Source organism: Pelodiscus sinensis, chromosome 2 (genome assembly GCF_049634645.1).
Source record: "Pelodiscus sinensis isolate JC-2024 chromosome 2, ASM4963464v1, whole genome shotgun sequence".
NCBI classification, from domain to species: Eukaryota; Metazoa; Chordata; order Testudines; family Trionychidae; genus Pelodiscus; species Pelodiscus sinensis.
Genome location: NC_134712.1, coordinates 78,573,464 through 78,645,552, shown reverse-complemented (window position 1 = coordinate 78,645,552; position 72,089 = coordinate 78,573,464). Strand labels below are relative to the sequence as shown.

General features: G+C 43.4%; 1 protein-coding gene across 2 annotated transcripts; it reads left to right on the top strand.

Moving 5' to 3' along the window:
- Nucleotides 1–24,036: 24,036 nt before the first annotated feature.
- GATA6 (GATA binding protein 6) lies at nt 24,037–55,689 on the top strand. 2 transcript variants are annotated; one of them, XM_006139059.4, is made up of 7 exons: nt 24,037–24,250; nt 25,396–26,303; nt 31,876–32,042; nt 35,654–35,779; nt 37,021–37,108; nt 37,197–37,303; nt 54,140–55,689. In XM_006139059.4, the coding sequence occupies exons 2-7, from the start codon at nt 25,415–25,417 to the stop codon at nt 54,305–54,307; spliced, it is 1,545 nt and encodes a 514-aa protein (XP_006139121.1). In that variant the 5' UTR covers nt 24,037–24,250; nt 25,396–25,414; the 3' UTR covers nt 54,308–55,689. The 2 variants fall into 2 exon arrangements, with proteins under 2 accessions (XP_006139121.1, XP_006139122.1); XM_006139060.4 differs by lacking the exon at nt 24,037–24,250 and adding an exon at nt 24,281–25,107.
- The last annotated feature ends 16,400 nt before the right edge of the window (nt 55,690–72,089 follow it).

The window sequence follows — 72,089 nt, the reverse complement described above, 5'->3', positions numbered from 1 at the left end:
CTCCCTGATGGAGGAAAACAGCCAGCAGTGTTCCTGTATGAATAGGGGAGGGGAAACCAGTCTTAAGTGTTACCTGGGGGTGGGATGCTCAGGGCTTGGGCAGTCTTGGAGAGGGGCATGGGCTTCTAGCCAGACCCCTTCACCTGTCTGGTGATTCTGTCTCTTTTGTGTATGGTTTTATGAGAAGCAATCCCATTCCAGGCACATCCCATTTTCTTGGCATAACCAACCCCTTACCTTGCTTAAAAAGAAGCTGTATATGGAATGTAGTAGTTCTAGCTCATACTGTTTAGGAGGAGTTCTTGAACAGAGACAGACAGACAGATGGGCGCACAGACAGACGCAAACAGACAAACTCTCTCAAATATATAGTAGACTACAAGATTTACCTGGCATTGCTCAGGTCCTTACCTCAAATCATTGTTCTTGGGTGGGGCTGAGGATGTGTTTGACAACCCCAACCCTCTCTCAACACAGCCGCGTGCGGACAGGTGAGAACCATTTCTCCATGGCTGCTGCATCTCCCAACCAGAGTGAGGAATGCAGCAAACTGTGCACTATCCCCTCGCTCCCTGATGAAGGGAAACAGCCAGCCATGTTTCCATACAAAAGGGAGGGGGAACTGCAGTTTCCTTTGCCCTCCTTAAAGGGCACCTGGGGGGGTTGAAAGCTTGGGGCTGGGGCAGACCCGGATGGCATTTGCACCCCCCAGCTAGTCCCTTTCATTTGCCTGGTGATTCTGGCTCTTTTCTGTATGGTTTTGTGCATCCCCACACAACCAAACCCTTACCTTGGTTTACGTTATGATAAGAGGAAACTGCATCCTGCTTTGGTGGTCCTTGCTCTCAATCAGGCTGAAAAACTTGCTTACTCATCCACCAACAGACTCTTTCAAATATATAGTAAATAAGTCAAAAGTTCCTGACTCCCAGTCTTGTGCACAGTCTATGATGTCTTGCTGTGTCTTTTTTTTTTAAAGGCACCATATAAGAACAAGTATAATTCACCATGAAGTTTTAGTAGGCATTTAAGTGTCCAGATTAAGAATGTTAAATTGTGGACACAATGGAATTTCCATTGACTACTCAACTAGTTGATGGGCACTTCCGTATTCCTTCTTTGAAATGTACAAGAGCCCCAGCACTATTCCAGATATGGCCTCACCAGTAAAGGAGAATAATCACTTCCCTAAATCTGCTGGCAATTCTCCTTCCAATGCACCTCAATATGCTGTTAGCCTTCTTGACTATAAGGGACACAGTTAACTCATATCCACCTTCTCATCCACTGAAATCCTCAGGTCCCTTTCTGTGGAAGTGCTGCTTAGCTAGTTGGTTCCCAACCTGTAACAATGCTTGGAATTCTTCCGTCCTAATTGCACTTGTCCTTGTTGAACTTCATCAGATTTCTTTTGGCCCAGTCCTCCAATTTGTCTAAGTCACTCGGGACCCTATGCCTAAAGTCCAATGTATCTAGCTCTACCCCTATTTTAGTGTCAACTGTGAACTTGCTGAGGGTGCAATCCATCTCTTCATCCAAGTCATTAATAAAGATGTTGAACAAAACCAGCCCTAGAACCGACCCTTGGGGCACTCGCTTAATACCGACCACCAACCAGAAATTAAGCTGTTGATCGCTACCTGTTGAGCCCGACAATTTATCTAGCTTTCTACCCACTTTACAGTCCATTTAAACAATCCATGCTTCCTTAACTTGCTGGCAAGAATACTGTGGGAGAACATATCAAAAGTTTTGCTAAAATCAAGGTGTATCACATCCACTGCCTTCCTCATGTCCTCAGAGCCAGTTACCTTGTCAGAGAAGGCAATCAGGTTGGTCAGGCATGACTTGCCCTTGGCGAATCCATGTTGACTATTTCTGATCACTTTCCTCTCTTCCAAGTGCTTCAAAATGGATTCCTTGAGGATCCCCTCCATGATTTTTCTGGGGACTGAGGTGAAGCTGACCAGTCTGTACAGGGCTGGACGGAGGCATGGGCAAGCCAGGCAGCTGCCCAGGGCACCAAGACACGGGGGGGGAGGCGCCTGATGGCAGCTGTAAGGGGTGCACGGCGTCCCTTACAGCTGCCATCAGGAGCCGTGCGCCCAGCTCCCACAGCGCCAGCCCCGCGGTGCTGGACAGCAGTGCCCTTGCCCCCATGGCTGTGGGGCCCTGTACAGCCCGGCGTGTGCGCCAGCAATGCTGGCCAGACTGGGCTGGGCAGTGCATGCACCGTGCACCCCAGGAGCGGGCCTCGGGCTGTGCACCAGTGGCTGTGACCGACCTGTGCATGCACCGAGCATCCCAGGGGCGGGCCCCAGGCTTTGCACCAGAGGCCGTGGCCGGCGTGCGCATGCACTGTGTGCCCCTGGGGCGGGCCCACACTCCCTGGGGGGGTGGGCCTGCGCATGTGCCGTGCGCCTGGGGACGGTGCCGCACACTTGGGCCCAGAGCGCCAAAAGGGCTCGGGCCGGCCCTGAGTCTGTATTTTCCCAGATTCTCCTTCTTCCCTTTTTTAAAGATGGACAGTACATTTGCCTTTTTCCAACTGTCCAGAATCTCCCCTGAGGTCCTGGATGATTGGAAAAAGGAGGGGGGAATTGAAACTTAGTCTCTCACACCTCAGGGGAATGCTTTCACCACTGATGTGAAAGTTAGAAGCATGGCAATTTTCAATGGGACACGATCTGAACGCACCTACCAGATACAGCCCCACATGTAAACAGGTGTTCTATTGCCCCAGGACATTAATTGCTCTTGGGATTAGGCAGGAAAGAGGTCACCTAAATGAAGCAGCAGTTTACATACCTGGAGGCAGGAATGTAGGTTCCTTAGGAGAGTTTTAGCCTGACTATTTAGGCACTGAGTGAGTTTAGATGCCTACAGGGTTTGAGAGGAGTTTTGTGAATTACATTGGAGCCTAACAATATGTCTACACTGCACGGCTATTTTGAAATAAGCTATTCCGAAATAGTTATTTTGAAATAGCACGTCTACACTGCAGAGAAGCCTCAAAATTAGTCTGAGGCAGGCTTCCCTAATGTAGACGTGCTATCTTGATTTAGAGCCCCAGAAGACACAGGGGAGAAATAACTTAAATGCCCTAGTGAGGGGCTCTTTCAAAATAGCAGCGATGGGGCATCTATATACACTTTATTTCTAAATAGCTATTTTGGAATAGGCATTATTCCTCATAAGATGAGGTTTACAGATTTCGGAATAAGCTGTCCATTATTTTGAAATTATTTTGAAATAACTGAATGGCTGTAAAGATGCTCCCATTGTTATTTCAAAATAACGCTAGTTAACACGAAATCATGTTGCAGTGTAGATGCACCCTAAGTCTGGCTTTTGAGAGCCTAAGTACCTTTGTAAATCCACCAAGCAAGTAAATTGACCTCTCTCTCTTAATGAACAGCGGCTAAGATATATTGATTCAGTTTCATAGACACTATAACTGTCTCATGAACTCCAGGCAATTGACCTGGTCTGTGTATTGTTTTGGCAGAGTATTGTTTGTATTGAATAATTTGGGCATACATCCAGTTTATATTGCAGTCAATAAGTTATGCTATTTTACAGCTTGATGAACCACAAACGAATAACTGACATCAACAGAAGTAATCAAGCCATTACTGTTTCTAAGTACTGTAGATATTGTGCATTTAGATGGTAAACGTATTTTTAATTATTAACACTTTTCCAGAAACAGATCTTTCATATTTTTACTAAGCTGTAATGATAGTATGACTAATTCGCTCAACTTATAATGTGATCCTGAATCTGATTCTGACACCGAAGTGTTATAAGCAAAGGAGAAGATATCTTATTGCAGCATTTCAATTAATTAGCTCAAATCATGCAGCCAGCAAAACTCCCATTGAAATTTGATACCACGTCATTAGAACTTCATGTGCCACACACTGGAGTATTTTGTTTTTCAAATAGTGCAGAACTTATAAAATAACTTAGTACGTTGTGCAGCAAGTTTTTAGCATTCAGATTTAAAAATACTGTGAATCATAATAAGTTATGTGACTCAATGGGTACACATTGCTGTCCGCAATAATTTCCTTTTTGCAATTAGATAATTCTAGGGTACTCATCTATGAAGACTCCATTATATTTGACCTGTGTTTTAGCTAGTTGAATGAATTAACACTAAAAATTCACTGACAGTGGGTGTAGCATAAATACATTTAATGTTGAAGTAAGCTTTCATAGGACCAAGCCTGCCCACTTAGGTGTTTCATCCCACTGAAATCAAAGGAGTCTATTTGGGTAAGTAAAGTGAACAGGTTTTCTGCATATAGTGCAACTGTCGTCATGCACCTCGACCACTTTACCTGCATGCTGCCCACTGATCCACTTCTATCCTGTCTACCAGTATTCCAAAACTGAGAGCTATAAACATACACTATTTAAAAATAAATCTATCTTCCTGAGAAATGTTTTCTCTTTTCTTGCCCAAATTTCACTCACCTTAAACTACATTGTTCTGAGGTCTGATATTCACTCCTGAACTAGCTAAATATGATATAGCTCTTAACTTTTCAGGGCTATGAACAGGAGCTTTTTACCATTAGCAGAGACAATCCCTAGTTTACATGTAACCCTGCAAAATCTCAGAACTCTGGACTTAATGGCATCATTAAGAAGGGAAAATATATTTTATAAAATATTTAGAGGTTTTTAAAATGACAATTATATTTTTCTCTGCTCTTGAGGTCAACCTTTCTGCATTCATATTCCCATTTAACATGGGATAAAGTAGGGTAGCTGATATTATTTCAAGGTGGTAATACCTGAAAAAAATTATCTGGATAAAATTACTTGAGGAACTGGAGCATAAACTAAGTGATAACCAGTCCCAATTTCTGACTGGAAGGCCAAGAAAAAATCCAGTGTTTGTAGTCTAAATATTTCAAAAGAAGTATAGGGAGAAAATGCAAGGAATTTTATTATTGTTTGTAGACTGAAGGCTTTTGACTGAGGTCCTACGGAAATAATACGATAGTACTTATGGTTGTGCAATCTGCAGAGACTTATGTTCAGACTACCAGACATGCATGAGGGTAGCTACAGAGAATCATTCATTGGAAGTTTTAGGTGAGTGAAATTTGGACCAAAACCAAGGATAGACACCTGGACATAAGGTATTAAGGGAGAGTCTCCATGGAAGCATGCTTTTCACTGATGACATCATCATGTGCTGCCCAGATAAATACAAACTGGAAAGGGCGTTAGAATGCTGGAGGACTGCACTAGAAGAAGACGATTTACGAAACTGTCTATTAACAATGGAATACATATAATGCTTCATAGAGCGGGATAATGAGAAGCCAGTAAAACCAGATGATATAAGCTTGAAGTTTGTGCAACAATTCAGATACCAGCTTTTAGCCAGGATGGGGATGGTAGGAGCTGCATGAAAAGCACTTGGGAATTCTCTGCTATAAGAATATGTCAGGGAAACAAAATAGAAAAGTGAATAAACCCATGGGCTACGTCTAGACTGGCATGATTTTCCGCAAATGCTTTTAACAGAAAAGTTTTTCCGTTAAAAGCATTTGTGGAAAAGAGCATCTAGATTGGCACGGACGCTTTTCCGCAAAAGCACTTTTTGCGGAAAAGCATCCGTGCCAATCTAGACGCAGTTTTGTGCAAGAAAGCCCCAGTCGCCATTTTTGCGATCGGGGCTTTTTTGCGCAAAACAATACCGCGTTGTCTACACTGGCCCTCTTGTGCAAAAGCATTTGCACAAGAGGGCTTTTGCCCGAATGGGAGCAGCATAGCATTTCCGCAAAAAGCACTGATTTCAGACAGTAGGAAGTCAGTGTTCTTGTGCAAATTCAAGTGGCCAGTGTAGCTAGCTGGCAAGTTTTTCCGCAAAAGCAGTCGAGACACAGCCATGATGTACAAGTTAGAATGCTCGCCGTGGAGGAAAAGCGAGCAACTGCCAAAATGAGAATCTCAGGCAGGCTTTGGGTGAGACAAGCTGGCAGGCTGTGCAATAAAATGGCATGAGTCATGATGCAGATCACTTCCTTCATGGAAAAGCTGAGTGAATATTGACTGAGATGGGTCAGTCATGTCAAAGGATGAAATGTAGACTATGATGTGGCCAAAGAATAGATGGAGCAGTCTGAGATGTTGAAGGAGGCTATGAAGAAGGTTGGCTCCAGCTTGGAAGACACACTTTACAAGACAGCTTGGAGATGAAGAACAAAGGCTGCCAACATCAATTGACAAGATAGGGCAAAGAAGAATATAATATTTGATGCTCGAGGTAGGTGTGTGGGGCAGGTAGGATGTGGGACATTACATAAAGGTTTTCTTTACACCTCCTGAGATAATTGGTATCACTTACTGTACCTTTGCCTCTTGTAAAAATACAACCATTGAAAATGTCTGCCAGTAAAACCTTGGTAGCACCTTGCACTATCATGTATATACTCTCTTCAGACACACAGGAGAGAGAGAGAATATATCTGTTTGCTGATTTTGTTCCCTCTTCAGTCTCACCCTTGGTGCGTCATTGTATTTCAGAAAGGAAAATGCCTAGTCAGGGAAATTGGTTGGATTCAGTGTCAAGAAGGTGACGGACTCAGTGTACTGACTGACATAATTACCCTGAGGATGCACCCTGGATATAGCTGCTGAATCATTGCTGGTGCTTCAGATGTTCTTGAGAGCAGCCTCTGATCCAAGCTGAGCTTAACTGAATTTTCCTAATGCAGAGACTTAGGGCATGTCTAAACTACATCCCTTTTGAAAGAGGGATGTAAATTAGATCAAAATTGCAAATGAAGCCGAGATTTGAATTTCCCGTGCTTCATTTGCAGAATGGTGGCCACGCGTTCTTTCAAAAACGGGTATTTTGAAAGTGAAACCGCTGTCTAGGGGTACGTCTAGACTACTGCGTTTTGTCGACGGAAGTTTTGTCGACAGATACTGTCGACAAAACTTCCGTCGACAAAGAGTGTCCAGACACATTGAGTTCTGTCGACAAAGCAAGCTGCTTTGTCGACAGAACTCCGTAGTCTGGATGCAATGTTACAGGCAATAACACCTTCTGTCGACAGAGTTCTGTCGACAGAAGGTGTTATGCCTCGTAAAATGAGGTATACCAGTGTCGACAAAACTGCTGAGTTCTGTCGACGTTATGTCGACAGAACTCAGCGGTAGTGTAGACGCTGGTATAGTTTTGTCGACAAAAGTCCACTTTTGTCGACAAAACTAGGTAGTCTAGACACACCCTAGATCAGGCATGTCCAAAGTCCGGCCCGTGGGCCAGTTGCGGCCCGTGTTCCGCTTTAATACGGCCCGCCAGGTAATTTGGCAATATCTATCTTTTATGGCCCCTAACGAATCCATATGTATTGAGATGAATACATTGTAAAATCTCAGTTAATGTCAGTTGGTCTAAATCAATTATAAATATATTTGGACACAACATGTATACTTGGTGTTATGTTCCTGTTCATATTTTTTTAACTTAAAAGTTGACAGACAACCATTATTACCAATAATATGTTATGTACTTTACAATGTTCCTGACATATATTTCAGCTTCCTGGATTTTTTTTTCATCTGGCCTTCAGAGATGAAAGGCAGAGTGATTTAACACCTGTTTAGATTTGTCATCCATGTGACGAAATGAAAAGTATGCCGTTTGCAATAAACTTTGCATAAAATAGTTAATTTGCATTTAATTTTAATGGTTCAAAGAATGTCAGGCAAAATGGTCGGCCCTCACGCATGTTCACTTCATCAAATCTAGCCCTCTTTGAAAAAAGTTTGGACACCCCTGCCCTAGATGTTGTTCTTTCAAAAAAAAACCCGTTTTTCGAAAGAACTGTAATGCCTGAAAAAATGAAGTTTACCAGTTCTTTCGAAAAAGTTTTTTTCCCCTGAAAGAACCGCATCTAGATGGCGGTTTTACGTTCAAAAAGCCCTTTTTCAAAAGAATGCGTGGCCACCAGTATGCATATGAAGCATGGGAAATTCAAATCCTGGCTTCATTTGCAATTTTGATCTAATTTACATCCATTTTTCGAAAAAGGGATGTAGTCTAGACATAGCTCTAGACTTACAAAGGATGTAGGTGCTGTGACACTGAGCATTGCAACACCTAACTTTTAGATAAACTTAAAAAACAACAAATGGTCTGGTAGCACTTTATAGACTAACAAAACTTGTAGATGGTATCATGAGCTTTCATGGGCACAGCCCCCTTCTCTGAAAAATGGGTTGTGCCCACGAAAGCTCATGATACCATCTACATGTTTTGTTAGTCTATAAAGTGCTACCAGACCATTTGTTGTTTTTTAAGTTTATCCTGTGCAGACTAACTTGGCTATTCCCTGAAGCTTCTTAACTTTTAGAGGCCTGGGAAATCACTGGAGCAATGCTGCAATCCACAAAGCCTGAGTTTGGCACTTAAGTTCCCTACAAGATGAATGGGGAAAGAGAAGTGCCTTAAAATGCAGTCCGTAAAAGTCAGCATGCTAGACAGGGAGTTTCCTAAGCTAGTAAAATGGAAATGATGAGAAGGATGAGTTCTAAGCCCCACCCATCTCTCAGAGATAGGGCTTAGGCATGCTGGGAAGTTCCTATCTCTGGCTATGTTCCAAAAGTGGAAACCCTTCTTCTTCAGTCAGGCAGCTGGAGTCCCTACATTGTTTCCTATGAGAATGAGTAAGGTGCTTGTTTCAATTCCCCACAAAACATCAGAAGGAGTAGAAAGCAGAGCCCACCTTGTAACCTTTACCTAATGGTCAGAATTCTACATGTAGGAGACCCAGGTCTAAATCCCCTCTCTGTCTGATGGGGAGAAAAGATTATGAAGAGGGGGCCTCCCACATTTCTCAGGAGGGAGCTGTGACCACTGAGTTATGAGATGATGTGTAGCTCCCTCAGTCTAGCTTGTTGAAGCTGTTCTGGGATATATAAATAATGAGTCACTAGGACAGGGGGACTGGACTCTGAGGACACACTTCCACAGCAGGGCAAAAGTCAAATTAAGCCATGCAACTTCAGCTATGTCAATTGCGTAGCTGAAGTAGAAAAAGCTTAATTTGGCGTTCGTCACTGTCTACACAGCAGGAAGTCGAAAGAAGAACACTCTTCCTTCGACTTCCCTTACTCCTAATGAAATGAGGGTTACAGGAGTCGGAGCAAGACGTCCTCCAGCTCGACATTATTTCAAAATAAAGACTTTCTGTGTAGACACGCTCTTTGTTCTTTCAGAATAATGTCAGTTATTCCAAAATAGCACTGCTGTGTAGACATGGCCTGAGTCTCCAATGTGGGTGCCCTCATCACCACGGTACAGCCATTCCCTTTTGCTTATACTCCCTATGGTCCAGTGGTTTTTTGAATTCTTATCAAAAGCAGAAAAGCTTCTGCAGTGTGGCTGGAGGAGCCTCACAACAGACTATCCCATAGCTCTATGATTAGAGCATTTTCCTCAGAGGTGTCTGTGTCTCCTGCTGAAATCTATTTCCTCCTCTCTAGCAAAGGGGGGACTCGAACCTGAGTCTCCCATATCTCATCTGAGTGCTCTAATCGCTGGGCTAAAAACAATGACCTGAGTACCACCTGTTCCTCTGCCAGCCAAATTTTGAACAGGACCTAATCTGGAAGTGGCCTCTGAGCACACCTACCAAATCAAGTCCCACTCCCACCTCCTTCATATAATAGGTGTTTACCCAACTGTCCTCCTGCAGTGTGTGGAACTTCCTGGGGCTTATGCAGAAGATGGGTTTCCTGATGTCTAGATTGAGGCAGCAGTGCACACATCCAGAGGCACAAATTTAAGGGAACTTCTACTCTGAAAACTTAGGCTCTGAGGGTATGTCTACATTACCCTCTTAATTCGAACTAGGAGGGTAATGTAGGCATACCGCACTTGCAAATGAAGCCCGGGATTTGAATTTCCCGGGCTTCATTTGCATGAAGCCAGCCGGCGCCATTTTTAAATGCCGGCAGTTCGAACCCCGTGCCGCGCGGCTACACGCAGCATGGAGTAGCTAGTTCGGATTAGGAAGCCTAATCCGAACTAGCTGTACTCCTCGTGGAATTCCACGAGGAGTACAGCTAGTTCGGATTAGGAAGCCTAATCCGAACTAGCTACTCCATGCTGCGTGTAGCCGCGCGGCACGGGGTTCGAACTGCCGGCATTTAAAAATGGCGCCGGCCGGCTTCATGCAAATGAAGCCCGGGAAATTCAAATCCCGGGCTTCATTTGCAAGTGCGGTATGCCTACATTACCCTCCTAGTTCGAATTAGGAGGGTAGTGTAGACATACCCTGAGAAAGTTTAGGTTAGGCAGGAATTTTATAGAACACATTGGAATCGAAAACTTGGACTCGGGCACCTAAACCTCAGACTTAGGAAACTAAATCTGGTATGTAGGAATCTAGGTACCTTTCTGACTCTGGTTCTGAGAGAGAATGACTTTTTCTGTCTACAAATGTCACAACTGCTTCACCATCAAGATTTATCATTCTTATATTTTCCATTATAGTTGGTGGGCCAGATTCTTCTCGTGTATATCAGCAAGGTGTAAGTCAGGACTGATACCACTGAAACCAATGGAGTTACATTAGCACAGATTCATTATTTCCACTCGGGGCTGATCTATATACAGCTTTTTTCTACCAGTCTAACTAAATATATCAATGCAAGAGAAACTGTGTTAAACTAATATGTATGGGGCTACATGAAAGGTTGAACTAAATGTATTTTTAAACTGAGTTTTGTGGAGTTAAATTAATATTTACTGTATTAAATCTGCGAGGAAACAATGTGTACAAAATGTCATCCTTGGATATTCCTGGGCTGTAGAGGCAAGTTTCTGAAATTAGACTATCATATAAGTTTCTTGATCATGACTGCTAGTTACTTGTATTCCCCACATATGCACAATTGGCTGGTTTGTCTGTGTAATTTTTTCTGGAAATAACTGTCCTTGAACACATCTGCTTGAAGTCAAGTTGGCTTACCCTTCTGTTTATTTAAAAACCTAGTGCAGAGAAAAGTGTTGCATAAATCTATTAATACTCATAGTATTGAAAATAATAGGTGCTGAATTTATTTCCATCTCCCTTGCCATTTATAGGTTAGATCCTGGTATTTTAATGTGGACATAATGCCCATTAAGGATAACGGGAGTTTTGCCAGAATAAGTGATTAAAGATAAAAATTCAACATATTCTCATACATCTAAATATAATAATGTCTTCTATATTAGTTTAGTCTATATAATTTTAATTGAAATAATTATTATCCCAGATATTCAACTTCATATGACAACTTTTAACACGGTTAATTGTAACCATCTTTTATCATAAAGCTTTCTGTAGGTTTTTTTCCTTATTATTCAGAATGTTGGTGTTCCTTATTAATAAAAAGGCAATTTATTATTACTAGTGATAGGGTAACATAATAACAACTGCCAAAAGAGAACAATATGAAAGGTGGATATTATTTGTATTATAAACGGCTTGGTTCTTGCAGCCTGATTAAATTAAAAGGATAAAAATTGGTACTGATTGAATGAAATGGAAATTACTATATTCATGTATGAATCTGCCTATAATACATATGTTTGCATGCACACAAATATATGAACTACTTAACTATAATATAAAGTTATGTAAATGAAACCACTAACACTACTAAGAGGAAGTTTACAGTTGCTTTTTAAGAGGTGAGTCAGCTGTGAGATCTTATCTGTGAATAACTGTCTTGATGTGGATGTTAATTGCTTGGATGGAAACTACCTTTTCAGTCTTTCTCAGGGCTTTGAGTTTATCTCTGCTAACTCCTCTTTGCAGAGTCCATGAGGATTCAATCAGAGTTGTTGCTGCTAGGGATACAGGGAGTCTGAGACCCTGTAAATCTATGAGAGCAGAAGCATTTGGGGTCTTGAACTTTATCAGGTTTGAATGTGTGATTGTGAAAGTAAAGAGCAGAAAAACGACAGCACTCAGTAAATCAAACCCAAAGAAAATCAGTTATGTCAAAAGCCTGAGCAAAACAGACTTGGGCAAAAGCACAGTTTGCAAAGCAAAGGAGTGAGACTTATTTTTAATCTCTCTTAGTCTCCTTGTGCCTCCTAGAAAGCAGCCTCTCTTTCCCCTTTTTGTCACTACTCAAATTACTGTATCTTGCTAAATGGCCTGTATTTCTGGAATCAGTAAAAAAAATAGAAGAGTATAGACTTGATTTGCCATCCACTCTATCAGTTGTATGTCAATTCATCATGCCAGCACAATAACTAATTTAACAGAAAAAAACAGCAAGCAAATGGTCTGGTAGCACTTTATAGTCTAACAAAACAGAGCAGTGACACAGGTCCCAAGATTTTAACCACTTCGGTGCCCAGGTAATGAAAATCCATGATGGCAGTTTTCTATGTGCATTTCGTCCTGCTCCCAGACAGTCTTAACCTTTTTCCATTCAAGTACAGTGGCAATATAAGAATTTTATCAAGATAAGATAGAAGGGTCACATTAGAAAATGTAAAATTGATGGGGAATAAACTAAATCATATTAGTTTTTGTACCATCTTTAATAAAAATGTTTCAATTATGTATGCAAGCAAATAAGTAGAACTGATCCAACTATTTCCTATGAATTCATTACTAATTGAGTCTTTGTTTTGGTAGTGAATCATTAGTGAATCAATCATGATTTTCCTCAAATGTATTAATTACTCATAAGTATTGAATAGTCTGGGTGAATTGTTTTCAGTCCATAGTTATTAGAAACCTCCTACTAACTCATGTGGTTTGGTGGCTCACTGAAATCATGCGGTATTGTTTTTGTTCTCTGAATGGATTACAAACATTCTAAAGACAGGGTTCGTGTACAACAAATAACACACTTCTGGTGTTAATTTGGGATTATCTGTTTCAAGATTTGCAAATATTTTGGTGAATACCCAGCAGTTGTACAAATACCTATGAACAACAAATACTTTTGTCCACGTGATTTTATTTTTATTTACTTGTATTGTATAACTACTGACCCACACCCATTGGAATCAAGGCCCTGGTCTAGGTGCTATACAAACACAGAGGAAGCCAGAGTCTGTGTCATAAAGAGCTTGCACTGTCCAAATCACAATGATTTGAACTCCGCACTTTTATTCACAAACATTTCTGTGCCCTTGTATTCGACTGTTTGCTACACATGAGGAAGATTTTGTAAATTTGTTGCTAACAAGTACAAAAAGTTAACTGGACCAGTATTACAGTTTACATTAGTGATAATTGGAATTAAATCTGGACTTCCCTAGGTGGGGCTCAGAACACAGGGTCACAATGGCACATTCAGTATTCCCTGGGCTATTTTCCAGGCCTTTACAGGAACACAGAAGGATTTTATTAATGAGGGCAAAGATTAATTTGTATTGTAGGGAAGGTAAGAGAGAAAAGTTTCGCTACCAATACAAGAAGGATACATCTAAACTGAAGTCAATCAGCTGACATGAGCCACATTTTCTATAGTCTAATGTCTGGTAAGTCAAACCAGCCTATGTATAATGGAAATGTCAGCCTTTGTAGGGATACCATAATTTTTCTCAAGCCATAGTCCTATCATAAAGACTTGATTTAATCTTCTTAATAAATGTTATAGCAGTGATCAAAGCACATACATTGAATACATTATTCAGAGAAATTATAGGCATGTAATTAAAGGTTTGTTGTGAGATATTAATCTGACCAACAGGTTCTCAGCCATGATTGCGTGTCCAAAATATCTGGATTTTTTTATATGTAAGAGATTTAGTTACTCTTTCATGGCAAAGAGAGGTAAGCATTATTTAGAAATCTATAAAATGTATTCTGAACTTTTAAACCTGGAGTCTCTTATATATGATGTGATTGTTTTAATTTTCCATTCCAGACTCAAAATATCTTTCACTTACAGACCTGCTCAAAACTCAGAATTTCCATTGTGTAAAAAATTGTACTATTTTAAAATGTCCTGTCATGCTGAACTAGAACAAGAATGCACAATTTTCCAATTTTCTGTAAAACAAAATTTGCAAAAATCTTTTGTTTCAAAAGTTTGTTTTAATGAAATCTAAACATTTATTTTTTTTTATTTTTACTTTTTAATGTTATAGTATTATATATTTTAAATACAAAATACATTTCTAACTGATAATTTGTTTTGAAATGAAACACTGAAGTATTTTTATTCTCAAAATGTTGAAACAATGTTTCAGCTTCAGAATGCTTCATTTTGGGCTTCTCCTCTTCACCAAATGCATAATGTTGTGGAAATGGGCTATGTCTCTGATAGATCTCTAGATTTTGACAAATTGGCATTTTCCAATGGTGGGGAAAACATTACACTGGAAAATGTTCAACCTGCCATATTAATTTAGTACTTTTCCTGATAAGAGAAATAGAAATAAAAGCTCCTGTAATTATTCTTTAGCAGTTTCTACAAAGAAACGATGTTGTTGTTTTTGTGATGTGTAATAATTACAGAAAGTTGTTTTCACTTGTTTTGAAGCTATTTCTTATTAGAGGTGTTGAGAGAGAGAGAATGATGCCTACATGACCTTTTAGTTTGGATAAAACTATTAGCTTGTCAATAAGTATAATTAAGGTGTGATTGGCATTTACTGTGTTTTGGTATCTACTTCTATTACATGAATAATAATTTGCGGTGTAAAGATCTTATTCTAGAAAATGGCTTCTGAGAGGGGGAAACATATAATCTCACTGTACTGAATGTAACACCTTCCATAAATTGATCATTTGTATGAGGATTGCAGCTGGCTTTAATAGCTTTAGTATTTTGTGTGTCTTGATATTACTATTGGGCTTTAATCCAGTAAAATGACTGAGACTTAATTATTAGTGGAGAATATTTTAATTCATAAACTGAATGGGGAATTAAAAGGAATGAAATCTGTGGGGGATAAATTAGATGATTGGAGAATGTTATCATTTTTTATTCTAATTAAAAACAATAGGACTATGGAACTGTCTAATTGTGAAGTAATTTATTTCATAGAAGACCTTTTTCTCTAATGTGAAGTTTGTTGTAACTAGTTTAGCTGTTTGCGCATAGCATTGCAGTGAACCAGTTTTGAATGTTCATTCTACTTTATTGCTAATGGAGTTTCATTATAGTTAAGGGCACTATGGGTCTGATCCTGCAGCATTGGTGTCAATAGAAGTTTTGCCATTGACTTCTGTGGATGCAGGATTGGGCCCTTTCCGATGGTTCCTCTGTTTTACAAAGAGAAACACACAACAAGACTGTACCAAAGTTAACTACTGGCTAGTATTCAAATGGCCAGGGATCAATGGGAGTTTTGGATGCTCAAGGAAAGATGAAAGAAAGGATTGTCTTGTGAGTTGAGTAATAGCCTTGGTCTGGGGAGGCCAATATTCAATTCCCTGCTCTGTCTGTCACAGACTTCCCATGTAAACTTGGGCAAAGCACTATGAGCATGTCTACACTAGGAAATTATTTTGAAATAACTACATTTGACTTAATAACTCTCAATTTTACAAAATCGAAATAGCATGTCCCCACTACAGGGAAGCCTCAAAATTAGTCCAAGGCAGGCTCCATTAATGTCCCAGGAAAGGCTGGGGAGTAATTAGTTCAAATTATTCTGGGGAGTAGTTATTTCAAAATAGTGGCACTAGAACATCCCCACTTCTGCTATTTCAAAATAACCATTTTCAAATTACCACTATTTCCTGAGGACAGGAACAGATTTCAAAATAAGCAGCCGGTTATTTTGAAATAACAGGCTTGGTAGTGTGGATGCTCCGCTTATAAATTCGACATAAGGGGGCGTTATTTCAAAGTAACAGCCTAGAGCAGACCCAGGCTTAGTCTCTGTGTTTCAGTTTCCCATGTTAAAAATGAGGATACTAGTGAAGTTCTATCTATTAGGGGTATTGTGAGAATAAATACTTTAAAGAATATGAGGTACCCAGACACTAATTAACAAGTTGGCGCCTAGGAGAAAATCAGAATTAGGCTTCAAAGGAGCTAAGCATATTTTTACCCCAACAAGAACCCAGCAACTGCATTTTCCCCTTTTATATATAAAATTAGTGGAGTGGAGCAGAGAGATACCAGTAGAAAGTCCATAAACACAAAGAACAAAATATGAATGAAATGTAAAAAAAACAAAGTTCCCCACACCTGAAATACAAAGAAAATAGTGTGTGTCAGCTATTCACTGACACAAAACCAGAAGTAATAATCATCTACCACAAATTCTTTATAGAGATCACAGGACAATAGACTTTCTCGTTTTAAGGCATATACCTTGCATGCTGATATTAGACTCAGTAAAAAAAAAAAAACCTCACAGTCCCAGGCAGCAGGTAAACTATTTAACTTGTTCATTTGAACAGCAAGAAAAAAAGCAAAAAGGAAATGAGGTTAAATTAAAATAACTGAAGAATGAAAAGTTAATGTCAGGATCTTTTCAAACATGTAGATTTGTGCTGTAATGTTCATTCCATTCTTACCAGTTATAGTGCTCTGCTTCTCAAGAGCAGCTGCTTCTGCTTCTAGTTCCACAGATAACCAAGGGATATATAAAATACAGGACTATGTAGCACTTTAAAGACTAACAAGATGGTTTATTAGATGGTGAGCTTTCGTGGGCCAGACCCACTTCCTCAGATCAAATAGTGGAAGAAAATAGTCATAACCATATATACTAAAGGATACAATTAAAAAAAAAGTGAACAAAAAAAAGGGATATATCACATCATCAGTATTCGTAATTATACAAAGTCGCTGAAGTCACTGCTGACACAACTGTACCATAAGGGAATGGGATGAAAACCAGAAAAGGCAGGAGTGTGAGACGGAGATGTACAGTATTTGTGCAGGTCTCCAAGGGTTGTGTAGCCTTAATCCCCCTGCCCCAAGCACAGGAGATATTTCTCTCGGAGTTAATGTTACAATAAGCCATATCTCTGCAGAATCATAAAGATCAGGAAGGACATTAATCTCCCTCCATTAAAGCCAGTTATTTAACTATATTTATGTCACTGGCAAAATACTAATTAATTCAGAGCTAGTAGGATCAGGCATTAGCATTTTGCATAAGGACCAGCCTTACCTAATTTGCATTTTTAACTGAATGGCCATTGGAAAAAGGCTTTTTCTTTCCCAACAATACAGCAGTGATCAAAAGATTCCCATTTTGTTTTCAGAACACTAAGGGAAGAAAAATTGCTCAGGTTTCAGAATGACTCAAGGATGGAGAAGCCATGGCTGAGCCTGGGCATTGAGGGAGAGGCTTATTGAGTGTTTCTGACTCACTGCAAAGTACAGGACCTTCATATTGAACCTTGCTAATCCCAGCTGGCTTCTGAGGGCTGAAAAACTACTTGTAGGTGTATATCACTCTGCTGAGCAGCAAGGCACCTGTGGCCATGAGGCAGATACTCCCACCAGCGACTTGGGAAGATTTATCTACACTTCCCTGGAAGTTAGAGTTGTATGTTAGGGGTCATCATGGGGAATTTCCTGTACATTGTGGCCCTGATTCAGAAAAATACTTAAAGTACATCTTAATCTTTAAACAGCTGTCTAGGGTTGCTTCAGTGGGTCTGTTCATCTGCACATGCTTCAGTGCTTTGCTGAATCTGGGCCTATACTCATCCCCAAAGTGATGCTCTATATAGGGAGGCTGTTTTTGTTGCTGCATCATGTGTGTGGTATGGGCTTCCCCAGTGGAGAAAAAGTGTGCAAGGGCCATGTGGTTGGAATCATGTGTATTAGGCAGATATTGAGAATTATACCACAAAGAAATTCACCATTTATTTATTTGTTTATTTTAATTTATTTATCTTTTTTTACAAAATTAGCTTGCTGCAATATACGAGAAATTTATGATCACATGGACTGACAACTCTGAGGGAGACACCACGGAAAAAAGATCTGTGAGTGGTCTGTTGTGAGCAGAGGGTGCAGCTAAGAGAAAGCCAGTGAAGAGACCAGACTGGGAGTTTATTGGAAAAGGCTGTGGAAAGTTAGGGTTTCCTAGGCTGGGAGCCCATAGTAGTGGGTGGATATGTTCCTTCTTTCCTGCCACCCCATGAGGAAGTATACAAAAGGAAGAGGAGAAAGATTAGAGCAGAGGGAAGGGCTGAAGACAAGGTATAAAGAGTAGCTCTTAAGAGGAAAGGCTGTATCCAGTGCAAGACTCTGGATGGAAGATTTGGTTTTAGGTTTACATTGGTCTTCGAGCTGAATTGCAGAAGTGGTGGATTTTGGGATTTATCTGGCGTCCTAAGTGACCTTGCAGTGACCAAACAGAAATGGGAGCCAGTGAATAACCGACATTAAGGGGAAGCTTAGGCAAAGGCAGGGTCTCATGTCAGATTTGAGATTTAACCGTTTCAGTTTTATTGAAAACCAATATGATAGCCTCTGGAGTGTGGTCTCAAAGTGCTGAAGGAATGAAAGCTGATGGCAAATTGAACATAAAACCTTTATTTTCATTGACTTTCACGAAGGAAGGACTAGTCCCAGGAGCGGCCTAAGGCAGGCTGCGGCAGCTGGTACCCCAGGCGGAACGCACGATCGGCGCCCCCGCCTGCATGGCCATCAATGCAATGACATCATCCTCAGGCACCCCGGACACCCGTGACGTCATCATCGGGCACCATTGAAGGTGGCACCCTAGGCGATGGCCGTCACGGGCCGCCCCTGACTAGTCCCTTACATTTTCCAAAACGTGAAGAGTTTAGGCTTTTGTTGCGGATTTATCATCCACAAAGACAAAGCTGTAACCAACCTTTCATACAACTGATTTGAAAAAACACCAAGACGGGGTTATAGTTGCTTCCTAGATTGTGTTAAAAAAAATCTGTGTTATAAAACAAAAAAATCCCCCTCCTTTGGAAACGGCCACTCCATTTGACAAGAGATTTTGAAACTGGACAATAGTTAGGTAGCAATGCTAACATAATAATCACTTTTTAAAAGTTGTGCCCAGAATAGAAAAATTAGCACACTGAGAATGCATCTACACAGGAGGGCTTAACTTGAAATAAGCTACACAAATTGAGGTACATCAATTGTGTAGTTTATTTCAAAACAGGAAGCGCTACATAGCACTTATTCTGAAACAGAGCACTTTTCTTCCAATGTCCCTTACTCCTGTACAATCAGGATTACAGGAGTTGAAGAAGTCCTCCAGCTTGACAGTATTTCGACATTATTTCAAAATAACTGCCTGCTGTGTAGATGTGGACTAAGTTATTTCAAAATCATGTTGCTGTGTGTACATACCCTTAGACAAGGTGTTTAAAACTGTGTGTCTGTGCTGCAATCACCAGCCTGACCTTGCATGCCATGGGCTCCATTCAGCATTTTTAACACACTCCTGATTTAGCAAAAGTCCTTGATTTCAATGTGATCTCTGGGTGTGCAAAGGCTGCTGGAAGTGAACTCTCACCATTGTAATAGTTTTGTTAAGTCCCAACTCCTGGAGCCAGCTGATGACATGACAATCTCAACTTCAAAAAAAAAAACAGTTTTGCTTTCCTTGTGTTTTATTTCTCATGGAGAAAAGCTTGAAAAGTGTCCAGCCGGCCCGGGAGAGGTTTGGAAACCAGAGGGCAAAGAAAACAATAACTTATCTGTGTACTATAAAAGGTCGGTGATCTAAAAGGCTCCCCAATTCTCTTCCCAGAGAAACCTCTCCCACCTCCGAAAGAAAAGTAAGAGAGGAGTTTCCACGGAGAGAAAAAAACTCCCTCTCCTAACACAGCCTGTTTCGGTTCTGTAAGCGGGTGCGTTGTTTGCGGAGCCCGGGCTGAAGCGTCTCTGTGGAAATCACCCAAAAGCCCCAGTCGCCGCGACTGTTGGTGGGGGGGGGGCACCCACGCACAACGGGACCCCGCGGAGCAGCTCGCTCCAGATCAGCGCTGGAGCTGGATGGTGTGACCGGAGCCCAAGCGCCCGCAAAGAACCCGGAGCATCAAGAGACCGGAGCCAGCCTGCAGCCAAAACCTCGCTCCGTTCCAAGCTGCTCCGGGAGAGGGGGGGGGGACACGGGACACGACATGGGATGCTCCCTCCCCCTCTGCACCAAATATCCCAAAGCCCTCGCGTCCTGCCGCAGATGCCTCGCCAGCCACCTCTCGCTGCACGGTTTTTTTTTTTTTTGAAAACACATTGAAAAATTACATGGGGGGAGGGAGGGAGGACGCCCACTCCTAGTGCTGGAATCCAGCGGGGTCAGCCCTTGGGCTATAGACTGAGAGACGTTTGTCTTTCTAGCTACTCATCGGGGAAGGCAAAAATCTTAAGAAGGGAAGGCGATCAGGGTCCAATCCTACTTGCCTCTGCCAAGTCCAGCCAAGCAAACCTTGGTTCCTAGCCGCTGATTCGCTCCTCCTGCCTGTCACCGAGTTAAATGTTGCACAGTGTGGAGAAGAACATCGATCGTTAAACGGGAGGATTTGTACTTTCTCTTGTCCTGTCTGTGGCGTGTCTGCTTAGGTTAAATGTTCGAGCTTAGATTAGATTTAGGTTTTCACTTTTACATCTGGACTGGATGGATTTTTAAAGGGAAGGAGGACTGGGGGAGGGAGGGAAGATCTACGCAACAGCCTGAACGTTCACCGTTTCTGTCGCCCTAATCAATCAGTCTGGTGTAATGTCACTGTAGTTTGAGAGGGGAAATACTTCCTATCATTGGCTGGCCTTGATAACGTATTTTAAAGGCGCTTGGATAAGAGACATAGGGGGGAATTGCACAGCACGTAGCCTTTAATAATTCCTCGGTTTATCAATCTGGCCTATATTTACCAGCAAGTTATAAAGCACTTTAAGTTACATAAACACAACGTGGAAAAGAAGACATGTCAGCCTTTGATAGCGACCAAAATGACCTTTACTAAAGCCCGATTTAATTAATGCGCATTCTGACACTCAACAAGGTGGGGAGACGCTGTACTTCGCTGGCCGCAAACGTGGGCTTTGTGTTAATGGTCAGTAGAGTAAATGGGCTATGTCTGCTTATTTAATAAAACATATGGCAATCGCCTGCCTCTGCTTAGCCTGAAAAGTTCAGGCAGAACAATTTTCAGGGAACTGGGGATATTTAATATCAAGGCAAATTTACAAAGGGTTACACATGATCTTCGCTGGACAGAAGATCCGACTTGTATGACACTAAATCCAGTGTTTGTGAGAAACAAGCGGAAAGCTCGCAATACACGCTAACAGCTGGATGTGAAAGGAAGTGAGCTCCTGAACCTGTGCGAAAGAGAGATGCATAACTGAGCGGTAGACAGACATAGCACACGAATTGTTATGGTCTTCAAAGCTGTCTTTTTCGTTCCCTCGCTCTCTGTTTTAAAGGCAATGCCTCTGTCAAACGAGAGGGTTGCACTTGCGTATGATGGTTCACTGCAGAGTGAAGCGAATTATAACAACCCCAGAAAGCCGTCTCGCCTCCTCTCCCTCAATTAACTTTATTGAATGACTGAATGAAAATGGGAGATGGCTGTAGCTCGGCCAAAATAAACCTCCCGATTCCACGGAGAGCGCTACAGGAGGGAAAAGCCAGTCGCCCCCGTTCGTGTTAAGTTAAAGAAATCCACAAGGACTCTTTTCTTCACCCAAGTTTAATCGGCCACAAAGCCTTTCCGGGGGATTTTAATCGGAGTGATCGAAATGAACCGGAACAATGTAATTGCCGATATATCGGAATGGCTACTATATATTTCAGCAACTCTTCCCCCTTCTGCCATCCCAACACGGTTAGCACTGCCCACTTCCCCCCCTTCCCCGTTTCCATCCCAGTTTTTTCTTTCCGTCAGTGGCAAGTAAAACATGCAGGCGAGGACCAGAGTTTAACGCCGCTAGGAACGAATCAAAGCCGATTTCGCGGAGTCAGAAATGGGATCGGGCCGGGAAGGTGGCAATTTAAAACCCAACAATTTAAACCAACGCGTGGTTAGTGGTTTTGGGAACACAACTGAAACGAAAAGGGGGAAATCATTGCCTAGAATACAGTACTGTACACCGGGATTTCTTATCGAAGCCCATTGGAGAAAATAGAATGAAATTTGTAGCCCGGCTATAAAGTACACAGACAGCTAATCAGTGATGAAAAAGTTTTGGAGTCTGGACTGGAGTGTAAAATGCAGGTCACCTTCGAGCCATTAGAGCCAGATCTCTGCTAATGTGTGTCACCTCCTGCCCACGCCTCCCGTTTTTTCTCGGGTCGGAGTAGGAGACACGTAAGTGACTCTTACATGCCCGTTTAGGCATTTCCTTGTCTACCCCTGTGGAAAGGCATCGCAGATGCGCTACGTGAGGCTAGAGAGCAGCACTATTTGGCGAGCACAACATGTATTTAAGCAAGAAACTATTGTAAATTTGGGGAGGAAAAAGTCCCCGACTAATTCGAAATTTCCGCTAAGTGAAACCTCAGTCCCACATGATCTCAACCTGGATGCCACTTTATGTCCCGCCGTTCTACTTTCTGGTTTGCCTGGTCAAGGAACCGCTAGAGAATGTGAACGAAAAATGCTGTTTAAAGGCGATTGCTTCCACCCGCTCTAACCCTAACAACCATCCCGTAACGAAAGGATCGTTGTATGTAGACCATTATACCTACTGATCGTCCGCTTGGGCTCTCTTCCTTTAGCAAATATAAACATTTGTGGGTCACGGAAGTTAAGTAAATTGGGAGCCCTACATTCAAGAGAATGAACCAGTTTCCAGATCTCTGTGCCTAGTGTTACATTGTTTAACTCGCATCACGAAATAAGGGGAAGAGGGATCTAACACTTTGACGGGAGGAGCAGTATTAGCCAGGCAAACGTGAGCTGGATCTCTCGCAATTCAGCTGAGAAATTGGAAGGTTTTCCCCCGAAAAGGGGTTATTTTTCTCCGCAAGAAAGTCTCCTTCCATACCCACTCCCAAAGCACCGCAGTGAAACTCAAAGCCGGCCACGCGCGCTCCCAAGCAAACCTTACAGCCAATACTTTATCCCCAGCCGTGTATAAACTGTTCGCTTCCCACTCACCCTGCCCGGGAAAAAACCCCTACCCAAGATAAACACTCTCTATCAGCAGGTTTTTGAATGGTGTCTGTCGGAACAAATAGTTTCTGATGCTCTAAGCTGGGAGACAGGCTTCATCCAGCCCCCCTCCCCTTCCCCCAGATGACTGCCTGTCTGTACAAACTGATGATGACAGATATCCAGCGGATAACCTCTGGGGAACGAAGTTATTTTAATTTCCAGTCACTTTCCCGCTAAGGACCATATCAGTTTGTACACGGCTGAGATAAGAGAAAGAGTCAGAAGGAAAGGGACGAAAAACGGAGCCCTACCGGCAGGAGTGGACGGAGTGGCTGCTCAGAGCCTGCCTTTGATTTTACCTGAGTCCTACAACGCTTCAAGGAGAGCGCTGAAGTCCCCGGGGAAAAGCCTTTGGGAGGACCTTTTGGGGGCTGTTCACCTGCTTTCTTAATGTGAGCGTGAGGCAAACGGCGCGTGGCTCACACACACAAAAAGCCACACGGCAGGCCCATGACCTAGATGAAGCCTCAGTCTGTAAAAAAGAAACAACTGCAGCGCCCTTCACACTTTAAAGGGGATTCCCTACAATCTGGGGTCCCGCAGGGGGAGGGGGGCTGTGGGAAATGAAAATCACCGATGAAATAGGCTTTTAGTGAAAAAACTCCACCTGCATTGTCTGTTTCTGGCCGGGGAGCAGAGCGCGCTGGCTGCTTAGGTAGAAAACGCCTCGGAGGGAATCTACCTGGGCAAAGGGGTGTGCTGGCAGGGCGTTGTTGCGAGCGTGCCACTTCGGGATTAGTCACTGACCCCCCTGGCTGAGCACTGCCTAGCACTGCTGTCTCGGGAGATCGCTTCCTGACCTCTGTCTCCCCCCGCATGCAGCGCGCAGCCCCTTTCGCCTCGTCTGCCTCTCACGCCAGCGCTGGCAGGAGCGGCGCGTCTGCCCTGGGACTCGCGCAGGGACTGGCACCCCTCCGGAGCGCACTGTTTGTTTAGGGCTCACTGAATCCAATCAGGACGTGCTGGCTGCAGTTTTCCGGCAGGGCTGCGAGAGGCGCCTCCTCTCTCCTTTTTATAACATGAGCCGCTCGCAGGAGCCGCAGGACTCGAGTTTGCCGCTCTCCGCTCACTGGATTACAGCCCGCTGAGCCCCGAGTGAGGAAGCCAATGCCAAGCGATCGCCAGAGGTTTGCTGACTGATTTTGCTCCCTCTCGTACCTCTTGATTTAAGGCACCACCCGGGCTCGCGGAGGGCTCTGGCGGGGCAGGAGGAGTCGCTCTGGACAAACTTCTGCTCCCTTTCCTGGAAGCCTTATCTGTCCGCCCCTTATCTCCCAGTTATCTTGCAAAGAGAGAGACGCATTTTGCGCCTATCTGCAAGGGGGTTTGTGTGCTGGGATTGCTGGTCATTGTGGTTATCTTAAGAGCCCCGAGGAGGTTTGGGACGCTCGGAGAAGGAGACTTGCGCGCCCCACTGTTGTTGCTGGAGCGGCTGACACTTCCCCCTTCTCCAGACTCTTTCGCTTTCTCTCCTTCTACTCCAAGGACTTGGCACCGGGCTGGGGGAGGGGGAGGAAGGGGTGTGGGGGGCTCCCGACCGCAGTGTGATCTCTGCCTGGTCCCCAGAGCTCAGTGGGCGTTCGCTGCCTGTGGATCGGTGCCCTTCCCAAGGTGCGCTCCTGCTGGGCTTGGACTTGCAACTCCAGAGGCCCCGAGTAACCGGCGCGGGCTGGCACCAGCTTCCCGGTGCCCTGCTGAGATCGCCCCTCCTGGGTGGGCTTGGGCTCCCTCCTCCTCTTGGGTGACCTTTTGTCTGAAGCGCAGGGGAAGGCGCAGGGGAAGGCGCGTCTTGATGCCGCGCCGCGTGTGTGTTTCCCCCGGGCTAGAAAGAGCCGTGCCCGGGCCATTGCTAATTGTGTTCCCCGTGGAAGGAATTCCGGTGACTCACGCAGCGGCACAGGAGGAAGGGGCGCGTGGGTAGCCCACAAGAAACGCCTCGCTCCCCCCTGCGGCTCTTCATTTGCCATCTGCGGCCCGAGATAAGGTGGGAAAGTCCAGCCTGGAGCCAGGGTCCCTACGCGCTGCTGGGGGGTGGCCCCCTGCTAGCGCGCCCTGCTCGGAGGCTGCCGGGCGGGGCGGGGGGGGGGGGAGGGTTGCGGGGTGTTAATGACCTTTGCTGTCTGAGCCGCCTCCCGCCGGGAGCCGTCCAGGCGACAGCGCTTAGAGCGGCCCCCAGCCCCCCAGCGGGGCGCAGCCCAGAGGGACGCGCTGGGGCCTGGTTGCTAACTTGCTGTGTTTTGTCTCTTCTCCTTTGTGCCCCCCCCCCCCCCAGAGCATAGCCGGGGACCTGGATGGCCCTGACTGAGGGCGGCTGGTGCGTGGTGAAGCGGTGCGGCGCGGACGCTGGCGACTCCCCCTGCCCCTTCCCCGCCAGGGAGCCGGGCCCCTCTCCTCCTTCGCCGTCGTCCTCCTGCTGCTCCCCGGCCGAGCGCGGCTCCTCCAAGACGCCGCAGCAGGAGCCCGAAGCGACCCGGCCGCCGCCTCCCGCCGAGGGCAGGTCCCTGCTCGGCCCCTACGTGCACTTCGGAGCCCCCCACGCCTCCAGCCTGCCCAGCTGGGAGGACATCCTGCTCTTCGCGGATTTAGACCAGACCAACAAGCTGCTCTGGTCCAGCCGCGGCTCCAAGCTGAGCCCCTACGGCGCCGAGCAGCCCGAGGAGATGTACCAGACCCTGGCCATCTCGGCCAGCCAAGGCCCGCCCGCCCCCTACGATGGCTCCGCCGGCAGCTTCATGCACTCCACGACCAGCTCCCCGGTCTACGTGCCCACCACGCGCGTGGGCTCCATGCTGCCCAGCCTCCCCTACCTCCAAGGCAGCGGGGCCGCCCAGCCCAGCCACCCGGGCAGCAGCCACTCGGGCTGGCCCCAGCCGGCCTCGGAGAGCCCCTCGTACAGCAACGGCAGCGGCTCGCACCCCTCGGGCCGCTTCCCCTACTCCCCCAGCCCGCCCATGGCCAACGGGGCCTCCCGAGAGCCCGGGGGCTACAGCAGCAGCCTCAACGCCAGGGACCAGTACAACCCGCTGGGCCGGCCTCTGAACGGATCTTACCCCGGCCACTACCCCTCCTACGTGGGGCCCCAGCTCGCCCCGGCCTGGCCCACGGGACCCTTTGAGAACTCCATGCTCCACTGTCTGCAGAGCCGGGCCACCCCCATCCCCGTGCGGGCTCCCAGCGCAGGTAAGAGCGCAGCGCCCCGGTGCCAGGCCTCGCCACCGGCTTGGGCTGGCGGAGGGGCAGGCAAAGCTCCCGACAGATACCGCGGGCTGGGAAGACCGGAGGGGGGGGGGGGAGATTTCCCTGCAAGAGGAGGCGGCATTTGTATGTGGGGCCGACCTGTGTTTTTTCTGCTGCAATGCTGGCGCTGTGGTTGTGGAGATGGGTGGACAGGGGAGGAAGTGAGAGGGAAGCAGATGGCAACTTCAGTCTAATTATTAGGCCTTGGTTGTTGTGTTGTCTCCGTTGAGGGGGAGGCTTCGAGCAGGACGGTGGAGTAAATGTTAAGATCCTGGCGTGTGTGTGAGTGAGTGAGTGAGTGAGTGAGAGATACTGACTTGTGTGCAGCCTTTTTTTATTAGCACAAACCTATTCTTTGGCTGAATATGCCTGCAGTTTGGTAAATAGGGATCCTACCAGATCTCTGATCTTCAGGTGTTTCTTAAGTTTCTTTCTCCTGAGTTGTGAGCAGGAACAGGGGTTTTGAAGTACCACTGGAAGTATTGTGAGACCCCCATTCTTTGGGTGATTTTGAATGGCGTGGCTTTGGTGATGTGGTTGGCAGGGGGCCGGTAATGCAAACGCAATAAACAGCACTGCCTTGTTTTCTGTAATTAAAAAAATATGGCCTTCGTGAGAAGAATTTTAATCAATTTTGTAAGCCTGGTCTTTTAAATTTAATTTTATTTTTTAAAGAAAAGAATCGGTTAATGTATGTCACTTCCAAATGTGTGTCTATACCCGTGCTTCCCCCATATTAACATAATTCGATTAAGAGAGAGTGAAAAATGCAGTGTAAATTGCGTCTTCTCTTCGAAACCAACGATTCTGGCAAATTAACCGAGACTTGTTCAATGGATTTTTGTGGTTTCCAAAAGACACACGCAGTGTTCGCAAGTTTTATATTAAAATCAATGGACATTTGTATTAAAAAAACGCTGACACAAGCAGGCCCCGGTAGAGAAATTGACTGATGTCAGCGTCTTTTTAGAGAAAGAAACTTTATGAAATTAACCGTAGGGCTGATTTTTTGGTTAGGGCATTCTCTTCAGACCGAATATAATTTTGCGTTTGCTTTTGCCTATCAAACTAATAATAAATACTTCATGAACGTGGATTCAGTAGGATTTCCCTTGGGTCTATCTCCTGTTCTTTAGATTTTTAAAAAACAGGAGTTCGATTTGAAAATCTTTTGATTGTTCCATAAACAGTCCTTCTCCGGGACTCCGATACAACATATTTAATGTACAAAAGCTTCAGAGGGGTAGCCGAGTTAGTTTGTAACAGGGAAAACTTTAAAAACAACAATAGACTAGTAGCACCTTATGTTTTGTTAAGTCTTTAAGGTGTTACTAGTCTATTGGTTTTTTTATATGTAATGTAGGCATTTGAAGTCCCACTCTCTTGTATACGAACATGAGACAGAGAGTGAAGATGGTTATTTTTTAGAGATCGCAGCGAAAGAGCAAAGCAGAAAACTCTTCTCGCTTGCAACACGGACGCTGAATGGCAAAGCTTTCAAAGTTAAAGACAACCGTCCTGGATCAAATCTGCAAGGAAGGAGCCATTCATTTGCTTAAGAAGAGGGATATGGGAATCGAAAGTCTCATAGACTAGCAAGGGGCGGAAAGGGAAAAGGCTCATGAATAGATTTGAAGAGGAAGGAAGGAATGGGAAGCCCTAGTCTACACAGCAAGAAATTAAGGAAGGAGGGTTAGCGCTGCGAGGAAGGGCGAGCGGGCACATTTCTGAGCTTGGATCTGTTGCTGGATCACTGCTTCTCCTTCGCAAATATCCGATACACTCTCCTCATGTATTCCGCCAGGAACGCATTTTTTTGTTTCTTTTGCACAGTGTTCAGACGAGTAAATTGGTGGTATATCCCGCCCCGATCTCTCAGCCCGGTCTCTGGGGAAACGTGATAATATATTAAGCGTGACATGTGCCGGGAAAGTCTTTTACGGTGTACAATTGAATGTTGCTAACTCTGTGCCCCTGGCCACACACTTTTCTGGAGATGAGTTGGTGACCATGTGACCGAAAAGGTGTGGGGATGCGCAAGGTGGTGGGGGGAGTTATTGGCTGCTGAAGATAAAGAGACTTCAAAGCTGGGTTAAGGTCTTACTGTGAAAGAAATAAGAGCCCCAGGAACGATTCAGCTTAGGACCAAGCAAAGCGTGTATATCCCAACCACAAACCACAGGTGTCCTGTCAATCGCCACACTTCAAAATCTCTTCCCCCCCCCCCCCACCACTAACCAGGCTTAGACTAAATTCGGGGTAGAATGCAACCTATCTATAATGTTTGTGGGTGAGGAGGGACTATCATTTTCACTGGACCACTTCTGTGGTGAGAGAGACAGAGCTCTTCCTCGGATCTGAGTTAAGGATGACTTTATAGCTCCAACGCTTGTCTCTCTCAACCAATAGCAGTTGGCCCAATGAAATATATCACCTCACCGACCTTGTCTCGCTAAGATCCTGGGACCACCGGGTACAACTACATTGCACAATACAATCTCAGCACAACTTCTGTATGGTGTCCCCCTTTCCATTACTTTAAGAGGATGTCAAGCTCTAGGATAAAGTCTCAGACGGATAGCCCTGTTAGTTGGAACTTTAAAAACAAAGAGCAGTTCTGTGGCACCTTAGGGACTAACAAATGTATGAGACATCATGAGCTTTCGTGGGTAAAACCCACTTCATCAGATGAAAATGGGCAGATTAAGTGGGTTTACCCAGGAAAGCTCATATATTTGTTAGTCTCTAAGGTTCCACAGGACTGCTGGTTTTTTTAAAAAAATCTAGTATATTCTTGATGTAACATTAAAGTAGAGGCGAATATGCCAGGTAGAGCCCTCCCTAAATTGAAGTTCTCTACAATATCCCTTTAGTACAAATGCTCGTTTATTTAAGAGTTCTCTATAAAGCATACCTAAAAGTTCCAGTTTGCAGCTTTAACATCCCCATTGACATATAATATAATATACTATAATAATTATGACAGTCAATTTACTGTAGTACAATCATTATAAACGGGTATCACTAATACAACTTATAATGTCTACTACAGATTTCTGTTGGTCTCCTAATATTATTCCAGACATGCTCCTTTGTTCTTGTTGAAAACTCAAAGGAGGGAAATTAGTTTGTTGGAGAGGAAAATAATGGGTTTAGGGAGATTTACACAAAGTTTAAAAATAAAACAAACAAATCTTTCTACTGTTTCTAACACATTACTTCTGACTAATGATAAATATAGTTTTTTGTTTCTGCCAGTTAGACTCCTATATTTAAAACAAATCCCAGTGTACATATTTTTTCAAATAATATCAACTCTCGCCACATAAATAGAATGTCTGCAATCAAGCTCTTTTTTAAATGTAAGGCATAAATATTACAGAATTCTTATAACTTAATGGAATCAGAAGTCTCAACAGAATGACAGAATTCTCATATCTTGTAAGAGAGTTCCTACTTTTTACTGAATAATTAAAGCTATAGTCTTTTATTATAGTTATAAATATATATCTACCATGAATGAAGGACAAACTATTCTATGGGCTGGAGAAATACTACCTCTGTAGAATTTCTTTCCATAGGCATGAAGGTAACAGTTTAAAACACACAGTTGGGAAAAATAACTGTTTAACTCCAGTGTCCTTGAAGCCTTAAGCATTTTACTGATTACAGTATTCAAAGGCGGGTTTTAGTGCAAAGATTAATAAATCTTAGTGATGTGTTAAGAGTTACAAGCTGACAGTGTAATTTGAACTGTGGTCTCTGGACTCTGCAATATTCTGATTTCATTTTAACTTGCAATTTTTGTAAATGAGGGGAGGAGGAAAAAATGGGAAGGAAAGGGAATACAATTTCTTTCTAGCCAAAGTTCATTTACCATCCTCAAACAGTTATATCAAATGCTTATTTGACATTTACAAGATCTCTTTCACTTTGGAACATAAAGCTAATAAATGAAACATAAAAAAGTAATCTCACCACTAACAAAAGCAGGTAGAACAGGGCATTAGAAGGGGCCAAGAATCAATTATGAAGCTACCCTTTGTACCAATGGCTTCATCTTCTCTTATAGGAAAAAAGTGATATAGAAGTAAAATATTTGAAATGATCTCTGTACAATATATGTGAGAATATAAATATTTAATTGATCTTTATTTTTGAGTATGGAGAGATGATTCAGATAAAAGAATATAAAGGTCTTTCCAGGCCAAAGTGTTTGCTTGTTATAGTTGAAATTTATTTATTCTTTGCCTAACCGGTATATCTTTATTAACTGTTTAGTAGCTATTAGGGCCCTGTGATAAAATGTTAAGTATTTTCCAACTTTGTATAAGTGTTAAAGTTTCTTCCCCCTTCACCAAGTCAAATTATTGTCTGAACTACACAGACTTAGTAAAATCCAGTTAGCACGCACTTTCTTTGTATTGAATTTTGAATAAGTTGTAAAGTATTTTTTCAGTAAGAATCTGAAAGGATCAAACACTTTTGCTTAGTCATAAATGAGAATTATTTGTCAAAAAATAATGTCACTTCCAATCTGCAATTATTACAGCTCGATTTCCAAGTAGACTTTGAAACGTGGGCATTTTTGCCACGCATTTAACAGTTTTTGAAATCCCCCCATATTGATTCTGAGTAACGATACCTATGTCCTGTGTAAATGCCTTTTAATGTATCGCTTCATTCTATATAATACAATCAATACACAATGTAAAGAACATGGGGACGAGTTCTGGTTGCAAATACTATTCTATTCAGTGGAGGCACGCAAAATAATGTTCTATGAAATCCACATACATTCGGTCCGACTAAAACGAAACTTGGTATCTCACCGTGTGATTTTCAGTCTCACTTTTTACGCGATTGCATTTTAACTGACCTAGCAGAGCAGCCGACTCTGCCGTTTTCACTGCGGCAAAATTCTCGTTCAGCCTGAGAAGGATCTGGCCCGCAGGAGGGAAAAATCCTTCCTCTTTGGGTGGCCGTTTATTTATATTTGCTAAGAATTAAAATGCTCCTCTTCGGTGTCTCTCTGTCGGTAGAAGGTTTGTCCCGCGTTCTCACGTGAGGAGCGCGGGTATCAAGGCCATTTGGGTTAAAAAACTCCTCACCGGCGCTGTGTCGAACAGCTGAGCTAACTGGCGAGAGATCCGAATTCTCCGCAGCGCGGTGTTGTGACTGGCGCTAAGGGGCCGTAACCTGGGGCTGTAATGATCGCGGGAAAGCCCCTGCGGGACAAAGATGGCAAATGGGCCGCTTTCTTTCGCCTGTTTTGCTGCGCCCGGAGAGCCGGGAGCAGAGCGCACAGAGGGACGCAGGTTGGGGTGGGGGTGCGCGGCGGGGTCTCTCGGTTCACTCCGGATTCGCAGGACTTTTTCCCACGCGCGGGGCTTTGCAAAGGGCTCTCATGAGGATGAGTCAAAGGGGCATGGGCAAGCCAGCTCTGCTCCTCTGCCCCCTTCTCCCGCGCTTTCGCTGCTAACGCGCCTGCCTTTGTCTGTGTCCCCCCCATCAGACCTGCTGGAAGATCTGTCCGAGAGCCGAGAATGTGTGAACTGCGGCTCCATTCAGACCCCCCTGTGGAGAAGGGACGGCACCGGCAACTATCTGTGCAACGCCTGCGGGCTGTACACCAAAATGAACGGCCTAAGCAGGCCCCTCATCAAACCCCAGAAGCGAGTGGTGAGTGAGCCAGCGCCTGTCCTCATTCCAGCCTCAGAAACTGGAGTCACACCTTTTTCAGTGTGAACAGTAGCGCTGCCAACATTACAGGCCTTGAAATGTCCCCCTAGGGATTGACCCTGCCGTTTTAGTTTTCACAAAGTGCCTTTTAGTTCCTTCTGCCCTCTCACACATTGCCGGATTCAGCCAGCAGTGTAGGGTTCAGTCCTGCTCCCGCTGAACTCAAGAGCAAAAATCCTATTGACCCAACTAAGCAATCTCTGGCCTTCAATGCCCACAGCTTCCAGTGGAACCAGCACCTTAAAGGCTCAGGTTTAGGGCCATCCTGCCCTGAGGGGCAGAAATTAATTTGTTTAACCCAGCAGAAATGCTGCTTTAACAGGAGTGAAGATGCAAGCTAATGTGGGAGAGGATGTTTTTTTTAAATGAATAAACCCCCCTTCAAAGAAGCAAAACAGACTTCTAACAACATACCGGTACACTGAAAATACCAGTTTTTTTGCAATGATGAAACTTGTTTGTCCAGGGGGCTACCTTATTTGCAAAGAGCTCATTTTTTTGCCAATATTTTTGTTTATAAAATTCAAGGAAAACCAATTGTTTAAATCAGATAAAAGCTTTTGTTTTGTTTTGCTCCTAAAATGAACCATAATTTGTCAAAAAAATGCACATTAAAAACCAGGGAGGAACAAACACTACAAACCAGAACCCCATTCAGCACTGGCACTAAAGAGGGAAGGAGAAAATGGAACAAGAAGGAACCATCTCTAATAAATCAGAGTTGAGGATAGAAAAGAAAGAGAATTCTCTTTTTGATAATTGCCATTAGTGGGCAAGTTATAATCAATAACATTGACATAATCCAAACTGATGTTTGGACCCCAGTGTGAAAAAAAAGACAGTGTAACAAAATTGATCACGCTTTAAAACACTTTCAGTCACATCAGCGGCTGAAGTTCCTTCATATTTCTACTGTATAAAAAGAAATTTTATCATCAGCTCCAATACCTGGAAGAAAACCATACTAAACAAGCTTTTAAAAGCCACATTTTCTTTATCATGTCAACAGTCATCTTGCAGAGTGCCCTTAAACCAAAGAATTCATTAAGTCAAAAGTTAATCACTTTTGGATAATTTCTTAACTGGTTATTTAGCAAATTTTATTAAGTATGGTGTAATCTAATTAACAGAAACAAATGCAGCACACATGAGGCCATATCCTCAGCTGTTGTAAATGATTATAGCGTTCCTAACTTTTAAGGCACAGAACAGATACACCCGAGCTTAAGGGCCTGGTCCATGGCATTTCTGGTTTAATTTTTTTTTTTTTTTTTTTTTTTTTTTGCATAGAACATAATAAATTGCAGCAATTTCAATCTGACACCTCAATGAAATAAATGCTTTACAGTTTTCTATGAAACATATAGTAATCTATTCTAAATAAATATGCCCAAATTATATATTATGTATGATTGTATATTCATACATCTGGAAGTATATAATAAAAATGGTTTTAAGATGATAAGCATATTTTGGCCCTTATCCTACTGTTACTGAAGTCAGTGGTAAAACTCCTGCAACAGGAAAGCCAAGATTTTTTATTTCATTTTAGTGCCAAAACTTTTTGAAAGTGAAATAGTTTTTTAGATAAATTAGATGTTATTTACAACCATGATGCAGACAATTCTAGAACACAGAGACTATAAAATATATTGAGACTTACACCAATTTTCATGGAAACAAAAAGAAAAGAAAAAATTGTAATAAGATCCAACTATGTACATATTGGAAAACGCAGCATATACATTGGGGCCAAATCCTATTTACATTGTACACATGCAGCGCTATTGCTTTCAACAGTAATTTTGCTTTAGGAAAGAAAGGAAAATTTGAAAGCAGCGTGTATCTTTTTCTTTTATTAATATGACAAATTCTATTTCAGTATTAATTGTTTGCTACAATACTTTTAGTATTGCCTTAAATTGGTATATAATATAATGCCTTTGTTTCAGCCTGTACTACAGTGTGGCGATTATATTACCTTCAGTATTCAACCAGATCCAAATTAGATCCAAAGTACCCAGTCAAAGCAATTATATTTATTTTATTATTCTCTCTTTGTAAGTGTGGTGTAAAATTATAGCTGAATACTTAGTGATATGAATAGATAAAATTCAAGATTCTTGACTATAGCGCTGAAAAATACTTACCATTCTGAAAACAATTTTTTGTTTTCTGTATGGCAGGTGTGGTACCAAAGGTCAACAGATATGTTGCACAAACTAGCAGTAAATGACACAAATGGAAAGGGCGTGTGCCTAAGAAATTAGCTCTTATTGTGGACTCTTTATTTATGGCTGTGATGGGATGAATGCAATGCACTGAAACTGTCTGTTCTATGCAAATTGTTACAGCCTGCAAACATGGCTAGTCTCTGATTTTTTGACATTGCAATACTTTGTAAAATAATAGATTTATTATGTAGCTTAAATTCCTTGCTTGTGATGAATGTGAAAGAGAGCGCTTGTTACAGGAACTTTTATAGCCCATTCACCTTCATTTCACATGTTTATGAGGACTGGCTTCACTTATGATATATAGTCTGCAGTCATAAAGCTCTTTGTTATATGGTTATTTCTGATACAAGGTTGCTTCATCTTGGCTCCAAACTCCACTGAAGAGTGTCATAAATGGCTTGTTTATAATATGGACCTTGCTGTCATACACCAATTTATTGACTTCGTAGAACATTCACACACAGAGAGAGTGAGAGAGCACTCTTCTCCAAGCTATGTTCCATGTTGTTTTTCACTTTGTGATAAATACTTGTTTACAAAAATTACGCTGTTTGTTGTACATATTAAATCCTTTTGATATCTGTTCCATGTTCCTTTTCCATGTCAAAACAAAAGTTTTCAGCTGTCAGCCCTTCAGGTGAAGTTAGTTTGTGAGAACCATGCTGTCTTTTTGCTTTAAACAGAGTCCCTGCCATTCGGGAATGTTCATTTTTCACAACTGTTGGGCTGGGTCATTAAAAGATTCAGTTTCTTCTCAGACCAATTTAAGGCAATATACTTAAAAGTAGGCAATTTAAGGCAACACAAAAAAGTGCCTTGAAAACCATTACTTTATAGTAGTACATTATGAAAAGAGAGAGCGTGCTTTGAAAGCTACATGGCAGAGACATGTTCACTGCCCAGTTTTCATTGTGATGGAAATCTGGTGAAAAACTTTGCAGCTGCCTTTCATATCCAAGCTATCAAAGGAAGTGAAGAGATCCCATTGTCTGAACACACAACTGGTGATCAGCAACTCTTTAGTTCTAATTTTGCCTCCCTAGAATTGGGAAAACCTCATTACCTCTTTGCATAAGTTTCCCTGTTTGTAAAAATGAGGATAATGACACACACATTTTGGGGTTAGGGAGTCAGGTCTTAATCGGATCAGGTTGTGACGCAGCATACAGGAGTAAAATGTTGTTACCCTGACTTTGTATTAAACATAGTTTTGATACATCATTTACCAATCTGTTCCACTCTCCAGTTGTTAAGTGGCAAAGTACATATGTTTATATTTGTTATTTTTTTCCTTTACTTGTGCTTGCCCCCTAGCCTTCATCAAGACGGCTTGGTTTGTCTTGTGCCAACTGTCACACCACAACCACAACCTTGTGGCGTAGGAATGCAGAAGGCGAGCCAGTATGCAATGCCTGTGGCCTTTACATGAAACTTCATGGGGTAAGCTGCTATTTCAATCCCAAGTTTGATTCTTGTTTAGTAAGGGCCTGATCCTGCATGCACACCTCTTATGAAATATCCATTAACGTGAGTAGTAGCAAAGTGCCCTTTTCCTTTTATGCGGCAGGATCAGAGTCTAAATAAAGCTATCTTAAAAATTCTGTAAATGCAAGTTAAAGTAAAGATTAAGAAAAATGATTCAGAATGTCATTTGCTAGTAAGTGGTTGGTTATACTTTTTCAGCAAATGTAGAAAAATAATGTATGAAAATAACCGTACTGTGAAATATAAATGGAATACATTTAGCACTAGATTTTGGAAATCTTGTGAGTAAAGTTATACACATGTATAAGAGTTTGAAGGACACGAGTATTTGAATTTAGGAATATGTTGTCCAGCCTTTTTTTTTTAAAAAAAAGAACTTAAAGATGGTTATAAACATTATAATAATTGATTATATTTTCCAAAACTTTTTAAAATGAGGCAACTGATATTCATTTTGAATACATATGTTTTGTTTAAAAGGTGTTGTAATTGCTCTGGGTTGTGCCCAGGAAAGCTCATGATACTGACTATCTATCTATCTATCTATCTATCTATCTATCTATCTATCTATCTATCTATCTATCTATCTATCTATCTGTCTGTCTGTCTGTCTGTCTGTCTGTCTGTCTGTCTCTAAGGTGCTACAGGGCTACTTGTTTTTTTTAAGTTACAGACTAACACAGCTACCCCCTGAGACTTTAATGACCCAGACTCCAAAGTAGCTATTTGTGTATTTTCTTTGTGTAAAGATAAATTTGAATATAGTGCATTAGTTCACATGGATAGATACTTAAAAAGAACATATATTATGTTTTAAAGACCTGTCCTAGAAGCACTTAGGTCGAGGCTTGTTCCCAGTTGGAGTCAGTAGGAATAAGATCCTACCCTTTGTGTTTATCTGTTTTGCAGGATCAGCTTCTAAATCATAAGAATCCAGTCCTGTTGTTCTTATGAAAATCTCCAGCTGAAGTAAATCAGAGTTTTGGCTAAGCAAAAACTTTAGGCTTTTTGGAATCACTGCTATAGAACAAAGAAAGAATAGTCATTTTTTATAGAATGGAGTCTATATAATCCATAAAAATACTCTATATTGATTTGGTTGGTAGCACCATTTGATCCTATGTTAAAATTTAGTTTCTGCTGAGTGCTGTACATACAAAATTTTAATGATCTGTGTTGCTTTTTTCCTCTTCTAGGTTCCTCGGCCTCTTGCCATGAAAAAAGAAGGAATTCAAACGAGAAAGCGAAAACCAAAGAACATAAATAAATCAAAGACGTGTTCTGGTAAATATAGTAAGAAAGGCTATTTGTATGTAAGGATTTTGTCATGCTTGATAATATTTGTTACTAATCACAGTTACTGCTGTTGCAGGTAACAATAATAATGCAGTTCCTATGACTCCAACATCCACGTCTTCTACTAACTCAGATGATTGTAGCAAAAATGCTTCCCCTAGCACACAATCTACAGCCTCAGGGGTAAGTGATAAACTAGTATCTTTATTTGTAAGCAAGCTGATCACTGTACAGTATGTTATCTCCACTTTTATCTTATCTAGCGGTACAATAATCTAAACAAACTTCAGTTGTGTTAGCAGATACTGGAGCAAGATTTTCTGAGGAAATTACATGCAAATGTAAACAAAAGGACAAGCTGAAGTAATTTACAAACCTCTTAATTAAGATCTATATAATTTTTATGATTAAATCAACCAAAGTGTAAACAAAAACATTTTGTTTTGAAGAGTCTAGATTGTTTTATCTTAACATTTTTTTTATACATAACAGCAATGCACGGCATAGTGACAGTATCAGTAACATTAGTGCACATAACACAAATTCCTTGAATGCTGGCCAACATGCATGTACAATTCCAGACACTACCCAACTCATCCTTTCCAAAAGTTATTTAAAATGTGCACATGGATAAGCATGCATAGCACCCCTCACACACAAAATTTAAACTTCCAGTAAAAGCTTAAAACTCAATCCTGCTGTCTGGGGGGCTGACAGCTTCTGCAGGATCCCAGGCAAGGTGGGAGGGGGGCCTCGGGCAGAACAGGCAGGAGCAGGGCAGCTAGACCTCAGCACCACCTGAACTGCAGCTCTGGACACCCCTCCCCCAGCCCTCAGAGCTGTTCAGCAGTGCTCTGGTGACAATTTAAAGGGGCCCCGGACAACTGTTCCCTTTGCCCCTCTCCCTCCTTTCTCCCATTGGGGGGCCTGCTTGAAGACTGTCTGCAGGCAAGATGAATTGAGATGTGCGCTTAGGGCCTGATCCAAAGTCATGGAAATCAGTGGAAAGATGGAAGTGGATGCTATTCAGCACTTGACAGGATTGAGCCTGTGAGGTTCACTGCACCAAAGCTTATTTATTTAACCATAACTTTCTATTTTCATCTATGTTCTAGAAGTCTCATATATGCCACATCTTCTTGCCATCCTCAGATCGGCACTTGGGATAAAATATACTATAATTCAAATTGCAAAGTAGTTTCATATAAACATCTTTTATTTGTTTACATTCCCACTCCCCGTGCACCCTTGCAATCTTCTGTATTTTCATCTACTATATAATTTACCTTAAAATATACCTTTAGTATGGCTTTAATGGTTCCTTTATGAGTAAAAAGAAGCTCGTTTATCATAATTATTTTTCAGTAAGTCTGGCACCTGATCCAAATTCCTTTCCTTGATTTCTTCTTGAAATATGCAGTTTCACTGTCAACATAACCTTTCAGCAAATTTTGTAGTTTGTGGCCTTGTTTACAACAAAACTGCACAGAGATGCTGGACTTTTGGTTCTGATGCCATCAATCAAGATTATTAAAAGGTTGTATTTGACACGAAAAAAATTCAGAGTTAAAAAATAAATAAAATTCATTAAAAGAAGGGAAATTTGAAATGGCAACTTTGGTCTAGAATGGAAAATGATTGGGGTTCAGGCTTCCCTTTTGCCCTCCCGTCTCCTAAGCAGTCAATAAGAGAAAACATTTAGTTCTATATTCTCCACTAACTTTAGTGGGCAAATGAGTAAAAATGGCAAATGATCTTCCATTTTTCCATTTTGAACAAAAAATACCCCCAAATTTATAACAGAAAAAGAAGGGAGAGGGGGAGAAAGGGAAAAAAATCGTGTCAATTGTAGAGCCATTGCTAATGAGGCTAATTGAGTGGGCTGTAAGTGTCCCATACTTAGATTTTGATGTCATTTGGGTGTTGAATACAACAGCCCATCCAGTTCATATCTTTCTTCAAGCCATAAGAGATAGTGTTAACTTTGCACATCAAGGCTAGTCCCGCAGTCTCATTCCAGGTAGTTCACTGCACTTTTTGAGTGCCTTAATTCTTATTCTTTGAGAAATAGGAAAATGCCAAATTGATAAAAAAAAATACATTAGGGGGAAAATATATGATGTTTTAGAAACTATTGCCTACAATTCACAGAAATGTTATTGCTAAATGAATCATTTAGAAAAAAACAAATTCCTTTGCTGGTACAAAAGTAATTTGTTATGCTTTTGCAGGAGGCTGCCAAAAGAGTTCCTAGTAATGTGGAAATCTAATGGAAATAAAATTCAGCAGAATTTGTGTCAGTAACATTCATTTTCAAGCCCTACCTTTTCCATTTCCTTTAAAAGTAAAATAATGGAAGAAGGCGGGGGAGGAGAAAAGAAGGTATTTATAATCTAAAAGACAGTTAGTTACTCAATTTAGCAGCTTTGAAACTGTACATTTCATGCAGGGAATTTTACCCGATGTTAGCCTGAAGAAAAGATACTGGCTTAAATGTTGATTCTATGCCCTGCCTAGTTGAAGAAGTTTAAAAAAATTAAAATATAAGCTAGAGGAACAGAAATGGGCATGAATTATAATATTTGGATCCAGATCCAGACTTAGATCATCCCAATATTTGGAAGCATTTCCATCTGAGATTTTGGGATGCCCCATTATCCGTGCTTTTTTTTGTAAGAAAAAAGGTGCCAGTACTCTGGGCCAAACTTGTTGAGCAGGAAAAAAAAAAAAAAAAGGAAAACTTTTTTTGAGCAAAATTTGGTCACAGCTCCTTTAAGAACCACAGGGCAGCCGCATGTCCCGAGCATGCAAGTTTTTTCACTTGTTTCCAGGAGACACCATGCAGAGTAGCCTCTTCTGCCTAATTATGCTCCCTTGTGGAACAGACATTATCACCGTGCAACATGCCAGTACTTTGTGTGTCCGGTGTCCATGAGGAGCACCTGGGCTTACTTCTAGGGGAACCATCATGGTGCTCTACATTTTTGTAGCTTATGCTCCTGGACAGCACTTCCACTCTTTCAAATTTCACCCTGCATGATGGGACTGACCAGGCCTTTTGTCTATTGTTGTCCTAGTTATGATATATTTTAAGCATCACAGGCCAGTTACTGCCCTCACTTATCCCCATACATCCCAATCAATGTATTGGAACTGTTTCATTCCTGTTGATATGGTAACTGAATGAGTGTGTTTTATGAATGTGTATACAGATAAATGTGGCCATTAATGCATACCAATGCAATTTTATGAGTCTGTTCAGGGAAAAACTGGAGTCAGTGTGTTGTAATTTAGAATCTTAGTGACATTTTTGTTTTTTTGGTTGGTTTTGTTTTTTAATGAGTGGAAAAGAATACAAAGTTTTCTCAGAAGGGCCATAAAAATAAATATTGTGATATTCTAATGTAGGGCCTGATCCTGCAGTCCTCATGAAGGAAAAACTCCCATTGGTTTCACTTGGAATTTTGCTTTTAGAAGGACTTTAGGGTTGGGTCCTTAGAGAAGCAATAGCATGGACAGCAGTCTTACCATGCTGGAATGTTGTCTGTCTCTTGGAAATTAATGACATATTAGCCATTATGTTGGCATAATATGAAGGAGAGATCAAAGTAAATTTAAATTTATACATTTTTATTATAGGCAAATGGATTAATTACAACAGTACTAAAATATACTTTTACATAGTGTATGGTCACGGAATCAACAGAATTCTGTTTTTGCTATATTCATACTTACTTTAAAGTCAATCATTATTAAAAGCAGATTACAGCAGGAAAGAAAACAACAGTATTTAGAAGAATAATGTTCAGAGAAAGTGGTGTGGTTGGGAGTTGGGAAAATGGAGGCGGGGTCATAGGAGGGGTACGGACATTGGAAAATTAAGGGAACCCTCCCATCTTTACCAAAATAGGTTTTATGTAACAAAGAACATTTCTAAGTGTGCTTTGAATAAATAAAGATTATCCCGGCAGCTGAGCAAAGCCACGGTAACAAACAGGATAGCACTTTAGATCTTTAAAGCACTGTAAAATTAGTAACTCAGGGCAGCAGCTCATGACTCTTCATTAATCCCTACTTCCCTTCCCTAAATATCCTGCATAGCCTCTTTACATCTCCACTGCCATCATGGTGGGAGAGAATAGGCTCCATGTCTAATATTTCCTAGGCAAGGCTGACTCTCTGACTAGATAAAATTGGCAGCAGATCTTAGGCTTTTTTGTACAAAATGGCTACGTCTACACTGGCACGATTTTCCGGAAATGCTTTTAACGGAAAAGTTTTCTGTTAAAAGCATTTTCGGAAAAGCGCGTCTAGATTGGCAGGACGCTTTTCCGCTAAAGCACTTTTTGCGGAAAAGCGTCCGTGGCCAATCTAGATGCGCTTTTCCACAAAAAAGCCCCGATCGCCATTTTCGTGATCGGGGCTTTTTTGCGGAAAACACTGGCCCTTTTGCGCAAAAGTTTTTCGGAAAAAGACTTTTGCCCGAACGGGAGTAGCATAGTATTTCCGCAAAAGTACTAACAATCTTACATGAGATTGTCAGTGCTTTTGCGGAAATTCAAGCGGCCAGTGTAGACAGCTGGCAAGTTTTTCCGCAAAAGCAGATGATTTTGCGGAAAAACTTGCCAGTCTAGACACAGCCACCAAGTGTAGTTCTGTTTGTCTGCGTCTTATATCATAGGGGAGAACTATTAGCGCAATGCCAGTTAGGCAGAGTATCAGAGGGGTAGCCGTGTTAGTCTGAATCTGCAAAAGCACCTTATAGACTAACAGATTTAGTTAGTCTGAATCTCCTTTGGCACCTTATAGACTAACAGATTTATTGGAGCATAAACTTTCGTGGGCAAAGACCCACTTTGTCACGTGCATGTCACGAAGTGGGTCTTTGCCCACGAAAGCTTATGCTCCAATAAATCTGTTTGTTAGGCAGAGGGTTCACTACAACTTTGGGATCCCACTCTGCCACTTCAAATTCCTCTATCTTCCTCCTTCATCTCTTCCAGCCTGACTTCCTTCAGTTTCTGCCTCTTGAACTCTCACAGCACCATGACTGCCCTGGATTTGTCCTCAAAGACAGACACATGGGGAGGAATTCACATGAGTAATTTAGGCTGAGCATTGCAGTGCCCAACATTTAGATGCTCTGCTGCCTAGTGGAATTCTTCACCCTGAATTAGGTGACTGGGCTTCGTAAATGGGACATGGGGAGATTTAGGTGCCTAAAAGGATTACTAAAAGCCAGCTTTCTGGGCAGGGAGCTGTCAAAGCTAGCTAGTAGGATATGCCAAGGCAAGAGGTTTTCTTAGACACCACCCCTCCGAGCAAGTGAGGAGCCACTTAGGAGTCACACTGTGGATCCTTTCCTGGAGTCAAGCTAGGTCAGTCCTGTTTCCAATAGCCAGTGGTTAGAGCACAGTCAAGATGCAGAAGACCTGGTTTTCAGATCCCTTTCTGATGTGAAGCGAGGTTTTGACCCCTGGCCTCCCCCCTCCTTGGTCTATGGCAAAGGTTCCCAGACTTCCTTGCTGAACTGCCCTTTGGAGATTCATGCCCCATGAGCATCTGCCTCCGTACCAGGGAAAGGCCCAAAGGTGGGGCTGTGGATGGTGCTGAGACACCCCGATGGTGGGAGATAGGGGGAAATCTTTATATGACTAGTGAGCTTCGGGGCATCTCTTACAGAGGGGGATCAACTGCTAGGGCCAAGGGGAGGGTAGAGCCCAAGGAGTCAGTTCTGGGCAAGGGCTTCTTAGTCTATCTTTTCAGCCTCATAGGGTGTAGGTGACTTTATGTGGAGGGTCTAGTGCCTGGCCCTTCAATGGGCAGCAGATCCAACCCCCTGCCTAACCCACATCTTCCTGGCAGAGCGTGGGCCCCACTGCCAGCAGCAGGACTTCCCAGCTTCCCATCTCCACCTGGCAGTACTGCCACCTCCCTACCCCTAGAGCAGCTCCTCCTGGCTGGCCTGTTACCCCTCTGCAGAGACCCCATATCCATCAAGTCCTGACCCCTGCTTCCCCAGCAGAACTCTTGCCAGTCCCCCTCCCTCCACGCTCAGAGCTCGGCTGTGCACAGCGTCAGAACTGGGACTACTCAGGATGCCATGGGAGAGGGGGATGCTGCCTGCAGCCCAACCCACAGGAAGAGGCTACAATCCTGTGGACCTGCCTTTCTCCAGCCACCCACCCTAATGCACTCTTGTCCCGCAGATAAACTCAGTGCTTGACCTGGGCAATTTTTTGTAAGACCTGCGATTTATGGAGGCAATCTCTTTCATGCTGCCCCACAGAACATTTAGGCATTTTATACACAAGGGAACAGTTTCAATGGAGTAGCCCAGTGTTTACGGCATTCATCTAGGAAATGGGAGACATGGTTTCAAGTCTCTGGTCTACATCAGGCAGTGTGGGCATGTGAACCCAGGCCTCTCACATTGTGGATGAGGCCTCTGACACCGGACCCTCGGGCATAAGCCTGGTGGCACCTGCGGGGTTGTGGTGTGTGGGGCCCAATCTGAGAGAAGAGCTCTAAGATGGCCTCTGAGCATGTCGACCAAGCCCTGAAGTGAGATAATCAGACAGCTGCTGGAGCACAGGCGTGAGTTAGGCATGGAGCTACTTGGTGTGGCCAGGAATGAGGTGGCTGTGTGCATGCCCCTCTGCAGGAATGTAGGCCCTATGGCAGGCCCTGCCAATGGGAAGCAAAGGGGGCAGTTGTCCCAGGAGCCCAGCGATTAAAAGGGGCCTGAGGCTCCCGGACACCACTGCTGCTACTGCGGCATTGCCAGCGGCTGGAGCTCCGGGCCCTTCAAAACACCCAACACAGCGCGGTGCCACGTGCTCTGAGAGGTGGGGTGGGGGTGCTGAACTTCATGTGGCGTGGGGACTGGCTGCTATTGGTAGGGTTGCCAGATGGTTTCAATAAAAATACTGGACACACTTGACATTACATCTTATTTAGAAAATACCGGACATTTATATTTTCTCATTTATAATTTCTCAATTTGTTTCCCAAACAGGAAGCTCAAATACTGGACTGTCCGGTTCAAAACCAGACACCTGGCAACCCTAGCTACTGGCCACACCCCTTCTGCCTGAGGCCCTTACCCTTTTGGGAGCGTGAAGTTGCCACCTCCCCCACCTTGCCCAAGAGCTCACACAGGCTGTCAGCTCCCCCGCTCTAGGGAACTCTGCCAGAGGAAGTGTAGGCAGCTGGGAAATTTAGGCACCTATAGGGTTAGGTGGGAGCTGAGCACAGATTTTGAGAGTCTAAATCTTTGAATTTAGTTCGATGCCTAAGTCCCCCGATGAACTATACCTGTGGCTTCTCTCTGAAAATCAGGCCTGGGTCCAGAAAATCTGTTTTGTGGTTTGATCCTGATGCCCTGAATTCAGGGGCAAACTCTTGTCAATGTGAATGGAAATAGGATTAGGCCTTGGAGATGCCAATCTGGTTGTCATTTTCTATTTGCAAGAGAGGGAATCATGCTTTCAGAAGCTGCCCAGTTCTTCCTTACCAACCTCATCCAGTTTTCTTCCACAAGTTGCAGTTCAGCAGATTATCAATACTATCCTCAGATTTCTACAATACACATTCAAGCTGTTAACGTTTTATTAATAGGGGCCAGCTCCTTGGCTGGTGTGAATTGGAATAACCTGTCACTGATTTCAAATGCACTGCTATGCCCATTTATACCAGCAGAGAAATGAGTTCAGCTAATTCACAGTAATGAATTCCTTTGTCTGCAGAAGTTAGGGGACTAAGAGCAGAGATGTTTAATCTTGAACAGACCTGCGTAACCTAATGATTCAGCCATGTCCATTTCAAAGGTTAAAGATTATTTTCTATGTGACACTTTGGGAACTCCCCAAATTGAATGTGTCATTCTACTAACTCACAGTGGTTTCCCAACTGAGCTGCCCTGCCCACCCCTCCATCCCACTCCTTTTCTCCTCCCCCACTTCATATTGGCTTATTTTAGGAGAAGGACTGGCAGTCTGAGTCAGACAGCCTTCGAACCGGAAGTGCCTCCACATTCTCGGGTATCTGGGAGAGTTAGCAGATAAGCCACAAACGGGAACACAAAACAGATCCCTCTGCTCCACCCTTGTAGAGTTAAATCAAGGAAAGCGTGAATTACTCTTTCCAGACAAGAAAAAAGCAGGTACTGGAGAGCTCTGGCAAGAAAGTGGGTGAATGGGAACCTTTCACACTGATTTCTGCCGTACCATAGTATTTGTTGAAATTTGAAAATACTGTTTTCCTGTAGTTTAAACTGTTTGCTCCTAGGGAGATTCAATGTATTTTTTAAAATGTCTTTCTAGCTAAAGGGGGAACCTATGTTATTTATTGGAGATTTAAAAGCCTCTTCCCAAAATGGCTGCTCCAAGACAATTGAAGCAGGACAAATAAATGGAAAGTCTTAGGGAAGGAGAGGAGATGCCCGTGGATCTTACAGTGTACCAACAAAAGTAAAATACATTTTTTTTCCAATTTTATACATTGAATTTATTTTTCTTTTATTTATCAGGGCAGTGTCCATCCTGTGCTAACTACATTTCCATACCATTTAATATTCTGTTGAGATTATCAATAAAGCAAGTAGTTAGACTGATCACTTTTTGAGATGTGGATGCTTTTTCACTTCAAACTGGAATGCGAGCACAAAATTCTTTCCACATGGGCCACTGAACAGGCATCAGATAATAGACTTTGATCACTAATGAGAGCTGGATTTGAATCATCAACCTACAGATAAAAGGCTCTGTGATCCATGTATTGCCAGATATACCCAGTTTTTTACTTAAGCAAAACTCCCAAAGATTACAATGTTCAGCCATGTTAGTCTGTTTCTGTAAAAAATAACCCCAGGATTCTGGTGGCACTTTAAAGATTTAACACATTTATTAGGGCATAAGCTTTTGTGAGGTTCAACTCACTTCTTCAGATGCTTGAAGAGAAAGGAAAAGAAAAAAAGGAAGGAATACAGAGGTGGGAGTGTGACATCAGTGCTAATTAAATCAGAGTGGATGTGGCTCACCTCCAACAGCGATGAGAAGGTGTGAATACCTGAAGGGGAGATGACCTATTGTAATGTCAGTGCCATTCCATGTTTCATTTTGAGGGGGTGCAGTCAAATTAGTAATATTACCCATAACATAAGCTATCTGCTACCAGAAGAGATTGGAGTACCAATGATAAGTGAGTGAAGTAATATCTTTTATTAGAAGAACTTTTATTGGTGAGAGAGACAAGATTACATAGACCTCTTCTTCAGGTAAGTGGCTGTGTAAGCTCAAAAGCTTGTTTCTTTCACCAACAGAAATTGATCCAATCAAAGAGATTCCCTCAGCCACCTTGTCTCTCTCTATTTTGGGAGCAACATGGCTACCCCAACACTGCATAATAACTGAAGTAAGGATAGCAGCAATCATGGTTGCTGTCATTCATTCCTTGCATACCCAAAATGCCTGTTGAAATCAGTGCAATGTGTAATGCGGTGTAATTATTATTATGTGAAAAAGCTGTGCATTATTCAAACAAGTTATTAGAGCTGACAGAACATTTAATGACTGAACTTTTTTTTTTCATCTGGAAATGCTCTTTCTCTGAAGTTGAAACTTTTCCTGAGAATGTGTCAATTTTAGTGTCAGTCTAGTTAAAAAAAATTTGAAAGGAAGCATGTTGGAAATGACCAAACATTTTATTTTGACATCTGAACTGGAATGTTTGGCTTTATTGTTTTGAAATTATGTTTTGCTCCAAAAATTATCTTATTTGGTATTACATTTTTTAAAAAATGAAACATTTTGATTTAATCAAAATGAAATGCTTTGATTGGCTCGAAATAACTTTAAAAAAAACCCAGTTCACAAGAAAGTTCAAATTTGGGGCTTTTGGTTGTTGTGATTTTGAAATGTAAGAATTTTCATTGAACTGAATTTCTGGTTTCTGATCAGCTCTGCAAATTATCTGTAAAATATCATTTCAGAGGGGCATGGGATTCCAATGTAAATAAAATAGTGTGAAACATATGAATGATTCCAAGGTAAATGGACTTTTAAGACTGGAGTCAATTTCAGGAGCAGAAATAAATGTGTACCATAAAGTGCACAGTTTTTGATCAGATAACATTTATATTGCCCTATAAATATTTATAACAATATTACAATTTTGTTTTACTGAATAGCAATATAATATCTAATAAATAAAACAAAGATGGCAGGAGAAAAAAGTGTACTTTTTTGTGTTACCTATCCAGCTGTTTGGTGGCCAGAGTCACGTTTTCTGAATTACAGGTTGAACCTCTGTAGTCCAGCACCCTCGGGACCTGACTGGTGCCAAACCAGAGAATTTGCCAGATCACGGGAGGTCAATATTGTGTAGCAGCATTACCAGCACTTCCACTGCTACTGGTCTCTTTAGAAGACATTTAGGGGAAAATCAGAGCTAAATAACAGCACAGAACACAGTGCGCCAGGATTGGTGGCTGTAAACAAACTTTATGGGATGGCAGGAAACTTTGTCACATCCATAAGTGGACATCTGGCTAATTAAAATCATGTCAGAACATGGATGTTGCTAGACCAGAGAGTGCCGGACTAGAAAAGTTCAACCTGTATTTTTTATTAACATAACATAGATGGATACTTTCCGAAGTATTTTAAAAACATTTTCATTCATTTGTTAGCATATTATCAGAGACAATTCCTTCTCAAGTTACACTGATGGAACCTCACTAACTTTTTCAGGAGCTCAGCTGAGGGGAAACTGGACCTCACTTTACCACAGGCAGAAAATATCAGCTCACCACAAATACCTCTTTCAGTGGAAAAAGAAATTTAACATGGGACAAATTTGAGTCTAGTGGTGGATCTTGCCACCTTTCACTATGAAGACTCACAAAACGTTATGGCTGTCTCTACACTGCACCCCTTTTCCGGAAAAGGGATGCAGATGAGACGAGTCGGAATTGCAAATGAAGCGGGGGATTTAAATCTCCCCCGCTTCATTTGTATAAACATGGCTGCCGCTTTTTTCCGGCACGGGGCTTTGCCGGAGAAAAGCGCCAGTCTAGACGGGATCTTTTGGAAAATAAAGCCTTTTCCGAAAGGTCCCTTATTCCTGATTTTAAGAGGAATAAGGGACCTTTCGGAAAAGGCTTTATTTTCCAAAAGATCCCGTCTAGACTGGCGCTTTTCTCCGGCAAAGCCCCGAGCCGGAAAAAAGCGGCAGCCATGTTTATACAAATGAAGCGGGGGATATTTAAATCCCCCGCTTCATTTGCAATTCTGACTTGTCTCATCTGCATCCCTTTTCCAGAAAAGGGGTGTAGTGTAGACACAGCCGATGGGAAGTGGCCCTTGAACAAATGTGCAAATTCTCCTAAACATTTCTCTGCTTTTTTATATATGAGAAGGGTTAGTTTGGCACAGCTCCAGATGAAGAACTGAGAGATGGGCCCAAGGGAGGTTTTCCTTTTGTGTGAAATGATTGGATTAAATATGTGTACTTTCTATTTAAGTAACAGGCAAGCTGTTTCTGCAGTCACATTGTCAGATATTCCCTTTTATAGGAATTTAGTCTAAAGAATATCCATTTACAGTAAATTAAGATTTTAAAGTTACCCAAGAGTTAATTTCTCATGAAGTCAGATCTTAAATATTTTCTTTATTAGGTGAAATGTTGCCTCTTTCTCTGTCTGGCACTGAAGTTTTTCTTTTCAGCAGATCTCTTAGTCCGTATGGAAAAAGTGGATTGTTTTTATCTTTGCAACTCTATGGTTCTCTGTTAAATTAAATGGAGTGATTATTATTAGATAGCCATTATCAGAGCCATGTCTGCCAAACCTTCCCTGTGGCCTGTCTTTCTGATTTAGATCTTTGCAGGCTGCAGCAAATGGGAGGGTTGTAACAAATCCATAACCACTGAGGACTTCATGGTTCAGTCTCACCATAATCAATCCAAACTTTATAGTGACAACAGGGATGGAGCGCTAAATCCCTCTTGGTTTGAAAGCATAGGTCTCTTGCCACTTGAGATAAAAGTGAGTCTTTCTTAGTTGTCAGCAGAATGGAGATGATGTTACACATTTGAGTGGTTTAGACAAGACCTGAGAAGTGACTAATTATTTTGGATACTGCTATTTTGGGGTATTCACCTTTTGAGGCATTTAAAATGAGTCTGAGTTTCAGGAAGTTCTGAAAACTCACTTTGTGAAAGTCACACCACTTCAGTGGTCTCAAGTTGGGCACTCAAAAATGTAGGCACCCAAAATCATTAGCCAGCTTTGAAAATCTTGACCTCCGATGCCATCCAGTAGGGGGCACTGGTACACGCACACTCACACACAGGGGCGGATGAGAGTTTTGCGGGGCCCAGGGCAGCACAATTTTGCAGGGCTTCCCTTTGGAGAAAAAATAGAAAAGAAGGCATCAAATGCGCAAATTGAAGGCTGTTTTCATATTAAATGTGAAGTGGGTAAATTTGATAGAAACTTTATTTAGTTGGATAATTTTTATTTTAATTATATTGTAATTCATTCGTAAACAAAATTCTGCATTAATAATTACAACATTTCATTTTTATTTAAGTCTATTATAGCTGTCTTGCTCTTTTGGCAGCACATTCTTCAATTATGTCATTAAAGCCCATTTCTTTACACAGATCATTTTCAAAAAAGTTTAAAAATCCTTCTTCACAAACAAATGCAACAGCAACTACATGACAAATATGTGTGACTGAGGACTACACACATGAAGCAGTACATTCACCTGCCAACATGATTTTTAAACCCCTACAGCAGTGAAATCCTGCATGATTGTACTCGCAATACTCCTCTATTATTCTGCATCCTTTTAGACCGTTAGAGAAAGGTTTTCAAAATCACAAATAGCAATTAGGCCCAACTGAAATAGCAAAATTCTAATGAAAATTCAGAGCTGGAAGTCCAACTTTATCAGATACACTTTTGAGAAAAATCTCCCATCTATATCTATGTAACAATTTATCATTTAAGGAACACATTTTCAGAAACATGCAAATGAACATATCCCAGATTCAGCCCTGCTGGCTATCTACATATTATTTCTTAGCTGGCTACAAAGTGAGACAACATTTTAATGTGTTATATGCACACACAATATAATTATATGCAATGTAATATCCTGGAAAATCCTGGAGTGATTTCTGTCATGAAGACCTGTAGCTCAATGAAAGAGATAGTCTGTAAAACGTAAAGGGAACCCCTGCTCCCTAGCTATTAAGCTGGCTACAGTGAAGAGTGGGGATAATGTTTTATCTGAAGTTTCTTCCTATTTATGTTCGGGAGACTTTTCTTTAGCTGTTCCTTTAAAAGTGATGTAAAGGCAAAACCAGACACAACCTGAGTTCCTACTTCCTTCTACCAATAGTAGCCTCTGATATTATATATTTGGCATTAGTAATTACTGTTGCTAGGTGGTGCTTTCTCACATAAAACACTGCCTTAGTACTTAGTGCAAGACCTCATAAGAGGAAAACCTCTCAATAGCTTGCTCAGGTCTTCAGTCTTTCTAGAGCTATAGACGGCACAGCACAGTTTGGCTCTTCGTAGGCTTCCTAGGACTCCTCTCCCCATAAAACATTCTTAGTTTTCAGATATTACTACAAACCAAATTATCGACAGGCAAAGTTTCTGCAACCCCTCAGGGAGTAGCTTATACAGCCTAACCACAGAACACCTATAGCTCCACTCCACCCAAAATGAACAAGACTTTACCTATGCAATTTCCTTTCCTCCTCAGCACCCATAAACTACCTTCAATATCTCTTTTTTGTCTCAACAAAATAGAATATTTAAGCATTTTTACTATAACCCGAGAGCTGAGCAATTCCTCCATCCTGACTGGCTAATAGGAGTACAGCTCCGCTGACCCAATGAGAATGAGGATCCTAAATAAACCAATGAGAGAGCCTCTTTTCTTTCCTTTGCTCTGTGCACCTCAACTGTCAACACTAACAGCTGAAGTGGCCGGTGCCCGATCTTTCCGAAGGCATGAACAGAACAGGGCACTTGCTCGGTGATCTATCGCTTGTCCTCTAGTCCCAGCATCTGGCATTCAGAGTTTAGGGACCTCTAGAGCATGGGGTTGGATCCTTGATAATCTTGTCTGATAAATTCACCCGCTTCGTTTAAAAACCATTCCTCCCCACCTGCACCAAATCATACGTTAAATTCCTTCATAAGTCGATTCATTTGTTCATTCATTCTTGTTCCTCTTTCAGTTTAGAGACAAGGCGGGGAAATTTAACATTCGTCGAGAGAGAAAAAAATCAAATACTGGTCCGGTCTGAGTGCAGAACTGTGTGTGTGTGTGTGCAAAGCTTTGGTGTTGTTGCTCCCCCCCCTTCTTCCGCCTTCACCTTGCTACCAAGCAAGTGATGGGTCATTCCTTAGGAGCAAGGCTAGAGAAAGAAACACCCTCCGGCTCCGATCAAGATGCCTGGCTGGTGTGGAATAACGGGAAGCCTCGAGTGGCTCTTGGGATTTCGGGGTTTCAGATACACACTTTTCGAGAAGAGCCAGAGAGGCCGAGACATGAGGGCTGGGAAGTTGATTCATTTGCATCCGGGTCCAGGCTATATTAGCAGCCTGCAGCAGCTCTGGCTTCCAGTGGTGGCGTGAAGGGGCGAGAGCGGCTCCGATCAAAGCGCCTGGCAGTGGAGAGCCAACTGGCTTCTAAAGAAGGGCGGGGTGGTGCTGGCTGCCGGAGAAACTGCCCCCTCTGCGCTGCGATGAATGCAGCGCAACCGGGCGCTGCTGCTCCTGCAACTCCAGGCAGCCAAAAGAAAAAGAGAAAAAAGAAGCCGCCCAGAAGACAGTGGAGCGTGGACTTCTCCAAGAACTGCAAGGGCTTCTCCTTGGCGGTCATCAAGGAGGAGCAGGCCTCAACTGGGGTCCACGTCCAGAGGAACAAAAGCCGCATCAAAGCGCTCAAGGACATTCAAAGTGGGGCCTATTGAAGCGCGGGGCCCGGGGCAGCTGCCCCGCTCACCCTGCCCTATATCCGCCGCTGCTCACACACATTCACTAGCCCAGCGGTTCTCAACCACCAAACCGTGGACCAGTGGTGGGCTGGGAACCCCTGCCTGCTAGCCCACGGCACTTTGCCAGGCCACACCCCCAGCTGCGAATGAGCCCTGCTTGCTGGGGAGTTCCATTCACTATAAGGTGTGTGCCTGCGCGTGCACTAAAAATTCTTCCATGGTGAGTGATGCTGTGAGCTACCCATGTGCCATGGCTGGAGTCGGCCCACAGTGAGGCTGTCCCTACTGAGGCAGCCTCGCCACGGCCCCAGTTCCAGCTCTGGTAGCAGCCACGCAGCCTGGCTGATGGGACTGCGTGGTGGTTGGCTGCTCCATGTCTTTTCTGTTGTGGGCAGCGTGTTCAGGACCAGGAAATGGAGCCTTCATGGCCAGGAGCGTCCCAAGGAGGATCAGGGTAGAGGCCCGGGGAGCCGCGCTGGGTGTCCGTGATTTCCACCCAGCTTCCCCCCTGTGGCCTTCCCTGCCAAGTCCGGCTTGCACCACGTGTCTGTCAGAATTGTGCAGGGCGGAGGGGGAAAGAAGCCGGGCTCCTGGATTCAAACCAGCAGGTGTCAGGGGGGCTAATAATGCTCGGCTGTCAGGTGGGCACCAAAAGTCTGAGAAGTGCACGGGCTGAGTGACCCTGCGCCTCTATGCCCCAACTGTTAATGGTCTGGGGAGGAACTCTCAAACCACCAGAAGCATGTGCCCACCCCTGTCACCTGTGCTGCCGACACCGCCGATCCTGTGTGTGTGTTGGGGGGGCTTGACTGTTGCCAGGCCTGGCAGGCCAGGGGCGTGGTCTCTTCCTGGCCAGGGAAGAGCAGTTTGCTGTGTGGCAGCCTTAGAGCAGCCATGACCCGGGCAGAAGCGCTCAGCTGGTGGCTGGGAGGTAGCACAGGGCTAGGTGAGGGGGTGGGCCTAGTGCTGAGGGGCTCTGGTGGGGGTGGGGGGCTCTAAGTGGCAGGGGGAACCTGGGGGTGGGGCTAGTACTGGGGGGACTATGTGGGAAGGGTTGGCACTGGGGAGCTTTGTGGATGGGGCTAATATTGGGGACTGGGAGCTGGTACTGGAAGGGAGGCTCTGAGGGGGTTGGGTGCAGTGAGGCTCTGGAAACAGGAGGCTGGCACTAGGGGATCTGGTGGTAGGGGGCTCTTAAGGGCGGGGCACTGGCACTAGAGAGCTCTGAGGGTAGAATGCTGGTACTGGGGGGGGTTGGTGCAGAGAAATCTGCGATCAGTGGCTGGTGCTGGGGGGTACTGGAGGGTTGGGGGGGCTCTTGAGGTTAGGGTGGCACTGGGGGACTGGAGGGCCATGGCTTTTGGTGGACTGCTAACATTTTTATTTGAATTTGCATAGTCATTATTCAAATGATATACATGCAAATGCCACCAAAAGTTAGTGAATGGGTTTGCCGGGCTCTGGTATCAAAAAGGTTGGGAACCACTGCTCTAGCCCAATACAATTGAATCATACTAATTTCCATTTCTTTTGGCTTGTCCAGCTCTCCCTTTTTCTGGTAGATGATTTCCATCTTTTGAAAAGTAATCATGTAATATTTTCCAAATACTGATAGCTCTCAAGGTGGGATGATGCCAACAAAAGGGACCATTATATACAGGGGAAACTGGCTACTCTGATGGTTTTCTTTTTTCAGTCAGAGGTTCTGAGGTACAGTAGTGGTTGAACGGGATCTAATCCTGATCCTCCATACAAAATCCAGATGCTTGGAGTGTGATGCACCCAGTGGGCAATAATTTTTCTGTAGAACTTTTGGCTTTGTGAAGGCAGAGAGAAGCAGTGCTCCTAGAACACTTAACTGCTAGTTGATTTCATGGAACGCTGGCTCCATTTTTCACAAAGACAAATTCTTTTCAGATCTCCAGACTCCTGATTTGTTTAATTAATAGGATTGAGTAAAAGCACATTTATATTTTCCTTCCTGTTCTCTAGGCGGGTTCTTCAGTGATGTCTGGCCAAGGAGAGAGCACCAGCCCTCAAGGCAGCACACTCAAGTATTCAGGTCAAGAAGGGCTGTATACAGGAGTCAGCCTGACCTCCACGACTGAAGTTACAGCATCGGTGAGACAGGATTCCTGGTGTGCCCTAGCTTTAGCATGATCAGAGAAGATTAAGTTGGATACCTGCACTGGGCTGCAGCCTTTCGACATCCACACTTGTTTTTGTTTGTTTGTTTTGTTTTATCAGGCAGTCTGAGCAGCAGTGAGAGTGCTGGCTAGAACATTCCTCTGACGTTGTTTTTGTGCCTTAATGATAGAGGTGTTTTTTTCCAAAGAGGTTCTGCCATAGCATCCAGCTCCTCATCTATGCAAGAAAAACAAGGGAAAATGAATCTCTATCAGGGTAAAACTAATACAGCCAAAAAGAGCATCCTAGAGCTTTTGTTAGGTTCCAGAAATACATCTGCAAGAAATCCAGCAATGCTGCCTTTTTGATTGTATGTTTGTTTTTCACACCCTCACCTCTCCAAAGACTATGATTGCTCTCGTCATTTTTTGGGGAGGAGATAGGGAAAGCGTTTGATAAGGGATAGTGAGATATGTAAGGAAATGTTAATGTGCGTGTTGCTTGTGCCAATGCACACATCTTGAACTAAGCCTTTGATGCCCTCTCACAGGTCATTTCTCTTGTTAGCACTGTCTGTATCCAGTATGCCTGCATTGCTCTGTCATTTTCCTGCATCAGAGTTCAAGTACACCCCTGGAGGAAATCACAATGTTTGGTACAAGTCTCTCAAGGTTGAGTTAGTTAATGAGATCTTTTGTTTTAAAATATTTACTCACTTTGCAAGACTGCATTATAACTTTTAATGTACACTGTGACTGAGGTTTATGAAAGTTCATTTTTTGTGACTGGACTCTATATAGTCAGTCAGAATTTGTAAACAGGGTAGCAATCAGATATTTTTCTTCCATATATAAAATAATTTTTAAAAAAAAAAGAAGTGCAATTTGCGTTGCAGCAATCAGTGTTAAATCATTTGCATAAGATTTAACAACAGTTTTTATATGAATGAATGAATGTAAACATTTTAACTTAATGGTACGTAAATAATTTAAAAGAAAAAAGTTAACTAGGTATCCTTATGCTTTTTTTTAATTGCAGCAGAAACATCCCATTTTCTGTATTTCTGGTTGTTAAAACACAATTTTCAAGAACAAACCTTCTCTCAGGAAAAACACCCTATCCATTTGCTCAGAAGTTTTGTGCAGAAAAGCAAACGCATCTCCATTTTTGCCATTGAAGAAGTATGTGCTGGAAAGATACAAATTGCAATGAAACGTTACTACCTAACTGAAACATATGTAAATACTCCATAAGATATTGAGGCATCTTTAAGATTTAGGATGCAATCTGTATAGTATGACTGACCTATAGCTAGGTTGGTTTACATTGTTTTTTTTTAAAATGGGATGCCATTTGGAAAGTTGTTCTTTCATCAGAGCTTTACAAATAAAAGGGTATTGTTTTTTTCTGTACAATGAGACTTCTCCTTTTTTCACTCTGGTATATTATAGAATGTTTAGCTGTTTTAAAGCTATAGAAATATGTATGATGCAGCTTCAGTGTTTGAATAACACAAGGATGTCTTCATATTAGCTATCTAACCTATCTGTCTAATCATTCTATGTGTCTTTTGTAAATAATCAATAGAGTTTAGCTCCTATACCCATATTATCTACTGGCATATAAAATAGGGAGATATACCTGGTGAAAAATGTGTAAGATTGAACCCATGACTCCCCCCCCCCCCAATATTTTTAATATTGCCCGCCTGTTTACATTGAATCTCAGCCTAGCGATGACATTCTTTTTGTAAGTAATCTTGATTCTCCCTTCACCTGGACACCTCAAAATGCAATTGCTGTCACCTGGAATTTCAGGGGGATGAGGAGTACAGGACTGGGCCCAAAAATTGCTGGTGAAAGGAGGAGCTAATATTTCATATGATTATTGGCGGTATTGTGGGACGGGGAAGCAGGAGCTCCTGAATGCCAGTCGTAGCTCTGTTATCAATATACTGTATGATCTTCAATCTCCTCTAGCTCAGACATAAATGGGCATAACTCTAATGAAGCCTTGCCAGTTTGAACCAGCTGAATATCTGTGCCTCTGTTTATCCATGCCATGTGAAATGGGGTAAATAAAAGTTTCTCTTCCTAGCTCTGAGGGATGCTCTGAAGGTGGATGAGTGACTTCATTAATGTTGGTACAGTGACTTGATAATGAAAGCACTATCCACGTTGTGAGTAAGCAGAAAAGGCAGTCCAGGCTTGAGAAAGCAAAGGGAATTGCTTATGAGTGGAGGATTTTTAACCTATACTTTCTCTTAGTTGAAACGCAGTCACAGCATCAGAAATGGGCTACAGCATGGGAGGATGTTTCCCTTTATTCCTTAGTGAAAAAAAGGATCATTTATGAAACACTTGGATTCTCTGGAGCCAGAGCTGCATTGATTCATCCCTTTCTCCTGCTGAGTTAAGTAGAACAGAGTACCATGTGCTTTACTGAATACTGATAGAAATGGAGCCGTGTTAGTCTGGTGTAGCTGAAAGAAAAAACAGGACTACCGTATATTCCGGCGTACAAGACGACCTCTGAAGTTAAAAAACATCCCCCAAAAATCGGGGGTCGTCTTGTACGCCGGATGCCCCGCCGCCGGAGCCCCTCCGTGGCTTTGAAAGCTTCGGGGGAAGCCGGCGGGGGGGCATCCCAGGCGCGCATGGGCTGCCCCCCCGCCGGAGCCCCTCCGCGGCTTTGAAAGCCTCGGGGGAAGCCGGCGGGGGGGCATCCCAGGCGCGCATGGGCTGCCCCCCGCCGGAGCCCCTCCGCGGCTTTGAAAGCCTCGGGGGAAGCCGGCGGGGGGGCATCCCAGGCACGCATGGGCTGCCCCCCCGCCGGAGCCCCTCCGCGGCTTTGAAAGCCTCGGGGGAAGCCGGTGGCGGGGCATCCCAGGCGCGCATGGGCTGCCCCCCCTCCGGAGCCCCTCCGCGACGGCGCGGAGGGGCTCCGGTGGGGGGGCAGCCCATGTGCGCCTGGGATGCCCCGCCGCCGGCTTCCCCCGAGGCTTTCAAAGCCACGGAGGGGCTCCGGCGGGGGGGGGAGGGGGCAGCCCAGGCGCTCCTGGCGGCTTTGCTCCCGGTGCCTCTGGTCTGCTGGGGACCATCTCCAGCAGACCAGGGACACCGGGAGCAAAGGAGGCGGAGGGGCGCTGGGGTATAAGATGAAACCCTATCTTTTAATTAAAAAGATAGGGGGTCGTCTTATACGCCCAGTCGCCCTATACGCCGGAAAATACGGTATGTAGTACTTTAAAAACTAACAAGATGGTTTATTAGGTGATGAGCTTTCGTGGGCCAGACCCACTTCCTCAGATCAAATAGTGGAAGAAAATTGGCATGACCATATATACCAAAGGATATGTCTTGAGGGTGAGAAACTACAAATCAGATTTTGTGTTAACTGTAGTATGCTTTTGTTCAGAGAAGTGCCTGTGCAAAATGGCACTTTCTTACCCACTGAAGCTGATCCCTAGGTGTATTCATTGTCAGCCCTGCTGCCTCATGATGTGCCAGCAGCCAGCCACTTCTAGAAGTGGTGTGGGGCCACGGCCGGCCGGCAGCCTTTCTGAGCCCTGCTATAGCACTGACATTTAGCAGCTGCATTTATTTTTGTGGGGCCCACCATAGCCCAGGATCCTGGGCTGCAGCCTAGAAAGCCCCTGATGATATGCAGAATGGAGGCCTGTATTCTGGGAATCAGTAACTCTGAAAAAGATGTAGTGATCATAATGGACCAGCAAGTAAGCATGAACTGCAAGTGTGATGTTAGGGCAAAAAGGGCTAATTAATTCTTGGCAGTATAAACGTGGTTGGAGTAAGGAGGTAGGTTTATCTCCGTGTGCAACATAGGTCAGACAAATCCTGGAATCCAGTTATGGATTTGAAAAAGGCAGCTAAAAATTGGAGAGGGTATAGGACTGGAAAATGCCTTACAGTGAGAGAGAGCTCAGTCTCCCTAGTTTATCAGAAAGAAAACTCAGGATGACTTGATTACAATGCATAAGAGAAAATACTGGGTACTAAAGGCCTGTTTCATCTGGTAGGGAAAGGCTTAATAAGAACAAATGGTTGGAAGCTGAAGCCAGACACATTCAAATTAGAAATAAAGCACAAATTAATGAGAGTGATTAATCATTGGGACAAACTACCAAGGGAAGTCATGGATTCTTCCTCTTTTGATGTCTTCATATCAAATCTAGATGCCTTTCTGGAAGATTTTTTATTTAGTTGGAATTGGTCCTGCCTAGAGCAGGGGGCTGGACTTGATGACCTTCTGAGGTCTCTTCCAGTTCTATGATTCTATGATTCTAAGACTTACTTTAGTCAAACACAAATCATACTTTGGTCAGACACCAGTTGTTAGGCTCAATACAGTGGTAACTGGGTGACATTTAATGCCTGTGATACACAGGGGCTGTGTCTACACTGGGCCACTTATTCCAGAAAATCAGCCGCTTTTCCGGAATAAGCTGCGAGCTGTCTACATTGGCCCTTGAATTTCCGGAAAAGCAACGATGCTCTACTGTACAAAATCAGCCGCTATTCCGGAAAAACTATTCTGCTCCTGCTCGGGCATAAGTCCTTATTCTGGAACACTGTTCTGGAAAAGGGCCAGTGTAGACAGCCCAGTAGTCTTTTCCGGAAAAAAGCCCCGATCGCGAAAATGGCGATTGGGGCTCTTTTCTGGAAAAGCGCGTCTACATTGGCCACAGACGCTTTTCCGGAAAAAGGGCTTTTCCGGAAAAGCAGCCTGCCAATGTAGACGCTCTTTTTCCGTAAAAACTGAAAACGGAATAGTATTCCGTTTAAAGCATTTCCGGAAATTCATGCCAGTGTAGACACAGCCAGGGGGGTCTAACTAGATCTAGGGGTTGCTTGTGGCTGTAAACTTTTATGAATGTCTCAGATGGGACCTAAGACTGAAGTCTTGAACTCTTGTGATTATTAAAAATACTAGTTAGCCTAGTGCCCTGGATGAACAACAGCTCATCTTCACATTTTGATACCTAGTATGTCCCACTTTCTCTCAAACACAGGTGTGAACTGTTGTTGCAAGCTGTTAAATACCTCCTGTGTTGCATGTATTATGCTAGTGGGTGCACAAATACACCTGCATCTCTCTCCTGCCCCAGCGCAGTGCTGTGAGGGTTAATTGATGCCTGTTAGGCATGTGGACGTTACTGGATGAAAAGTGGAAGCTGGGAAGAATGACCAGAGAGAGATGGAGCAACTGGGATCTCTGGGAATTCTGAAAGCAGAAAACTTCAGAATTGGTAGGCTGTACTAGGGTGTGAGAACTCAGTGGCAGAGGTGTAATCTTTTTATAGTCAATGGTACGCTCCACAAAAGCCTGCAAAATTTGACCCACTGCTTTCCTACTCACTCAGGGCTCAACCTTGTATCATTAATGTCAATGGGAGAGGGTGTCCTATTCCAGTGTTTCTCAACCAGTGGTACAAGTACCCTTACGGGTACTCAAGAGACATCTGGGGGGGTACGTCAACACAACTGAAATTTGGAGAAAACTGAATTTTTGTTTTAAGTTTTACAGCACTTTATTATTTTTGTACTTTTTACACCCAAAAAATTCATTGCCTGCCTGGCTACGATTAAGTTGTTTAAACAAATGAGTTGCAATGGTAGAAAAAATTTTGTGTGTGTCTGAAAACTGTAGGTACTGGGGCACTTATAATTTTTTTTAAAAGGGGTACTTTATCAAAAGAGATTGAGAAACACTGTCCTATTCTCTGGTCCATTAGCCATACAAAACAACTTTATACCAGCCAAAGAGAATTCCCACTGTGGAGGGCACCTGGCCATTGGCACAATCTGACAGCAGAGGCTCTGCCTTCTCTAGCACTACCTCTAGTGCCCTGCACTAGATTCATCCCTTAAATAAAGGTTTCTGCACCAGCTCTGGCGTTAGGGGAGGTAAGAGGTGACTTAGGAGTGTTCCGGGGGCAGGGAGGGAAGGGACTTGGCAGTAGAGACTCTGCTACACCTCAGTCTCCCTGACCATATGCTGCTATTGGTGTGTGTAAAAGTTGCTTCTGTGCAGTGTCCTCTTGAATTGGGGCTGGGTAGTTGAGGAGCTAAAAGTGGCTCTCTCTGTTCCCTGGCTCCACAATGTTAGGAGGGAGAGCCTGTCCCCAGCAACCCCCAAGTGTGGGGCTTGGGGCACCCCCGACCCCGCTGCTACAGCCCCCACCACTCATTGCTCAGCTCTCTTGGCCCCCTCCCACTCAATGTATGCTGGGGGATTATCAGGGGTCTGGTGTGGGGCAGCAGAAGGGTCGCCCTCCACTCGCACTCATCATGGTTGCCAGAGCCAGAGTGGCCCAGCAGCCTGCTTTGCTCTGCCTCACCCTACCGCCCTCCCCCGTGCTGCTGGGCAGAGAGTAAGGCTGTGTCTAGGCTGCAAAGAAAAGTTGGAAAAAGATATGCAAATTGTGAACCACAATTTGGTCTATATGGGGCCAAATTTTGGAAAAACCACCTCTTTTGGCACATTCCTTTCCTCATACAATGAGCATTACAAGAATGGCAAAAGAACGCATCCACTTTTTTGGAAATTGTCCCCAAAAAGCGGACATGTTCCTTAGATCCCAGAGGGATCCCGGAAAAGCTCTGCAATCTAGACATAGCCCAAATGAAACAATGAATTCACACTACTGTGGCTGTGCTGGGTAATGTTGACTCTTCATTTGGCTCCTGAACCACTCAGATCCCAGTATCACTGAATTAAACTTTTCCACTTTCCCTCTTTTCTGCCCCATTTTCACAGTGTGTAAGCGTTTCATTTTGCTTAATGGGGAGCACGATTCATCCCTTAAATAAAGGTTTCTGAATCTGGATCTTTTTAGCTCCACTGAACATTGCTTAGGGTACACACAAGACTCCACCATCCCTATCTGTCCTTGGCAACCTTTTGCACATTCTCCTGTGTTGTTTGAGTTGAGTCCGATAGCTTGAATATTTTGATCCACCTCTTTTGCATGTTCCTCTAACTACTTAATGGGCATGCCTGCTCTGGCTTCATTCCTAATACACATCCCAGATATTTTCAGCTTCTTTTCTGTAAAAGTTTAGAGATAGGCAATTGCTGAACTCTCTGACAAAGCTGAGCATGTGTTATATAAACATTCAATTTAATACCTAGTGCTGTTCGCAGGCTTTTGGTTTCATGTCTGCACCTTTGGTAGATTTCAATTTAGCACGTCTGCACCTCTGGTAGATTTCCAGTTTTCATACAAATATATTATGATGGAGATAACATTTGAGGGGAAGCTTCATAATTTGGACTTTAAGTTGTAGATTTTTAATGACCATGGTTAAGATGGTAAATGTAGCACCCACCTTGTAAATCTGACTTTACATAAAATAAGGGTTTGTGTAAAGTAAATATTGTAGTAGAATTACAAAGCAAGGATCTAGTTCTATAGCCCTTTACATGCAAGTAATACTAATGAAATTACTGAAGCTACTCACTTGAGTAAGGATTCTTCATGTAGGAATAGTTTGCAAGGTCAGAAAGTTATATAGTGCTGACTTGGTGTCTTCTATACACTGTGGACGAAAACAGTTACGCTCCGTTTTTCTTACCAAATTTATTTTTTTATTTTAACAGAACGAGGAAACATTTCATGTAACCTGATATGCGGCCCCTTAGAGAGCCATTTTACATCTTTGAAATGAAATTACATCCTATAATTTCCATACACTTTGATTTGCTGAAGTTGTGGGGCTTGCGGACAAGTTGAGGACCTCAGTCATGGAGTTCTGGAAATAAAGTTTCTGCTTTTGTCTCCTAGAAACTTTAAAGTGTCACTTTCTACAGGTTGATTATCCACTGAGTCCCTTAAGTTTTCAGATCGCACTCCACCTACAGACAGAATGGTTTGGACAACTTGTACTTTTGGTAACTGACCAAGAAACTTTAAAATGTGGCTTCGTGTAAAGGAAAGTTAAGCATAACCAAGTGTTAGATGGAATCAGGCCAAGGGTGTCTTTCAAGTTATAGCTTCAGCCCTATTACTCAACCCTGTGCTCTCCTCAGAATGATAAGCACTAATGGTTTCAAATTAATCATCACAATAAATTCACAAGACTAAATGAAAGCTTTGTATAAGCAGGAAATTCAGGAAAAACAGCTTGTCTTTCTAAGCCCTTAGTGATCAGTTTTCGCCAAAAGAGAAGAAATTCAGAGCACAACTCCCACCCAACTCAAAACTATAAACAAGACACCACTATTTTATTATTTCTGAGTAGTTGAATAAGGCAATAAGGAAGTCCATAGATGCATGCATCTGCTCTACTGTAGCTGATAGCTCCGTTCTGGTAATATAAATTGGTCTCGATCCTCCAGTTCCTGCTCAGGTAAATGGTTCTTATTCATGCACATAGTTGCATTCATTTCAATGGAAATACACTTGAGAGCAAGATTGCAAGCTGAAGGCTGCATGACAGGGTCCAAAACATCATATTAAGAAGCCACACATTTGTATTAACAAAAGATTAGCATTTCTGGAACAAACCAATGTAAACATTTCAAAAAATGAAGCTGAAAGATACAGGCAGTCCCCGGGTTATGTACAAGATAGGGACTGTAGGTTTGTTCTTAAGTTGAATTTGTATGTAAGTCGGAACTGGTACATATTGTAAGGGAAACTCTAGCCAAACATTTCTCCAGAGCTCAGTTTTATTCTCCCACACCTCAGTCCTTTATTCTCAAGCTGAGGTGTCTTCTAAGAAAAGCAGCTCCGCGTCTCCCTGGTCTGCTGGGGGGAGCGCTAGCTTCGCGTCTCCCTAGTCTGCTGAGGGGAAGCAGCTAGTGCGGGGTTGCCTCACCCCGTTTGTAAGTAGGGATCTGATGTAAGTCGGATCCATGTAACCTGGGGACTGCCTGTATTTGTATTTTGCCCCATTGTGTGCAAGACAATACAGGAGAACTTTTAATTATAAAGTGCTTTTCCTATTCAAAGCAACTAACATGAGAGACAGAGCACTATGTACAAATCATTTACTTGTTATTATCAGGCAGAACTATGTTGGCACAATGTTAAGTCTGATATTTTAATCCCACAAAGTTTAGGAAATTGAGAGGAATTTTGCCTTGTCTTTTCCATTTATATAAATTTACAACAGGGTCTTTCATTATCCAAATGTCATTGGAACTGCTGCTGCTCCCACTGCAGCCAAGAGCAAAACTCCCACTGATTTATCCAAAGAGATAAACTGATTTATATAGAGACTTTTAAGGAGATGAACTCTAGCCCTAAATTATGGAAGGCTAGGGTAGTGGTCATTAACTCACCAGAAGAAATAGGACTGCATTTAAAGATTGCATTTGACATCTTTGGAATTAATGAGATCACCTCAAGTAGCTGCCTAGATCATACCATACTCATTGGCTGTGTCTAGACTGGCAAGTTTTTCCGGAAAATCAGCCGCTTTTCCGGAAAAACTTGCCAGCTGTCTACACTGGCCGCTTGAATTTCCGGAAAAGCACTGACGATCTACTGTAAAATCATCAGTGCTTTTCCGGAAATACTATGCTGCTCCCGTTCGGGCAAAAGTCTTTTTCCGAAAGACTTTTGCGCAAAAGGGCCAGTGTAGACAGCATAGTAGTGTTTTCTGCAAAAAATCCCCGATCGCGAAAATGGCGATCGGGGCTTTTTTGCGGAAAAGCGTGTCTAGATTGGCCACAGACGCTTTTCCGCAAAAAATGCTTTTCCGGAAAAGTGTTCTGCCAATCTAGACGCGCTTTTCCGAAAATGCTTTTAACGAAAAACTTTTCCATTAAAAGCATTTCCGGAAAATCATGCCAGTGTAGACATTTCCATTGGGTTAAGCCTCATGAAATGCTCAGGATTTTTGGACAGTCACAAAAATGGCCTATTTAGGAGAACCAACACAAATTCTACTGGAAAAGGAAGTGTACCCTATATACTCTGCACCTCTGGAGGCTTCTAATTTTGCTTCTTCCTAGATTGAAGGAAGAACCAGAGAGGATGGATATTGGACAACAGAATACATTATTGGATCAACAGAGTGCAAACAGTGGGTATATCTATATTGTGAAGACCTAAAGCAGCTTTAGTAAAGCGTCAAAAATGTAGGTCAGAAAATGCCAGACAAGCAGCTTTTGTCTGATCAAAAATGACAAAATAAATGAATAAATTGTGGAAATTTTCTACTTTTCAGTTTTTGTTTTTCCTGAACAAAGCCATTTTGGAAAGAAAGAAAAATGTTCATTTTCAGAGATGAATATTTTCATCAAATACATACCTGACATAAAAAATTGACCAGCTGTAAAGAAAAGATACAGTGTTTGCCACTGTGGAAAATACACTTTCCCCATCACTTTATTGTTGTGGCACTTACCAAACATTCTGTCTACAGCCCCCTACAATTTAAGGGACAATCCATACTTGACTGCCCCCTGTGAGAATTATGGCTCCAGGTTGCCCTCAACATAGATTGTGCCTTATTTGTGAATTGCTTTGAAAGTCACAGATGAAAGATGGTACAGAAGTGCAAATAATTGTTAATTACTCAAAATGTAGCTCTCAAGCACATTAGCTATGTACAGCTGAAGGATTTTCATTCTATGAGAAGATAAGGCAAAGGAATATGTGGAATGTAGCAATACTACCGTGGCTTATGAGTTCATCAGATCTCATGACTTAAGCATCTTTTAGCCTTGTCAGCAGTTGGATGATTCAGGAAATAGTTACGGTGATTCAGTAGGTGGCACTCTTTTATCTGAGTTACCACTGAATCTTTGGGAAGTGGCAGAAATTCTGCCTTTTGGATTAGAGATAAAACTGAGGTCCTTGTGTGTATTTAACCCACTGTACTATGTACCTCTATTAGACTCCAATTCAGCAAAGTTCCTAAGCATATGCCTAACTTCAGACACATGCATAAATGTGGCTCCTTGCTAGCATCTGGTTGTCTTCTATTATATTTTAAAATAGCACATCTCTCTCTCTTACCTCTCTCTCTCATTCTCTCTGTCTGTTAGCTGAACACCTTATGGAATTCAGAAAAGCAAGGTAAAAAACTGGCAAGGGAAAAGTACTAGGACATTTGGGGCAGATTTGAAGGCCACGCTGAGCTATACTTTGTGTGCCCTGGAAATGGGTGACAGAGGAGGGATCATGTGAGGATTACCTGTTGTGTTCTCTCCCTCTGGGGCATCTGGTATTGGCTACTGTCGGCAGACAGGAAACTGGGCTAAATGGACCTTTGGTCTGACCCAGTATGGCTGTTCTTAGGTTCTTATACCCCCTCCCTCTAACAACACTGCTTTAAGTTGAATCTTGCTTTTCCTGGTAGCATGGCTCTCTGGAGTGCAGCAGCATTCTGGCCACACCCCCTTTACTCTGACCCCTATACTGAGATTCTAATTGACAGGTGGTGGTGGACAGGCTATGCCAACTCTGTACTACTCTGGGATTTCCCTGTGTGATGGAAGTCACTAGATAACCAGGCAAGCTGTCTTTACAGCCTCTTTTGGGCTTTGGGCTTTTGTTCTCTCCTCCGTTTTTGATGTAGCTGTAAGAGGGCCTTCTTTATCTTATTGCTCTCTAACATTATCTAGGGCTGAAAAAGTTTGTTTTAGACAAAAGTCTTCTCCTCTGTCCCCTTATTGTTCTCCCTCCTGCCTAGTCTATACCTTGCTGCCTGGGATAGATTACAGGCAGGTGGATAACAACTTCAGAGCAGCTGTGTCACATTGCTGCAGCAGGTTAGCGTAGCTTCATTTTAAGGTAGGTCTGGGAAGAGGATCTTTCAGACATGGCAGGAGTGAAGGCTGTAAACAAAACCAAAATGTTTTTAATGCTCATAGTTAAGGAGGAAAACTTTGGAAAGGCAACCTGAGTGTGACTCAAAAGCTCAGAAACTTGAGGACAAATAAACAGACACCAACATTTATTATTTAAAACATGTTTTAAATTGCTCTTATGATTTGGTAAGGTATAGGCTTGCCAGGTGTCCAGTTTTGAACCGGACGGTCCGGTATTTAAGCTTTCTGTTTGGGAAACAAATAGAGAAAATATAAATGTCCGGTATTTTCTAAATAAGATGTAATGTAGGTTGTGATGTAATGTCAAGTGTGTCTGGTATTTTTGTTGAAACCATTTGGTAACCCTAGCTAGAGGATGGGGGCTAACTTACAGTATTATATTTGAATTCTTGGGGTTGGCAATACTACTGAGTACCCTGTCCCCAGTATTGGGCTGTGCCTAACAGTGCAATTTAGCTCAGGGTGAACAATGAGAACAACAAACTGCAGATCTTGCCAGATTTTAGGAAGAGCAATCTTGGAACTTTTTTAACAATCCAAGAAAGGTCGAATGGGCCTAATTCCAATCTTATTGTGCTGGGCCCATAGAAGTATAACTCTGCTGAATTCAATGGAGATTCCTGTGATATAACTGATAGAATTGGTTCAAAAGTATGAAATAATTGCAGCCCTCATGGCCCAGGTTCTCAGCTATAGCTGAGAAGAAAGAAAAGTCCTTTAAATACACCACTGTGATTCCTCACTCCTGAGCTGACGCTGTGCAACATCATGTCCCCGGCATAAGTTAGGGCAGCCTGAGGTCTGCTTTAACTTGTGCTGCCTTTCAACAGCCCCAAGGGGCTAATATGGAGCCAGGGATTGCCAGAGGGATCCCTGAACATGCCACTTTTCCTCCAGCCACATGCTTCTTAAGTGAGTAGGAGTGTGTCTAGACTACATGGCTCCATCGATGGAGACATGTAGATGAGGCAGGACGACAAAGGGAAATGAAGCGGCGATTTAAATAATCGCCTCTTCATTTAAATCAAAATGGCTGCCGCGCCATCAGCTGTTTGTCAGCACAGTGCAGCGGTCTAGACAGGGATCTGCCAACCCCAGAACCCTTTGTTGGCAGGTCCTTTATGCCTCGTGAAATGAAGCTTACAGGATCTGCCGACAAAGGGTTCTGGGGTTGGCAGATCCCCGTGTAGACTTCTGTGCTGTGCCGACAAACAGCTGATCGGCACAGCGCAGTGGCCATTTTGATTTAAATGAAGAGGCAATTATTTAAATCGCCTCTTCATTTCCCTTTGTCGAGTAAACTAATCTATATGGTTCCGTCAATGGAGCCATGTAGTTTAGACGTACCCTAGGTGTGTAGGAACCAGGGCTGGCCTTAGTCCGATTTGCCCAATTCCCCCAAATGGGGCCCCACGCCTAAAGGTGCCCTGCACCCTGAACCGGGAAGTTTGCCAAGTGCCATGGGCGGCAAGTTAATATGCAGAGCCAGGGGCCTTGCTCCAGCAATATTTGGAGCTGAGTCTCTCCCCTGGCCCTGCCTGGAGCAGTCCGTGGACACCACCTACCAGCCCCCCCACGCATCCTCCCACCCCGGCCCCAGACCGTCCCTACCATGCGCGGCTTTCAGTGCGGCTCCCCCTCACCTGTGCGCGCTGCTGCCATACGCGGCATTTGCAGGTGAGTGGGGAAGGACGCCCGGGCATGACATGACGTCACAGTCTGGGACTTTAAAACTCCTCAGTGCCACGTTGTGTCATGCGGCCTAGCTCCAGGTTCGGAGTCTGGGGCCGGAGCGCAGATGCTGGCCCCGCACAGTGGAAGGCAGAAGGTACGGGAGGGGGAAAACAAGGGGGAGGGGGTGGGAGAGGAAGGGGCTTGTGTGGAGGGGGAGGGATGGGAGAGGAAGGGGCTTGTGAAGAGGGGGAGGGGTGGGAGAGGAAGGGGCTTGTGTGGAGGGGGAGGGGTGGGAGAGGAAGGGGCTTGTGCGGAGGGGGAGGGGTGGGAGAGGAAGGGGCTCGTGCGGAGGGGGAAGGGAGAGGAAGGCTCCAAGAGATAGGGTGGAGGAGAGACAAATGGCAGGGGGCCAAGTGCAGACAATGAGGAAAAGGGCAGGAGGGGAGGTGTCAGTGGGAGGGGGGACAGGGTGATGCTGGGAGAGGAGAGGAGAGGGGAAGGGCATTAGAAGATAGAGGGGAGGGGGAGGTGCTGGGAGAAGGCTTGAAAGAAGGGTTGGGCATGAGAAAGGTGGGGATGGAGCAAGTCATGTGTGAGGGAAAAGAGGGGCAGGAGGGGAACGGGGCAGATAGTGGTGAGGGGGTGGGCATCAGGGAAAAAGAGGCCAAAGGGAGCAGAGGAAGTAAGGGAAGGGGGAGGCACCAACAGGGTGCAGGGCTAAGGGAAGGTGCAGGTGCCAGGGGATTCTGCGGTGAAGCAGAAGGGCAGACACCTGCATGGGAGGGGCCAGCACCAGAGGAGAGAGGCAGGGCAGGTGTGTAGAGGGAGGTGTTAGGAGAGGGGATGAGGAGGGGTAGCTCACTTGATCAGAGTGGGGCTACTGGAGGAGTGGGCACAGGGGGCAGAGAAGGGCTGGTGGAGGGGGGCAGGTCGCAGGAGGGCTCAGGGCAGGAGTCATGGCAGCAAAGGAAGGTAATGGGTTGGGGGGCAGCAGGCACCAGGGGAGCTGATGGAGCAAGGGGAGGAGACATGGCAGCAGAGAGAAAAGGTAAAGCTTTATAAAATATTTATTAATAACTTGGGTGCCACAGTGGCACATCCAAACAAGCCACATGAACTCAGTACTGGTGCACAACACAAAATCCATTCTGCTCATGGGAGGAAACTCTTAGGCTATGTCTACACTAGCAGCTTCTTGCGCAAGAACATATTGCGCAAGGGTTCTTGTGCAAGAAGTCTTGCGCAAGAAAATGTCCACACTGCCATGTGTGAGCTGTGCTTTTGCGCAAGAGCATCCATGGCAGTGTGGACACTTTCTTGCGCAAGAAAGCTCCAATGGCCATTTTAACCATCGGGGTTTCTTGCGCAAGAAATCGCTGCCGAGCATCTACACTGCCCTCTTGCGCAAGAGAGCTTACATCTGTTAGAAAAGAGCGCAGCTCTTGCGTAAGACACCCTCTCTTACCACGCCGTACTGTAAATTTCCTTGTGCAAGAGCAGGCGGGCAGTGTGGCTGCTCTATGGATTCTTGCGCAAGAAGCCGCGAGTGTAGACATAGCCCTAGGGCACGTCTAGACTACATGGCTCTGTCGACGGAGCCATGTAGATTAGAGTTGTAGGCAAAGGGAAATGAAGTGGTGATTTAAATAATCGCTGCTTAATTTAAATTAAAATGGCTGCCACTTTGTGCCAATTAGCTGTTTGGCGGCACAGCGCTGTAGTCTGGACGCTCCGTGGTCGACATCAAAGGCAATTGTCAACCTCCCCGTTATGCCTCGTGGGATGAGGTTTACCAGGGAGGTCGACAAATACCTTTGATGTCGACTGCGGAGCATCCAGACTACAGCGCTGTGCCGCCAAACAGCTGATCAGCACAGCACAGCAGCCATTTTAATTTAAATTAAGCTGTGATTATTTAAATAGCCACTTCATTTCCCTTTGCCGAGTAAACAAATCTACATGGTACCTTCGATGGAGCCATGTAGTCTAGATGTGCCCTTAGAGGGAACACTTCCCCCAGTCTCTCTGCCCCCGAGTTAATGTCACACACGTTGGATTAATGCAATTGCAAGATAGTTGCATGAGGGGGGTTTGGTGGGGGCCAAACTAATCCCTGTTGGTAGGAGGATGGTGGGAAAAGTCCTTCGAGAGGGGTCACATGACATCTTTTACTTCTGGCCATGTGTCCATCTTGACCCGAGTGTGTTACCTCCAGAGGCCTGGTTAACAGGGGGTCAGGAGGTGTGGTTAATGGGGGTTGGGGCGTAGTTAACAGGGGTCAGGGGGTGTAGCTAATGGGGCACCACCAAAAATTATACAAATCTGCCGCCCCTGCCAGCCCTGGAGCAGGAGTGCATCAGCTGCCTGTGGCACAGGAGGTGTGAGTTTAGCGTAGGCTTTTCCTGTGCCGCAGAAGGGTGTGTGTGTGTGTGTGTGTTGGCGGGGGATTTTTTGTGTCTCTTTTTTTTTTTCTCAAAAAAAATTCCTGGGGTGCCACGTTGAAACTTTTGTGTGCTTTTTCAAATGGGGCCCCATCGAAATTGTTCGAATTGGGCCCCGCACTTCCTAAAGCCGGCCCTGGTAGGAATAGCTTTCTGCCTCAGTGTCAGAGGATCGTCCTATTTTCTGTTGAAAAGTATAACTTAGGAGCTGGGGATTTTATTCATTTGTTTGGTTATTACATTGAGATCATCCTTCTGTGGCCAACTATACCAAATGTAAGTCCAGCATCATCCAGCAGCTTGACACCATGGAACTCCACTGTAGGTGAGGATCTGGGCTGGCGTCTCTCAAAATCTTTTTTCTTCCTCAGCACCCTCCTCCTTCTCCTGAATAGCAACTGTTGGATGAATGTCTCAATTGCTTCTCAGTCGTCTTGGAGTTTCTTAAGAAAAAAGTAGAGAAGTCCTCTCTCAGTTCTCCATATGAAACGAAAGTGGGGAGGGGTTCCCACTTTTGATATGATATGTTTGGATTTAGATTCACTAAATAGTCTGATTCTCTTCATTAATACAATGGCTGAGGGCCAGGACAATATGTTTCTCTTAATAAATAGTTAACAAATGATTAAAAGAATGCACATGGAAGAACATGTATTGTTCCAAAAATTCACTAAGACAGCACACCATATTTTGTTATGTATGATGAACTATAAGAAAACTGTAAGAAAAAATACACACTAATACCAACCCTGGTACCTTCCCTTACAACAAACCCCGTTGCCAGCTTTGTCCACATATTCATTCTGCTGATACCATTATTGGACCTAACCAAGTGAGTTATAAGATCAAGAACACATATTCCTGCGCATCCAGAAATATAATTTATACTATCATGTGCCGAAAGTGTCCATCTGCTATGTACATTGGACAAACGTCTCAGACACTTCGCCAAAGGATTAATGCCCACAAAACAGATATCAGACAGGATCACAAAGAAAAAACAATTTCTTGCCATTTCAACTAGAAAGGACACTGTCTCAACGACTTAACTACCTGCATTCTGCTACAAAGACCTTTTACATCTGCACTTGAAAGGGAATCCTCTGAACTGTCATTCATGCTAAAATTCGACACTCTCCAGGGGGGATTGAACAAAGACCCCAACTACCTTACCCATTACAAAGATAGCTTCCCCAATTATCACCTCTAATGCCATTAGTTCACAGACATCTACCTTTCCCCACCTCTAATATCATTAACTCACAGACACTTACCTTCCTCCCCCCCCCCCCCCCCCGCATTCCCCTTCTGTTCTGAAATGTGATTTGTCCTTTTCATATGTGTTCATTTTTTTTAATTGTATCCTTTGGTATATATGGTTGTGACTATTTTCTTCCACGATTTGATCTGAGGATGTGGGTCTGGCCCACGAAAGCTCATCATCTAATAAACCATCTCGTTAGTTTTAAAGTGCTACATAGTCCTGCATTTTGCTTCAGCTACACCAGACTAACACGGCTACATTTCTATTACTATTCTGTAAGAAAAAAGGCTGCTTGAGTTCTCTGATAGCACATTTATTGGCTAATTAATGAAAGCATTATTTGCTTTGATGTGTGCACTATTTTGTTGTACTAAAGTGCACACACTGATACTGGTGGGGTAACTAAAGGGCATATCAAAAATCGCTGATGTAATGGAATATTATTTTTAACAGTCTTTCCTGTTAACTCTTCCATGTGGAAAGCTAGATATTTTGATGTACAGATCCATTGATTTCAAAGTGTAGCTTTGTCAACTTATAGCAGCTGAGGATCTGGTCCATAATATTTATTGTTTCCCACGTTCATGGGTCTTATGCAGTGTGAATGTCATTTGCATGATTATAAAGT

Excerpts from the sequence above, each read along its gene's own strand:
- GATA6 (XM_006139059.4), top strand. The coding sequence starts at position 25,415 with ATGGCCCTGACTGAGGGCGGCTGGTGCGTGGTGAAGCGGTGCGGCGCG. Across the intron at positions 32,043-35,653 it reads TCAAACCCCAGAAGCGAGTG|CCTTCATCAAGACGGCTTGG; the intron begins GTGAGTGAGCCA and ends CTTGCCCCCTAG. Across the intron at positions 37,304-54,139 it reads CACAATCTACAGCCTCAGGG|GCGGGTTCTTCAGTGATGTC; the intron begins GTAAGTGATAAA and ends CCTGTTCTCTAG.